General features: G+C 34.7%; 3 protein-coding genes and 1 long non-coding RNA gene across 5 annotated transcripts; 2 read left to right on the forward strand and 2 right to left on the reverse strand.

Moving 5' to 3' along the window:
• Window positions 1-5,048: 5,048 nt before the first annotated feature.
• Window positions 5,049-6,879, reverse strand: LOC127853348 (apolipophorin-like). The gene is made up of 3 exons (XM_052387805.1): window positions 6,805-6,879; window positions 6,184-6,380; window positions 5,049-5,748 (listed from the first exon to the last, which is right to left on the reverse strand). The coding sequence occupies exons 1-3, from the start codon at window positions 6,872-6,874 to the stop codon at window positions 5,455-5,457; spliced, it is 561 nt and encodes a 186-aa protein (XP_052243765.1). The 5' UTR covers window positions 6,875-6,879; the 3' UTR covers window positions 5,049-5,454.
• A 562-nt stretch (window positions 6,880-7,441) lies between these two features.
• LOC127853346 (uncharacterized) lies at window positions 7,442-12,109 on the reverse strand. The gene is made up of 9 exons (XM_052387801.1): window positions 11,388-12,109; window positions 10,616-10,767; window positions 10,257-10,440; window positions 9,798-9,963; window positions 9,136-9,320; window positions 8,516-8,772; window positions 8,204-8,276; window positions 7,721-7,793; window positions 7,442-7,521 (listed from the first exon to the last, which is right to left on the reverse strand). The coding sequence occupies exons 1-6, from the start codon at window positions 11,985-11,987 to the stop codon at window positions 8,743-8,745; spliced, it is 1,317 nt and encodes a 438-aa protein (XP_052243761.1). The 5' UTR covers window positions 11,988-12,109; the 3' UTR covers window positions 7,442-7,521; window positions 7,721-7,793; window positions 8,204-8,276; window positions 8,516-8,742.
• Window positions 12,110-21,490: 9,381 nt separating this feature from the next.
• Window positions 21,491-24,142, forward strand: LOC127853351 (uncharacterized). Its single transcript, XR_008036580.1, has 3 exons — window positions 21,491-21,706; window positions 22,080-22,197; window positions 23,680-24,142. It is a non-coding gene; the product is annotated as an uncharacterized LOC127853351 (long non-coding RNA).
• A 1,342-nt stretch (window positions 24,143-25,484) lies between these two features.
• On the forward strand, window positions 25,485-40,265 carry LOC127853350 (tyrosine-protein kinase STK-like). 2 transcript variants are annotated; one of them, XM_052387807.1, is made up of 5 exons: window positions 25,485-25,564; window positions 33,411-33,515; window positions 35,040-35,131; window positions 35,628-35,786; window positions 39,925-40,264. In XM_052387807.1, the coding sequence occupies exons 2-5, from the start codon at window positions 33,430-33,432 to the stop codon at window positions 40,098-40,100; spliced, it is 513 nt and encodes a 170-aa protein (XP_052243767.1). In that variant the 5' UTR covers window positions 25,485-25,564; window positions 33,411-33,429; the 3' UTR covers window positions 40,101-40,264. The 2 variants fall into 2 exon arrangements, with proteins under 2 accessions (XP_052243767.1, XP_052243769.1); XM_052387809.1 differs by lacking the exon at window positions 25,485-25,564 and adding an exon at window positions 25,571-25,614 and having other exon boundaries at window positions 39,925-40,265.
• The last annotated feature ends 31,824 nt before the right edge of the window (window positions 40,266-72,089 follow it).

Below are 72,089 nucleotides of genomic sequence, written 5' to 3' on the forward strand. Positions count from 1 at the left end.
GTATTAGCACCCTACTGTAGTCCCGGCGGGGTTATCAACTGCACCAATACACCGGTAAGCAACCAGGGGAATATCATATGAAAAAAGAACTATCATGCATGTTTGATGTGTTAGAGTGTGTCACAAAATTTCCCTAACTGCCGATGTCGGCTATAATTTCGGTATAAACATGCAAAGAAATTAACATATATATAATGTTATTGCCGGTATGTTATTGGACATTTTGTATGTCAAATGTTCATTATTTGTATTAAAATTAAGACGATGCTTATTTGCCAGAAAGCGTTTATTTCAAATTCAAAACAAGCAATAATCATACATAATACCAAAATATAAAACTAACAAAATGACAACACTCTCGCTTAACGCAACGTTCAGAAGCACGCGCACTTAACAAAATTATTGCAACTAATGCAAGCTGTAATTAATATGTGACTACTTGCTATACAACCATTATCATGCGAAAATTGATCTTATTTAATTGTGGTTCCCTCTTTGAATTTATGTTGCCTGTCGACTTTTAGAATAATGTGTCAGTAAGAAATGTATTACTTGCTCTACAACCAGCATCATGCGAAAATGGATCTTATTTAATTGTAAATCCCTCTTTGAACTTAAGTTGTCAGTCGACTTTTAGAATAATGTGTCAGTAATAAATGTTTTTCTTCAGTTTCACATGTTTTTTTAAGAAAATTTAGTGAAAGATGCAAATGTGTCTTATTTATTTTTTTCTGTGTCTTCAATGTATCTTATTTATATGTGACTGCGTGCTTATTTTTTTTTCAAGAAATGAAAGATGCAAATGTGTCGTATTTTAATTTTATCCATGTCTTAAATGTGGCTTATTTATATAAGATAAAATGATATACTGCCAGTGTCATGCAAAAAAGGATCTAATTTCTTAATATCCACATTCACGCTTTGTTCTTTATTAGCACCGTCTTTAATTAGGCTATCTATTTAAAGTACAGATTACTGTGAACTTAATAATTGTGCAACGGTGATGTTGATCCATTATCGTTGTTAATTTAAAATGTAGACAACAAGTTAGCAATTAATGGAATCAGTTATTTTGGAAGTAAATCTAATTTTTTCTGTACAGTAGCCAGGTGGATGTGTATTGAGCGGATAAGATAGGGATCACCACAACAAGTTTCTAATACACAGTATAGACTTCCCCTATTATTGTATTTGTTATTTACCTGTGAACTCAATAATTGTGCAACGGTGATGTTGATCCATTATCGTTGTTAATTTAAAATGTAGACAACAAGTTAGCAATTAATGGAATCAGTTATTTTGGAAGTAAATCTATTTTTTTCTGTACAGTAGCCAGGTGGATGTGTATTGAGCGGATAAGATAGGGATCACCACAAAAAGTTTCTAATACACAGTATAGACTTCCCCTATTATTGTATTTGTTATTTACCTGATTGGAATAAATAAAGTGTTAAAGATCATTTCATGTGAAAAGCAGGATTTCTGACATAATTTCAATCGTTTTGCTTTTATACACAATTTCATGGAACAATGAATATATTGGCGCGATGGAACACAATTTATAAATCAAGCTGACAGTATAGTATCAGTTTTTAATTATGTGTAATTTAATTCGCATCTCTCCCTTAACTCGTTCAATGACACGTGAACTTATATCAATTATAAAACATCACGTGCATCATTAAATATTTATTTTTAATTATGAAAACATATTATATGTTCTACATGGTTTTGTTTAGTTTTTTTTTCTCAACCAGAGAGACATTATAAAACATTGTTATATATAAAGCGCTTTACTTTTCTACATTACATAAAGATATATCGATTTTTTTGTTAAGTGTACGTGCTTGACATATTTATAAAAAGGCAGTGTTTATTTTTGTAATAAAATCAAAAATTGACATTTAATTTGATGCAATCCACATTGTTTAGCGGCCAAGCGCAGTATTCCGCTCTCGGCGGCCGATGGTGTATTGCAATATATACAATGAAAAGCTGGGTTTCTGACATAATTTCAGTCGTTTTGTTGACACGGAAGTGCTTTTTGGTGGCCAAAAATACTATTGTTCCCTTTATTTAAACCTAAATCAGTATTTTTTTACACTTGAAGGTTTGTACAGCGGGGATTTCGGTACCGGCGCGGGTTTATGTGCTTGTTAAGAATTACCGAAATTACCGCTAAGAGGCAACATATGCTGATTTATGCTTTGATTAAACATTGATAACTAAATTGCAAAAGTGTATAGCATATTGTAAATAAGGTAGTACGATATCATTTGTTTCATCAGATTTGTTTGGAAAATACTTTCTGAAGACTTATTATTACTATGTCATGTTATATTTACATATACTTTTGTGAAACCAATGTTTCAAATGTACATTTTACCTTTTTTACATTCGTTTACACATTTTTCACATTAATAAACTATTTAATAATGGAAAAAATATTCTGATAAGAGTGTTTAAATGATTAACACTAATATGATTGTGTACAAATCAACATTAATGCAAAGCCAAAACCCAAACATAATGACATATAGACCCTTTAAGGCGTAATATGGGGGATTGGCGTAAACATGGGTGATTTCGGCTCTGGGCGTACGAATATAGCAGTACCGAAATCCCCGCTAATTATTTTCCAAAAGAAGTAACCGAATGGGAGATAATACATGTCACTGGTTGCTAATGAAAAAAAAACACTATAATAATTTTGTTGACACTTGAAGGTTTGTACAGCAGGATTTCGGTACCGGCGCGCGTTTAAGTTCTAGTGTAGAATTACCGAAATCCCCACTGAGAGGCAACTTAATGCTGTCAAGAGTGCTTAATAATTAAAATTAATATCATTTTTTTGCACCTTAACATTCATGTGAAGTCAAAAACCATTCATACCGATGACCTATTGACCCTATAAGGCGTAAATATGGGGATTTCGGTACTAGGCGGGCGAATGTAGAATTACCGAAATCCCCTTTTCATCATCGCACATTAGTGTAACATAAATTTTAACACAATATATGTAGGGAAACTCATATGATTCGCGTAATGTGAAAATGATTATTATGCTATAATTCGACCACGAAACTTGACGTGACTTAATACCGGACATTATGGAATGGAGCTACGCTGGTCGTATTTGACATAAGACCTATTTTCGCATATTATCTTATCAATGCTTATATGACTTTGATTGCTATAATCTAATGCGTATTCGACACGGAATTATTGTCAAGGTTTTTCATTTTATCAATATTTATCATAGCAGGGGACATTGCTGACATCAATATGGATACTGTTTTCATTTTCTGTCGAGAAATGATATGACTTATTATCAAGATTATTTTATAGTACGGTAGCGTTCTCTACACAAGTGAGATTTATTTGTACTGGTAAATTGCTGTTATACTCGTTATACTCACCATTCGGACTCGACGATCGGCTCGAATAAAAATGTTAGTCGCTTAAAAGTACAAATTCATCATATTGAGCACGATTATTATTATTATTATTATTATTATTATTATTATTATTATTATTATTATTATTATATAGCTTTTAGAAACTTATACATTTAAAAAAATCCCATTGGAAAAAAAAATCCCATGGGGAAAAAAATCCCATGGGACAAAAAAACCCATGGGACAAAAAATCCCATGGTTTTTTTTATTTTTTAAAACACGATTTAACGCGTTGAAATCGCGAGAAATGCTCATCATTTTTTAAAAGGTAGTGTTTCTGAAGGTTACATGAATAAATCTCTAAAAACCAGAAAAAAATCCCATGGGATTTCTTTTCCCATAAAAAAATGGGATTTTTTTCTTATCAAAGTAAATTGAACGAAAATAAGCACAAATGCTTTAACTATGCTTAAAATCGATAACTAAGCACAAACGAACGTGTTTTATGTTTTTGAAAATCCCATGGGATTTTTTCTCCCATAAAAAAAGCTGGAGAAAAATCCCATGGGAGAAACCAAAATTCCCATGGTATAATGAAAAAGCCCATGGGAATATACAAAAATCCCATGGTAACCCCAACTTTGCAAATAAAGTTCATAGTGAAGAAAACGCATTTAACAAGCAAAAATAACCAATTATTAATCACAAGTTAGACTTTTATCTTATACTTTATCACAAATAAGCAAACCTTCAAGAAAAAGGGTACTTAAGTTTGCGAAATTTCGGTTTCACAAAGTTTTTCCGGTGGCCGTTATCCCTAAATAATCATAATCATACAACGTGTTTCAAGTAAGCGAGCATTCTGTGCCACAGATGAAAGAGGACAGTTATGACAATGTGCAGTTGCTTTTCAGAATATAAACATGCAGAACACTAATTTTTTTATTTATTATGCAAATACGCTGATTTGCATTCACTCATGAATATGTCTGCCCTATATATCAACTGTGTCGTATCGCAATAAGTTAATCAGTCTTCATACATTTTTGATACCAAATAATAGGTCTTTAATCAAAACATTATGTCAACAATATAAAACAAATGATGGCTAGTACAACGTGAGGACATTAATTCGAGTATAGCAATCATATTTTATGTTCACTTAAAATTGTAAAACTGAATGCTTGAGCGCCTTAATAAATGCTAATTTCAATCAGTCGAACGGTCCAGCGGTCAACACGTTAAATTTGGTGTTTGAGGCTTACATTTTAATAAAGAAGTACACTTTGACGTTCCATTTCGACACCAACAATGCCTTCATAAAGTGACATATATCCGTTTAGACAAAAAAGTGCACCACATAGCAAGGTGCATAACTTCCCATGATGATTTATATTGTTCATCACTCTAGCAGCAATACGGACGGACGAATAAGACCAATTCGAAGCCTCACCCCTCTAACGTAGGGGCATACAATACCGGACAATTTGTATCGACTATGGATAATTGATATATGTTTATAATTTATCTTCACTGAGTTGATGCAATGTGATTTTGTTGTATTTAAGCAAACTGCTAATGTACATATACTTCCCGAAAGATGGCGGATATTTTCCAAGCTCCACGTAGGAGAAAATAAGCCAAACCTAATTTAAAGGTACATATAAATTTATTGTAAAGTGAATTTTAATATCATAAATTATCACACTGTTAAATAATTTCATTTTGGCACATTGAATAATCATGATTTAACATATTTATTATTAGTTGAATTGAAGTACGAGAAATAAAATATATATAAGACAATAGTAAAACATAAGTTTTATATAAAAACACAATAAACACAATTTAAATAAATCATACAAACGTTATTTATATCATAGTGCGCATGTTATTTCAAAAGATTAGAATCATAATAACATAATTATATAAGATCAAACAGATTTGATTGTTCTTTTTAAAGCACTCATATATCTGGGTTTTTTATTCTTGCAGGTCTGAATGTTCATATACCGTTTCTTTAAGCAACACTTTAATGTCAATACTTGTTATAAGCTTAACAAGATGCAGCAGACACAGTCCATGTCTTCGCAAATCGAGAACTGTTGTCAATTATCTTGTTAAAAGATGTCACCAGCTCGTTAGAGGGCTCGTTGTCATAGATACCAAGTAATCCTGCGACCTTTCCGAAATACCAGCCACTTATCTTGACCGTGATATGGTCAACAGACGTGTCGTAGACAATGTTAAAGTGCTCCCCGTTGACGATGTTGATGATGCCGTTTAATTCCTGAATGCTAAGGTCACCGATCGTCGCAGGAATCGTGACTTTTTGATCGCCATCAACAACCTTAATCAGAAGAGTTTACACATGTATCAAGTTAATGATTTGTAGTAAATGTTTACCTTTTGAGTTGGTCAATAGTACATACAGTTACATAGAACCTCACCTAATTGGAAGTAATAGCACTTTGTTAATTGCATATAGAAACTGATACACAACATTGCAGGAACTTATAAGACGCACTCGAAAACACTTGTTAAACAAGTATGAGTCAATACGTTTATACTGTAATTATGATCACACATTATAAATCAAATAATTGTTTATTTAGTCTGTTCATATTATCAAGGTTAAAGTGAGTGTTTTCTGTAAAAATATCAAATAAGATACAGTGTCCGCGTGTTTGGTTAGTGTGAAATTTATATTTAAATTAATGGGTCAGATTTTGTTTCTGTGTTTGCATTTCAAATAGCAATAATATGAAAATAGTTGAGAACACACCTGGCCAAGCACATTTACTGATATTGAATGAGTTCTGGTTATCAGATTTAGAGTTGTGTCTCCCTCGTTGCTTAGGACACTGGTGAAGTTGTTGTTGTTGAAATCACGAGCCAAAACAAACGTGCACTTATCTTCCAGGTCGTAAATGAATCCATCAAAAGTCGTAATGCGTTGACCTTTTGAGATCGTGGCCACACCTAAATAACAAGTCAGACTTATTATACATATAACCATTTTTCCGTCAAGACATGTTCAACAGTTAAACATGTTATTTCACTTAAAGCAAGATCTATTATATTTGAAAAAAGGGAGGTGTTATGAAAAACATGTTTGTCCATTACAACATTTACTAAGCATTTTTGTAGTAAATTAACACCAAATCGAAGATAAATTTTTAATTGTGTATGTTGTATATTAGAGGTCACTATTTTAACATTCGTTTCCATAATATAAATATAAACAAAGTGAAACTTAAACTGCACCAGAAGAAGTGTAACCTCATTATAGCATGCGGTCCTTTATTCATGGCAAAGAACCAATGCTTAACTGTATTACCCAAAACAAATGCACTAAACTATACACACAAATACGAAAGACTCAACCCTCTTCACACTACGTTACCTGAGAAAGGTGGGAGCCACTCAGATGGTACTTCTGGCAAGCGTACAGATGGTAAGGTGTCTGGTATCATGTTTACTTTTTGCCCGTACTCAAGTATCGGCATAGCATCAAGCGATTGCAAGGGTATTGGCAAATATTGCTCCAGCTGAATTTCACCATTTGCTGGGTCCCAGATAGTGATCGGGGACCGAATGTGGGTCAACAAAAAGTCCTCCATCCCTTTAAGAGACTTTTGAATGTCCTGCTCAATGTCCAGAAGAAGAGTGTGGATGTGTGACTCTAGGTAGGTACCGACCTTGAGGTATCCGAGCTTTGAGTGTAAAAACAAGTCAAATGTGACGTTATGCGTTGTAAACTAGTTTATTCTGTGTGATTACTGCTTTGTGTGTAAGAACCGTATAGAATATTTAATGTAACCATGATGAATGTTGGTCGTATAACATTTATATAATATCTTGGTTCAAATATTTTTCTCAAAGAAATACGACATTTATGCATTTTTTTTAATGATACTACCATCGAACTTATTCCAGATAAATGACCAAGTTTTGTACAAGTAAAGTCACTTTGTAATAGTTCATGGTTTTAAAATTCGAAATACGATGTGTACCTTCTGGGCTATCATTTTTGGGAGCACTTGCGTGCCTTTTTCGCCTGACCAGACGATACCATTCGAAGCAACAGCTTGCAGAAGCCGCCTTTGTACAGACAGTTTCTCTAGAAAAAATATTTACAAAATGATGCCAGTATTATAAACACCGTATCAACTTGTTCAGTCGTGAAAGCACTACAAACAAAATTACTTATCGAAATAAGTCCAAATGTTTATAATTTTCAATGGTTTCATTTACTTTTTCTTTGCGTTGCGGTTTGTGTTAACTTATAAAAAATGTCCCAAACTAAAGGTTATAACTACCAGATAACACGTTGAACTTGTCGGATACATTCTTCCGAATTCCTGCAAACAGGTCTGCTTTCATAACATCCCCCTAAAACACGTGTTAAATGATCCATTATTTAATTTAATCATGTTAGATCCGATATTAGTTTCTAAACATTCGATACGCGTTTGAAAAGTAGTTTTAAATTTTAAGCAAATGTTTACTTTATAATAAAGCATCACGAACTTATATATTTATATATAACCGAATTAAACACCAAGAGTTATAAAAAAACAAGCTAGCTTCCAGTTGACGTTAATTTGGTTACTACTCTACCTTCAATAATTTTTGGGAAAAACTTCATAAGAAAATTATATTCATTTATGTACTAATTGAAGTATCATCTTTGTCAATATTCCATTATGGTAGCTTCTTTAAAACCTAAAGCAATTAGTTATAGTTATCAAGACAATATTGTACATCTCAAAGAACTACTCAATCAGATCCATTTCACTCACCACTGCTATGTTCTCTAGTAACGGTTTGTTCACGAATGTCTTGTAGGAAACCATGGTCGCGCTGTATTTGGATCTGAAAATGTACACAACCTTTAAATTGTACAGACGTTCTCGAACACTGTTAAATTATCTCGTCTCATCACCAGATAACTTACATGGATATAAATTTACCTAGATGCCATAACAAAACATGTAATGCGGCTTTCAACAAATTTGGAAGAAAACATATTATGTGAAGGTAAGAACGACGGTGAACGCTAATATGTATCAATTGTAGTTGCATTCATTCCATTGAACGAGGTAATACAATACCTTGATTGTGTCAATACAGTCTTGACGCGTTGAACCATGGGATCAGTTAAGGTTATTATCATACTCCGGCCTTGGTCAAAGTAAGGCATTACAACGGCTTCGAATTTGGCTGCGTTTTCTGGACCAATCTCTTCTCCTACAGCACCCCAAATAATGCGCTTTTTGTTGAGAAGCTCTTCAGTAAAGCTGATCATCATTTTCTGAACAAATCTTTCAATGCGGTTATTTTACTCGTCAGATTTTTTGGATCTGAAAGCCTGGAAATTAATGTTGATACCGTATTAGATTGATAGTTTGAAAACTAAGCCAGAAATACTTGTATCATCGCTTTCTTCGTATTTTTTTAATCGCTGAAAAATGTTGTGTTGATAAATATACCAATATATATTATAGGTTTTTGTTTAATAATAAATATCCATTTAAAGCGTAATCGATAGCGATATAAACAAACTTACCATCGCGCTTACCTATTACTAGGAAATAAGCATACCCAAGACAATCAAATCAAAAGCTGTATTTGGGGGTAAACTAGAAGTAATCTATTAAATAATATATAATACATATTTAACCAGCACGATTGGATTCCCCGTACTGATCACATTGTAACATTGCATCTTTACCTCAAGATCTTTGATCATCTCTGGTCGCCAGTGAATTCTCGAGTGTATGAGGTGCGAGGTATTCAGCCGGACGGTTACAAGAACGTCTTGAATATGATTTGTATCGACTAGATGGTACACTTCCGCTTGCAAGGCGGAGCTGTTCACATAGTTTGCACGAATATGGAACTCGTTTTGAGGACGATCTGAAATGTTATCATAACAACTAGAATTTGACTAAAAAAGATTCGTTTAAAGTGTTTGATTGTTTATTCAACTCGTTTACAGGGTGCTGTGTAAATATTACTACCGATATATTTTGCTTGAAACAATAGTGAAATGATGATTTTAAAACTAGCAAATTACCATTTTACGTTATAATCAACCATTACTATGTAATCTATTTTATACAAAGACACCATCACAATTCTAAATGATACACGCATAGAAAAAATCATTTTTCAAATTGATGAAAATGACAACAACAAGAGAAAACCGCGAACAATCAAACAGAAAACACAACCATTCTTCTTATTAAATATTCGGTTTGTACTTCTTGATCTTACATTAAAAACTAATTGTTTGATTTTAAATATTTCATTACAATGAAGACAAAGCTCTTCTTGTGTTCAATTTTGAATTTTCTTTTCATATAGATACAGATAAACAAAATTAATTCGCACCAATGTCGTAGTTGATCATGAAGTCAATAGAACGTGAGGCACGATCGATTGTAAAAACTGTGACAAGGGGGTCCTTATTGTCATACACGTTAAGAAGTGATAATCGGAATTTGTCGTCCGCCTGAGCGCTTCCAGAAATGCTGATCAATTTCACCGGCGTTTTTATCTGCAAATTATCAACGGTTGTGTGCGAGTAAATAAAAGAATATAATTAACATTTTGAAATATAATATCATATATGAAAATATAATAACTTTTAATGTGATTCTAACCGAATTAATATTGTTATTTAATTACGGAGTTTAACAGGCATTGCTTAATCAGCTTCTTAATCCAAATGTGTGCGAAATGTCACTTTTTAATAATAAGAACACACTTGAAACATTGACAAACAATTTAATTTGAATTGAATTAACGACACACGTATGTGCTATATTAGTACTCTTAAAAAAGGATTACCTCTAAACTGATGGATTGCTTCCGTTTATCAACAACCCCTCCAATAGAGAAAGGTTGCATCTGTCTCCGGGCAGTCATGTATATGAGTGTTAAGCCAGAAGAATAGCCAGTGGACGACCGCCCAATGTGAGACTTTAAATTAATCCCGACAGTTGTGTGTGGGTGACTTAGGTCGAAAATCAAACTACAATAAATAATCGTAAACAATACCATACAAAACAAGAGCATATAGATGTGAAAATACATGATTGCTTATCACATCAAACATTCGTAACCAATAGTTTTCACTTGATTCAAATTCTTCAAAAACACGTCTAAATTGCAATTAAAGACGTCAAGATACAACTTATAATGCTTACCTGTAGTTTTTGCCACCAGCTGATGATACGTCCTCTAATTTACAAGATATGGCAAATGTTTTATTTGAGTCGGCAGAATATGATATTTCCGTGCGTCCATCAAATATTGTTCGTCCTCGATTTACAATGAATTCCGTTCCGAACTTAAAAAGCTGAAATCAGTGTACACGTGCATGTATACTGACACTGATATGTAACCTAATTTATCAATTCTATCATAACGTGAACGTAAGTTTTCACAATTTATTATATAATCATTATTATACGCTTTGGAGTGAACTATTGCTTTGTATTGGTAAACGTAAATGTGACGAATGTGAAGTTTTGTTGTTTTTTTTCTGCAGCGATATTCTGTTAAAATATTTTAATAATCTCAATATTTTTCCATCTTTACACCCATCTTCCAATGTAACTTACTTTTCCTTACAAATGAAAGTACGTCTTAAATATTCACCAGCATGTGTTTTCTCTAAATATATCCACTAATCAATAAAACTATAATTAGTCTTTAACGAAGCACATATTTGGTCAACTTTTCTAAGCACATTTAGTTAAAACATTCATAAGCACATAAGTTTATGACGTCATTAGACACAAACCGTATGCTGTTAAAGCTGTATTCGCGTAGTTTTGCTATTAATTGTGTACATACGCATACAATAGAAAGAAAATATAGTGTTGTCTGTGATAAAGATAATACTAAACATGAATACTTAGAATATGTAAACATTAAGAAAATAAAAAGATTACTCGACAAAAGGGATTGGTTTACCTTTTTGAGCTGTGGCACTCCCAATGTCATGTCGGTTTTGATATAATTTCCGTTTTGGACCACAGATGACCTCATGAAAACCTTCTCTGTAGGATTGACATCAGCATTCCACATGAAGTCAACATCAATTTTACCATTCGAGTGTTTCGACAATAGAGCTATACTTCGAGTCGGTAAAATAAGTTTGAAGTCTCTAGTGTTATCTCTCAATGAAACTTCATAACCGACCTTCTGTGAAGATCGTAATCCCCATGCAACATTAGCTTTGCTTGTCCGTGCGCTGTATATGGTATCTAATGACAACACTTTTCCAAAGCCGGTGATATTAAATTTAGCCACCTTGTTGCTACGAATGTCATACCCGGCGTTTAAGTTGATGTTTTGTGATATGTTCAGCGGGTTCCAATCGAGTACCATTTCAAAATCAACACATTCAAGAGTGAAATCGCCATCGATCTCGAACTTCATTGGCCGTGGAGCACGTACAAAGACCAGAGCCGATTTGTGTTCTCCCAGAATATTATGCTCCAAATCAGCATCAAGTATAACTTTATTATTGTATACCAATTTCAAACCCTCTCGAAGACCTTTTGGGGACATTTAATGGGATACACTTAAAGCTGTCTGCTTTAATTCCTCGAATGGCGTCGTCAATGTCATACTTGTCTCCATGTTGGCCGTCATATGGTTCAATACATTCTTCACAACATCAATTCTTCCAGTGAATTTTCTGTTTTCAGCCCACTGTACGATGCCCGTTGATAAAATGCTATTTGGATTGTAATTGTTAGTAAAGGCAGCGTGTAGATTGCGTATATTTGTGTAAGGCGTCAGCAAGGTGATGTAAGCTTCCATAACAGGATCAAGTTGCAACGAAGTATCTAAACTGATTTCCTGGCCAAAGACTTTCACTGAAGCTTCAGTCTTGAATCTGTCTAAACGGCCAATATGTGTAACTTTAAACGACTGCTCTGATATTTCACCTTCAAATACTGTTGTCAATGACGACGAACAAACAATAGACTGAAGACCATATTTCATTGTCACTTCAATTGTAACGCTGTCCGCCCCATTTTTCACTTGGTAAATGGTGGTAAAATCTGAAGACAAGGTTCTTGTATGGTTTGCAATTATTGCAAGGGGACTTGTGAATGGTGACTCAAACGCCACAAATGAAGCCATACTCATTTTCTTGCTCGCGTGTCCAACTGTCAACGTCAATTCTTTTCCAGTTGCATAAATGACATTCATACCAGCCTTGTATTCAGAATCACCAGTGCTTTGGAAAAATTCGAACTCTACATTTTCCGTATATTTAAATGGTGTCTGGATGATCACTCTGACTTTGATTGGAGTGATGTCAGCAGCAATCGAAATAGATTTCCCAACAAAAGTACATTGTGCAGATGTTCTATATTGTGCCCACGTTCCTTGGTGAAAGCCTTTTAACTCCGTGTATTTATATTTAGGAAAGGGTGTTTTTAAAATAGCACTTCCTTCCAAACCCGATGACGTTTTCAATTGCAAATCAAATTCAAATGCCATTGTTGAGTTCCAGGTAAAATGTACATTACCTGTGACAACAGAGGGAAGGTTATCGGTATACCTCACTTGACAACTAATTATATCCCTATTAGGTATATTGACAACAATTTCACTTTCAACTACTCCTTGTTGATTGTGAAAATCTATCTTCAATGTGTAATCCTCAACGTCAATATTTAGCAAGTATTGATCTTTGCCTTTTTTAAATTCAATATGACCTTTATGTACATCGATAAAATTCAAAACCCAGTTTGTCTTAAACATATCCTTTTCCGCTGAAGCTTTTAATTTTAGTGATGATTGTTGTGGTTCGGTACTGGAAATATCTATATCAACGAAACTGTTCTTCAAGTCATATTTAATATCAAATTCAACATGTCGTTCACCTTTTCTTAAAATAGACCCCGATAGCATTTCCAGTGATTTCTCAGATTTTTTAATCAGTGATCCTGAAAGCTTTTCAAATCCATTATATGTAGGCAAGTCCAGTTTAAACGATGTAATTCTTTTGTCCCCATTAAAATTTAATTCCAAAGAGCCCTTATTTTCGCCGTCAATAATAATCGAGGACCCTCCTGTGACATCAGTTTGCGTTCTTTTTAAATATATGTTACTTTGCAGAGTCGGAATTGAAGGCCAATCGACGTCAATCAATAATTTCAATTCTGGTGAAACGTTGTATATAAGTTCAATCTTATGTTTTTGAATATCATCGAGAATTATGACGCGAGTTGTCATTTCGTTATGCGTATAACCCATATTACCAACATACAACCCGTTTTTTAATGGAAGATAATATCTAAATCCAAAATCGTCTAAGGACCGAATAGAACTCAGAACTCGAATAAATTTGTCGCCAACATACACCTCCCAAAAGCCTTTATGAACAAAGCCATCACGACCGTCCATTGTTCTATTATTGGAAAAGTTAATAGAGAAATGGGGATTATTAATTGTCAGATACAATTTAAAAAAATCCATAGAGTTTAAGTCCATCGAAAACGCCGCATCTCTGACAACACCGTTAACTTTTGAGTTAACGATCAATACCATATATTTAGGGTAGGCATAAGTGTGTCTAAGACTCATATAAATTTCGTCGGAATATGGAGTGTTAATGCTAATTTCAACGTTTGTCTTTGATTTAAGATCAGAAGTTAACTTGACAGAACTTAGATCACCATCAATTGCAAGAGTTCCTTCAACATTGAATTGTCTTGGCATCCCGTTGATCAATAGATTTGCATCTATTTCGGGTAAAAATGGGGAATCCGAAATTATTGAAACGTAAGAACGTTCCTCTGATAATTGATACTTGAAATCAACATCAGTTTTCACCAAAGAAATTATAAATTCAGCATGGGAGCTAATATCAATCGAATTTTCAATGGAGCGAGCGGACACATTAAATATTGCAAGAAATTCCTCACAAGCGCCGAAGATAAAATGTTACTTATCGCTTTAGAAGGGGTCAACGCAAAGCAGAACATAAGGCGTTTAAAAAAAAAGTTAATGGCGCACAGTATTATTGTGTGTTTTTTCTCATTTATGGTAGAATGTAGATTTAAAGTGAGTTGTTTGAAAGATTTAACATTTAATATGTAGTTAATATTTGATAAGTGTTACACATTTTTGGGAATTTATCATTATCTGTCTGCAAGGTAAATCACTGAGATAGTAAAATATTGTGTGTAACTGCTACAGTTAAAAACATTATATATTAAGTAATTAACTTATACAAGAAGCAATATTATATCTTGCAGTACACGAACAATATGCTCAATGTCAACAGACAGTCACATTGGCCATACTCTTGGAGACTTTTTCTGACGCAACACTTTTCAAACTTGAATATCTTAGCTACTGTATGCGTTAAGAGTTTGAATAAATTTTTACATGTGATCATTTGACTACATTCTGTGCAAGCTCCTTGGAGATCGGATGCATGAGCACAGGGGGGTATGTATTGTGTCATCGCGGAAATAGTGAAACACGATAGTATTCTTAAAACTCACGCTAACGAATCAAATCTTTGTTCGAAGTACATTGGGAAACGAACACCTGGGACGTCATTTTCTTCAGTGTAGTGCATAATTTCATAATTTTAACAGTTCATTTACACACATGTTTCTCCGTTTTACGAAACAGTGCGGTCTTAATGAATTAATTTGTCCATAAATAATGTTTATCTTTGAGCTATAACTCCAAGGCATTTTAAAAGTATTTTGAAGAGTTATTGGGCGCAAATGTTGTATAAAAAGCTCAGATTTATCACCCTTTTCAATACAGGTCATGAGTATGTGTTGTAGATACATTTGCACAATTGAATCCTTCATTTTAGTATCTGAAACCAAAAGCACCACTATTTTTCCAGCACGTTTGATAAACTTTGAATTCTAGACAAAACTGTACTCCTATTATTTTAGATATGTATAACTGTTAAAGCTTCCTATTTAGCTATGAAACCTTCGATTGAATTCCACACACACTGTTATATTGTTGGACAGTTTTATTTATTTTAAACATTTGTTAAAATATTGTATCTGCTACATTCGTATTTATTGCTTATAAAGAGACTGATATACTAAAATGCTGTTATAATAATTGTACATTATATTGTTTTTGCAATTGAATTATTGCGTCCTAGGCTACATAATTCTAAATTGGTAGTGCGTATTGAAATTTGATGTAATTATATATTGTTTAGTACATGTTCATAAACGCTGTCTGACAATAGGGAATGGTTCCAACCTTTGTTTGTGAAACAAAGTGCTTAAGGTAAAGTTTAAATGACGGTTGAATGATCCGATTGAAGATTTGTTTCAATTTCAGTGAATTAAAAGTGTTGCAAAAATGATGTGATTCAAACTATATTGAGCCTAGCTTGTTGTATTTGATGTTTTCTCCACCACATGTATCTTTTTATTTTGACAGGAATGTTGTCTGAAGAAAGTTAAAGATTGTAGCAATTAGCTGAGTCTAAGACTTAAATTCGACTTATTCAGCTTAATTTCAGTTTAAGTTATCTAATATGCGATCTATAAAGGGGTTCAAATCACCCCATATGATAAAGCCTCTTTCTTTTTTAAGTCTTTTAATAATTTCAAAAAGTTGTATTAAAAAAGTAATTTCAGAGTAGTAATATAAACAAGTTTAAAAAGAAATTGAGCAGCAAGCCATTTCTAGTTGTATATTTTCTAATTCCGACACGTTCTCCTCAAAGATTAGGTCCGTTATTGTTTCCAATAATAATCTTTGTGAAAGTCTTTGTTTGCAAAGAGGCTATACACTTGCAAACACATCATATTTTGTAATTAAACTAGTGTTTTGTTTTATGAATTTAGTGTTTAAGTAGTGTTTTCCTTTATCGTATAATACGTGCTGGTGGTAACAGGAATTCTTTTCGAAATATAGTTTTGGAGTTTAATTATAAATATTTTTAACTTGAGCAGCCGCAACACAAAATGTTTATTAATACATTACTGTGTTAACACGTAGATGAATTAGCTATCGGGTGTCATTATATATATATACAAGATACATTGGCCGTGGTATTATTCCATTTCTTCTATTACGAAAAACTACCTTAAACCACTATACCATCGTTCTCTTAGACCTCTGATTCAAACAAAACATTTTAGATACTGGCTTAATTTTGTTCATTTAGTGCTGGTTAACCATGCAACCGAAAAAACGTGCGAGCAGGTTTATTATTACGGCGATAAACTACAATCAGTCAAACACAATTTATAGCATTAAGGAACCATGGATTGACACTATATCGCTGTACCACCTGAGCTATGTGGCGATACGATCAATCTCAAGAATAATTAGTTAAGGCACTTACTCTCCGTGGTTTATGTGTGATTAATTTTCAGATCGCAGATGGCAAGGCGTATCTGGAGGCGAATGAATGTATACATCGCGACGTTCGGGCGAAACAATTCTTGTTGGCCCAATTAATGAGGTCAAGGTCGCGCACTTCAAGCTTGCTCGCATCATTCAGGAAAATCCATATTTGCAAAGATTCGCAAGAAGGTGCTAGTAAAAGTGTAATTTTTCCCCAGAATACTGTACGTTATTTTGTTCTCTTTCGTTTGTGTGATTGTCCATATACTCAACGAATTGATTTTGGTTTACACTCAGAGAATTTGGGTTTATTTTACACTCATTATTCAGCATTTTGCTTGAACTTCGCAATACTGTGATTATTTTTAATTATAGAATTTTTTCACCCGGCAGTAGCCCCTTCGGGAGGATTTGAACAACTGGTTCTCATCTGACACTTAAGTCTCACTTTTGGTTCTTGTACCTGGTGCCAACCACCCAGGTAACAACTTCAGCTGACGGGCGAAACAAAGTTTTAAGGGCTAGCAAGTTTTGTGCGACCAGCTGCAAGATTTTGGAGAGGAGACCGAGCCACCAATATTAACTTAAGCATACTGAAATGAAATAAAGAGGACACCAAATCAGAATACCAAGCCCAAAGTGCCTGTACCACGTGACTTGTTCTGCTATATGTGGGACAAAAAGGTAGTGAACAAAACATCGCTTCGGGTAACGTTTTTGATAATTTCTTCTTTAATTCAAAACTATTTACCAAAAGCCAAAGACAAGTGCCCGGTAATTGTCAAACTACATAACTTTGTTAAGTTTGCGCAAAATTAATGAAGTACTTCTTCCAAAAAGTGTTTAAAAACACACGAAAAGAAAAGCTATGGGTGGTATATTTTTTATACAGTCAACAAAAACGTTCATTATAATATTGTCGAAGGTTAAAAATTAGGGCGGACATTGTAATTCTTCATATAAAATCTACATACATTGTATGTTTGCGCAAATACATCTGATTCGGAGTGTGTGTATAAAAATGTAAAAATGATATGTGTGGGACACATTTTCGAAATGCTGTGTGTGGTATACAGACTAAACTATAGAATCGAAAGATTGACATACACGTCAATAATATTTTAAGTCTGTCTAAATAACACATTGTTGGTACTGTTTTGCGGGCTTAAAATATGATAATCACGACGTTCATGTTATTCAAAATCATCATGATTGTCGATAATTTATATTCATATTTTTATTTGTAGAATGCAATTTGTTTGCGAACAGTGTGGATGAGAGGTCAAAACACAGTCGGTGATCTCCAAACACAAAGCCACTCACGCACGGACAGAAAAATATTTCTTTTGCGGCAAACCTTTTCTTGTGAGTTTCTATAAAATTGATTGTTACAAAATGATGAATCATCAGTGAATTGTTACTGCCAATAAATGCACTTGTTTAATACACAAAATCGTAAGGATTGTTCGTGAAAAGTATCATGTGAATATACATGTAACAAAACTTCAAAATGTCTTTGTTTTTGTAAATGGTTTTAAATTAATGAAAAAATAATAAAAAACGTTACCTGAAGTGATGTTTTGTTGACATCCGATGGTCCCAGACAAAGCCGAAAAAGTGACGCGGTACAGGCACCTTGAAGCCGGAGCTGTCGGGGCACGAAATAACACCAACCGCGCTATCCACTGTCGGTCTCCAGGGTGGATGCAACATAGCCTCTTCTTGAGCTCACCAATCCATCAAGTTGGCAACAACGGCAAATACCGAAAAAGAAATTGCCGTAAAAACACACTAAACATGCGAAAAGAAGCGCTACAGCTGGCACATCATAGGACTAGCCCAGATCAGGCGGTAAGGTTTCGAAGTTACATCAACGGACTAAGGGCACAAAATAAATTTTAGCGGGCAGGATTCAAAACATTGCCACGGGGTTGCTTTCATCGTTTGCAAGGGTGTAGACAACAACGTTTCAGTTGCACCCCAGTCTACAGCATGATAATATCCATTTGTAGCTCAGCAAGGTCTCACAACATCACAATTATGCAGGTCAACTGACCAAGGTCACACAAGGGAGAGCAGGACGATTTGGCAAAGGAGAGCCCACGATTGTATGAGTTCAATAGAAGCCACCAAATCATACTTGTTAATACCATTCACTCACGCAAACCGTCTACAAAACCGATATGGATATCTCTACACGGGTTAGTACACAACTTGATTGAGTTCGTACTGGATCCGCAAGGGTTAACGTCAAGCAACAAGAAGTCGAAATCAAAGACATTTCCTGGTAAAAACATCGGCAGTGGTCATTACTTAGTGCACACAACCATAAAGCTAAAGAACAAGCGTGCGTGTCTGAACCACGCTGAATAGGCTGAATTTCGAACTGGACGGAGCACAGTTTGACAAATCTTCAACTGCAGAGTCATCATTTAAAAATACATGCAATCCAACGTGATATATTCTATAACTTTTAGAAAGAGTTCGACTGCGTGTGGCATGATGGTTTTGGTAGTATTCAACATTGACGCTGGTGCAAGTTATCAAAGAACACAAAAGAAATACAAGCAACGGAGTACTTCTCAATGGACAGGTCGACATACTGATTTCTTGCAGATGATTACTATACTCGGCTCTGTTTAACCTCTTCCTTCACAAAAAAATACAGGAGAACCTCCCAACCCACTTCACCTTCATCTCCATTGATTGCAGATGGAGCCCCAACTTGAGATCCGATGACGACATTAACCTCATTGGTGGCACCAAGCATGAACTCTAAGACCCCACGAATATACTCAACGAAAAAGAAGGTGCATACGCTAAGGATGACAGCACGGAGGGGTTAACGATAATGGTGAACAGCATCAGTGCAGACATCGCCATGAACGGCAAGAAGCTGAAATAAATGAACACCTTAAAGTACTTGGGAGCAACTCTGTAAAAGGATGGTACCAGTACGGATGAGGTCCAAATCATAATCGCCATCACAATCGAGCGCCGGCCAGAGCAGGTCGTGGACAAGAAGCTGAATTATATTCCCTGCTAAACATTTGCTGCACAAGTCCTTCATATTATCTTTTATACCTTGCGGCTACGAGACATGTGCACTAAACGCGGATACAGAACGCAGGACACATGCCTTTAAACAAAAGTGTCTAGAAAAATTGCTCCGCATTTCCTACATAGTAAAAAAGACTAACAATACCTTCCGAAAATTAACAGAAAAATATATTGGACCTCAAGAAAATATACTGGCGACCATAAAACAAAGCTGGAATTGTTTTCACATATCACCAGACATTACTCTCTGTGCAAACAGGTACGCTAGAGGGATGTTGCCGTCAAGGGTTTCAGAAGAAAATTTCAGTGGACAATTTGAACGAATAGACAATGGATGAGCTACTCACAGCAGCCCACAACAGACCTGACGGTTGAGGATTTCTGTTTCGTCGCCCTTAATGCCCCCAACGGCCTGACCGATGAAGTGATTGATGATGATGATGATGATGATGATGATGATGATGATGATGATGATGATGATGATGATGATGATGATGATGATGATGTTCTATTAAATCAAGACTTCCCATTTAATGGTCCTAACTTAAATGTGTTTATGATGCGTTAGATTTTCTTATATATAGACTGCTCTTAAAATGTCTCCTTATACATCGACTGTATACACTGGGTATCCTATCAAATGGACTGCATCAGAAAATTTTCTTTTTATACGGTAATTATTAAATGTTTCTATCAAGTGGATTGATCAGAAAATGATATCGGATTAGTGATTTTCATACTACAACATCAACGTGAAGCTCCAATGAAAACCGGTAATTTTGAAATTATTAGCCAATCGTAATACTTCGTGATCACTTGTCCAGAAGTTCAAACTTATTTAATACAAACGATTAGTGTATTTGTGTGTGTGTGTATGTGTGTGTGTGTGTGTGTGTGTGTGTGTGTGTGTGTGTGTGTGTGTGTGTGTGTATGTGTGTGTGTGTGTGTGTGTGTGTGTGTGTGTGTGTGTGTGCGTGCGTGCGTGCGTGCGTGCGTGCGTGCGTGTGCGTGTGTGTGTGTGTGTGTGTGTGTGTGTGTGTGTGTGTGTGTGTGTGTGTGTGTGTGTGTGTGTGTGTGTGTGTGTGTGTGTGTGTGTATTCACGTATAATGTTGAAAATATTGTGATTTTCTTCTCATGAAAATTAAACCTTTATCAATGGCTTGGTATGGGTTTAAACGATAGCATGTAGTGCCTCTTAAAGGTTCCGTCAACCACGACGGCAAAGAAAATAAAAGTTATTAAATACCGTATTTCTTTACAATTATTTGTTTATATTAATTAAAATATCACGACTGGTATATTACATTACTTGCAAAAAATTGTAAAGTTTTCATATTTTCAGTATATTCGGTAAACATGTTTATTGGGTACGGGTACCAGGTAACTACCACTTAACGCCAGTAGATTGATCATCATCACGTGGTAAACCCAGGAATACAAATTGTGCATGCATAGTGAATTGAATATATTTTATATATATATATTATGATCAATCTTCTTGCGTTATTTATAGTGTTTATATCGTTATGTCACCTATTTTCCCGATGTACTTTCGATTTCACATCGCGAAATTGTATTAAAGGAATTTACTGAAAATATGATTTTTTTCTAGTAATGTAAAATATCAGTCGTATATAGTATTATTAACTAATAATTGTAAAACAAATACGGTATTTTTTCAACTTTTCTTCGTCGTGGTCGTGATTGACGTGACCTTTAAAAACGTTTTCAGATGCTGTGTTTCCTATCAAATGGACATTCCCTGATGCTTTAATTCATCGTAAGTTCAGTATCAAGTCAGATGTATGGTCATACGGTGTTCTCCTGTATGAGATGATCAACTTTGGTAATGAACCAAGCTCAGGTAAGTAAAATTAAATTAGTTTATTTATCCAAGTAACAGAGGTGTCAAAGTTCAGGATTATTCCTTAATTCAGGATTTAGGCCCTCAAAAACTGCCTTTTTGATATTGATATAATTAGAGGATTTTTGTTCTGGTATTTTAAGTTTTTTGTCACAAAATGTCGTTTTAAACACAAATTATTTTAAATCTGACTTGATACTGAACTTGAACTCAAGTAAAGTGTACTACTTTCAGATTTCGGCCATTTGACACCCCTTAAGTATTAAATTTAACTTTAGGGAACCAAAGTCCAATTGTGTGATTGAAATATTATTGAATGAGTATCCAGTGTAGAGCTTGATAATTTTTTAATGTTTTGTTTACTGTATCACAGGGTTTCTCTTGAAAGTAGTACACTTTACTTGAGTTCAAGTTCAGTATCAAGTCAGATGTATGGGCATACGGTGTTATCCTGTATGAGATGATCAGCTTTGGTAATGAGCCATATTCAGGTGAGTAAACTGAAACTGTTGGTTTTTTGGATTGTAGTTTATGTATTACTTTATGGAATCAAAATCAAATTGTGTTATTGAAATATTATTGAAAGAGTGTCCAGTGGTAATTTTGTAATGTTTTGTTCCATGTATCACACGAATCCTCTTGAAAGTAGCACACGGTTTATGTTATGGTGTTGTTAAGTAGTATCTAAATTATAACTTAAAAGTAAATAGCAGTGAGTGAATATGTAAACAACGTTTTATTTTATTATATACTCATTCATTAAGCTTTGTTTCTTGAAAGATTTATGTTTGTTGAAACAATCTTTTCCCGGGTTGAACCAGTACAATGTGTATTGAAAAAAGCTTGTCATCTGAATATACGGATGGGCACTGAAAATACTTAATCTGATGTGAACTGCGTACTAATCCTGATGCATATCATATAACAGTGGCAATGTGTTTACAGAGAAAACAAATTGGCGCTGACCGACAAATTTATCAAGATGATTTCCTTTAAGAATGTATTTGATAATTTAGATTGATTTTGGGGAAAAAACATTTGCATACCAGAATGCACGATCTGTTGGAAAAAGATAAACGCTCAGTAGAAAGATGTGCCTTGTACAGAAATGTGAAACATGTGAAATTGTTACATGGTCGTTTATTACTCTGGCGTTTGCCAAATAAGCGGATTACATTTACATGGGCCTGTTCACAGATTTTGGCTTGTATTGAAGCTTGACATTGTATGCAATATATTGATGAATTTAAACATTTGACCTAAGAAATCTCCAGTAAAAAACAAGAATACATTTTTTTTAAAGAAAAAAAGTAACCCTCAACAGGGCTCGAACCACTGACCCCTTGAGTCCTGGAGTAAAAAGTGTCCCGCTAAGACCATTCAACCATCCGTGCTCATGCTATGAGCGGATGTATTTTTTACCTATATAAGCAATCCTCGTAGTTTCCCATAACATTAAGACAACAACAGAACTTTCCAAATTATTAAATCGTTTCGCGTTACAAACGCTTTATAATTTTCAGGCTTTCAAATCGTCAAAATATTAATATAATGGGAATTTTACAGCATGGTGAATGTTCAGTATTACTATTTCCTCACAATTATCATAACTAAAACGAAAACTTGCGAATCTTAAACAACTTTTTTTAATTTGTCAATTTACCAAAACATGAAAAGGCCCCTTAAAGGAATATTTGAACGTAAATGCAATTAGACAGCTACACATGGTAAAAACACTGCATGGTATGGCACATAAAGCCAAATAAATGTGTTATCTGGTTGAAATAAAATGGCTTTAAATATCAAAACTTTTATTTGCGACTATGAATATTCTTTTAATAAGTTTTATGATATTTGCTTGTGACAAATATGATCAGCCGATAAATTGTTTTATGCTTAACACTCTAGTACCTGAAGTGTCAAAAATCTATAGCCGACTCTACAGTTAATGCCTAGGTATGAATCCCCTTTAGGGACTTAACTCTTTGAAGAAAGGGAACAACTTGCCTAAAACCACGGATGGTCCCATTCCGTGCCCAGACCCATTTTACGAGCTCATGTTGACGTGCTGGAACCGAAAGCCTGAGAACCGACCAACCTTCGACTACCTTCGAGATTTTTCAACGACTATGCAGTATATACAGAAAATTATTATCAAAATTTGTGTTATTGGAAGTGATAATATATAAATGTTGAAATTTTAAATAGCACAAAGGCAATAACAGTAAAAATACTGTATCGTTATTATCAGCATCATTATGAATATCATCATTTTTATCAGTATGGATATGACTGATGTTTTATTAAAATCAATAACGCACTTCTGTGAGCACATCCTATCGATGATTGTAAGTTACAATTTATGATTTTTTGGTAATGCACTATTCAAAGAATATTTTGATATAATTGTGTCGTACTAGCATAATTAAACTAGAATCTAACCGACTTAAAATTAACCATATTTGGTTTTCAAATATTTTTTTTTTTCAAAACATTGTGTTATTATATAATGTACATGAAATAATGTTCCTTCATTTGATGAAAATCGTTTGAAACATTTGCTTGTCGAAATAAAGTTCAAGATAATTACTATAAATTGTTTACTAAGGATACATTCAGTCACTTTTGTTTTAATTTTTCGTATACCATTCAAAAAAAGTATTTGAGCTTGCAACATGAAAACAGGAACAATTTATATGTTAACAAAGGATATTCTTAGGAATACTGCATACATGTTGTGATTAAAGGTAATTTCATACACGCATTTTTATAGGTAATTACGTATTTGGCCTATGGTAATAATATACATGTTGTAATCTATAATTATAAACCCTTTAAATTTATGATTCAATAAAAATGAATATATCTACTGCATCATTAAGTTTTATATGCAATGAATGCTTGTATAACTTTTTTCTTTTCGACAAGTGCGCGAAACATGACTGCGAAGAACTTTGAATTTTAAACGCGTTCTTTATTGCGGTTTGTGAGCTCTATATGTTGCTTAAATATATTATATAAATATAAATGTATGCGATGTATTTATGTTAAACGTTTTACGTGTTTGTATATGTTGTCGCTATGAAGGAATGTGCGTGAGAAATCGGTCATGTGCCAATGACCCTTATCTGGAACAACTGGTAGTAGAAAAAAGCGATATCGACACTCCTTGTAAATGCCCGGCCTTTTAAAAACGTATCAGAAAAATGTAAATGTTTCTATCTTTAACAAGGCATTTAATGATACGAGTTCTGGAAATTGCACTCAACTAATTGGTATGTGACTTTTTCGCATTTCTTTGTCGAAACAAAATACAGACTCACGTCCTTAACAGATTCTTTATTTTTATTGTTTACTGATTTTATTATGTAAGATACAAAGTTGAAAAGGTAGAATTTGGATTATTGGCTGCGAAGTTGTACCTGGCATTTGTTGAAAACTTTAAAATAATTCAGATATTTGTCAACGACAGATAACCGTGTTACATTTGTATGACTATTTCAACAGAGGCATCATAACATATATTGTATAGATTTCCTTGTCGACTTAAAATATGTATATTTGTTAAAAACGAATTTTCATGTAATCTTATAGCATATACTAACACCGCACAACATGCGAGATACGGCACTTTTATCTTATAAGAGCATATATGGTTTATGAATTGAAAACTTGTAAACACATATATGATTAAATGTTTACTTATCATACGTATGAATACAAGTACAGGATATAACCTTTAACTCATAGATTTCACTTTTGGTCTATCGACTTACCAGTTTGGATATGATTTATCGATTAGTATCGGTCTGGTTGGCAAAGTGGCGGAATATCTACATCCGACATTGTGATAGTGAAGTGAGTGTTTTTTTTGTATTGTTGGGATAATACAATCTATTCGTCATTTCGTACGTAAAAGTTCTTAATATGTCAAATTAAGCTTAATTCTAAACTTATTTGTAGAGGCAGGACACCTTGTGATTTTTACGCAAGTTTTTTGAGTAAATAATAATACTTGTAGGTTGTTTTTATTCAACATGTACGCAAACATATAACTTTGTTTTATAAACGCACAATAAATGAAAGATGTTGTGGTGTGGACTTTTAAAGTTTAAGTAAACGGTATGTCGTTCAAGCAATTAAACAAATGTAATACATTATTCGGCACAAATGACTAAGCTTCCTTTCAACATTGCTATAATTCACGCAGCTAACATTGATTGCGTTATTTTCCGAATTTAGGAAATGCAAACATGCTGCTACTGATGAAAATGAACTATTGCTATTTTTGGATTGTTTATTGTACATTTTTGTTTCAAATATGCGCTTTAAATGAACTACAACGTATATATATATTTTAAGATACACACTATACAGTGGTAAATTACTGTATTCATAATATATAGGCGAAATAATAATAACACAATTAATGGAGCTTACATTTACGTGTGTATTGAATCATTCTGTACATGTCTGGTACGTTCTAAACGACGCGGATAATATGAATGAATTCGCGACTTCTTTTCTATTAATAGAGCGGTGTAACGTTGTACAAATAATTGCATCTTTCTATCATTTTCTTCGGTTCATGCTATTTCATTTAACAAATGTTGTTTGACATCTTTCTACAAATAATATGTGTACATGAAAAAAATAAGTTTCATAATAAATCTTAATTAAATTCATGGTATAATTCGTAAAGTTTACAGTTATATTCAATACGTTATTCTGAAAAACAAAATACCACAGTCACAACCGATAAACCAACTTATGAATCCCAAATAGAGGTACGCTTTAATTCATAAGTTGTACTTATTTCTCCCAAAGACCTCAATGCTACTCGACCACTCACACATTTTTTTTATTTTTTTTTTGGTAAATGGGTACTTAATATAGATTTTGCTGTCGAATCCGTACCAAAATCGTTTCATAGCGATGGCCTTTATAGACATTGTGGTTAGCCTTTTGCATTTTCATCGAAATTCTTACTCGAAACAGTCGGCCATTGTATCCATTTTGTCATATTACATTCCCAGCGACATCAGCATCTTCTCCTGTGTCTCTAATCGTTTTTAACGTCCACTATTCACCAAAATCTAAAAGGAAGGGATACATAAGTAGTATTGGAATACAAACGATGTATTCGTAGTCAGCATATCTCTCGTTCGTGTGAATTACTTTGGGGTCAAGTGATATTGCTTAGCAGCTGGAATTGACGGCTAGTAGGTCTATTATTATTTTTGGTACTTTCATCGATGGTGACACATTCATTGTAACTGGTGGATTTATGATTTGATGGTTTGATGTCATTCAAAATAAATGTACAGTACACAATGTCAATGCTTCATTTTTTAATGTATAACACGTTAAATGTTTGGTTTCATAGCTTTCCCCATCAATACGAAAGGAGACAGAAAGTATTATGTTCACAACGTGATACAAGCAGAGGAAGAATAGGGAGAAGAGACATAAGAGCGTCAATCAAGTGTCACTGTAGACAAAACCAAATCCTGCCCATGTATTGCCCCATGGTTACTGCTGTGTTTATTCTTTGTCCGGCATGTGTAAACACTCTTTAACTTACATATCCTATACAAGTGGGCCATATTAATGAACTTGCATATAAACGATCCTTTCGTAGATACATGCAAATTGGCCTTCTAGTCGTCCGAGGCTAAAGCAGGTTACTAGAGCAAAAAAAATGTTTTTGAGCACAAGCTTTTTCAAATGATTATTTAAGTAATATGGGGGCCATCAGAGCCTAGTTCGTGTTTGTTTAACTTCGAACTGATTGTGCATTAAGCATTTGGTTTGTGATAAATCTTGTAATATTTACTTTGTTCGGACAGAGCTTTTATTGGAAAATTACTTCCTCGTGCATTTATGTGATGATATTACCCAGGATTGTAACTTGTTCACGCATAATAGAAGGACCCACAATAAAGGCTGAACCAAGTTATAAAGCTTAACAGGCTTATATTTTTAATGCAGTACGTTTTGTTTGTATACAAGTATGGTAAAAAAGGACTGAATCTTCTAAATATCAAATAATCACAATATATTTCGCTACTTGATGAAATGATTATGATATCGACATAAAGTGAAATGTAAATCTTAAAAAATAGGGTTAAAAAACCATATATATCCTCCCAAATTTGGCCATGAGGGTCATATGTGACAGAGCCTATTAAACAAAGAAATACTTTGTTCGCTCAGTCTTACTACTGCTGATTCTTTTAATGTAAATTTAAGGTTTTTCTGGTGTTGTTAGTTTTATATATTAAAATACAAATGAACGACTCTTGCTGTGGTTTTTTTTCTTAAATGAACTCGGACATATTTCAGGATTTCACAAAATTGACTTACAATATAAGCTTCACACATATTTGTTTGAAGTAACAAATAGAAAATTACATAATTTACTCCAGTAACTGTTCATTCAAATAATAAGAAATTGCATTACATATAACTATTGTATTGTAACATTTTTATGGCACATAAAAAGTGAAGAAATTAAAATAGTGCATGTCCATGTAGTAAAAAAGGCACAAGCGTAAATTTATGTAACATAACGCACACAAAACGCACATTTGGGGCATTGTTGGATTTATATAATGATCGAAATTTGTACCACATTTCATACAATCTTAAATAGGCAGCCATCTGGATCAACAAATCATTAGCCTCGGGTTATAATTACCGGCCACGAATATTTGCTTACCGTATGTGCCAATCTTCGGTCATTTCCGTATGTATTCGTTAGATGTCCGTTGCATACGTATATTTAGGTTGCAGACACGTGACTTAACAAACGGCCAATCAGAATTGTACATGTAGACACGTGACGTTACACAGCCAATCAGAATTGTACACATAACAATTATCAAAGCTTTCGTTGTTTATATCTATATTTATGGACAGTCTTACTTAAACAGCCGAACATACAAATCGCATTATTGCTGGCTTTCGCGGGATGGGCCCATTGCGGGCTTCGCATGTATCTTGTATTTGACAAACATTTTGGAAACGTTGTGTTGTGTTAATAAGCAGAAATAAAACGCAAAGAAATCAGAAATGAACTTTGTTGGTTACGTATCAAACTGTATACTGATGCCTCTGATAAATGCGTTGGAGCTTGCTTAACTCAAAAATGCGACAACAACGAGACCGGGGATTATGTGGACGAAAAGCCGATATTTTTCATATCGCACAGATTAAGCCCCACGCAATGCAAATATAGTACCATTGAAAAAGAATGTTACAGCATATTTTACAGTCTAAGTAAATTACACCATTATTTACACAACGCCGAATTTGTTATCAAGACGGATCATAGGCCGTTGAAATTTCTTTTGGAAAGTCCGATGCAAAACAAGAAAATACAATTATGGGCCTTAAGTATAGCGGGTTACAACTGCAAAATTGAATATATACCGGGAAAAAAGAATATTATTGCTGACTTTCTAAGCCGACCTCCAAAAACCAAAATAAAGAATAATCAATGCGATCAAACAGAACTAGAATTAGATATTAACGATAAACATTTTACGATCAATTCGCAAATAAATAAACAAGACCAAACACGCGAAATTAACGTAATCGACTCTACAAACATTGACCACAAGCAAATAATCGATAATATTATTACCCCGCAGCCAATTCCAGTCGACGACACAGCGTCGAACAATAATATATCAGGGCTTAATATGCAAATAGAACAAGAAAAAGACCCTCATATATCTGAGATTAAAGCGAGATTAAGATTAGGGAAACAGAACAAGAGTGAAGATGATAGATATTTAACGGTTTATGACATACTGTACTACATATCAAACGTAGATGAGGAACCTACTCTCAGGCTTTTTGTACCTAAACACCTAACTGGTTCAGTTGTCAAGCAATACCATGATGAAAACGGGCATCCTGGGTCTCAAAGGCTTTTCCAGACACTAAAAGAGAAATATTACTGGCCTAAAATGTTCAAAGAATTGAATGATTATGTATCTAAGTGCATTATATGTCAAAGTAGAAACTTAAAAGCAATTAAAGCTCACATATCGTCGGATACCTCAATACCGCCGTTTCCGTTTTCAGTTGTTTCCATAGATATATGCGGTCCATATCCGAAAACGCTTTCCGGAAATAGATATATAATATGTTTCGTAGATCAATTCTCAGGATACATAGAAGCTTTCGCATCGCCTGATAAGTCTTCTGATAGCGTAATACACCTGTTAATGAACGAGATTTATTGCCGTCATAGTTGTCCTATAAGAATTATAACTGATAACGGAAAAGAATTCACAAGCACAGCTTTCACTGAAACATTAAAATCAATGAACATTGACCACGTAAAGACGACACTATATCATCCCGCGTCTAATGGCATGAACGAGCGTTCACATGGGACTATGAACAATATACTATCAAAACGGGTTCAATAAAATGTACTGTGTCACGTAATTACAATTACGTATCGTTCGTGGAGAACACACAGTAACCAACAAAGTTCATTTCTGATTTCTTTGCGTTTTATTTCTGCTTATTAACACAACACAACGTTTCCAAAATGTTTGTCAAATACAAGATACATGCGAAGCCCGCAATGGGCCCATCCCGCGAAAGCCAGCAATAATGCGACTTGTATGTTCGGCCGTTTAAGTAAGACTGTCCATAAATATAGATATAAACAACGAAAGCTTTGATAATTGTTATGTGTACAATTCTGATTGGCTGTGTAACGTCACTCGTCTACATGTACAATTCTGATTGGCCGTTTGTTAAGTCACGTGTCTGCAACCTAAATATACGTATGCAACGGACATCTAACGAATACATACGGAAATGACCGAAGATTGGCACATACGGTAAGCAAATATTCGTGTCCGGTAATTATAACCCGAGGCTAATGATTTGTTGATCCAGATGGCTGCCTATTTAAGATTGTATGAAATGTGGTACAAATTTCGATCATTATATAAATCCAACAATGCCCCAAATGTGCGTTTTGTGTGCGTTATGTTACATTTAGAATCAAACTTTAAAACACCTGAATCAATAGGTGTCTTCCTCCAGTGGTTACAACAATTATTTCAAATATGGAGACTGAGGGATAAACATAACTTAAGATATCACTCGGACTAGGATGTCGCATAAATACAATGTCAATCTGACCTTGGCCTTTGAGATATCAACACCGCAATCGATAGGAATCTGCCTCTAGTAGTAAGCAACCACTATGACAAATTTGATATCCTTGTTTCAAAGAGAACTTAAGTTGTCACTCGGACAAGCTTTGGTCTACCGACAGACCGAAATGTGCAAAGCCATTTTTCATTTGAATTTTGACCTATATGAAGAAATAAATAGAACGGTACATTTTGAATCAAATGAGTATTGTTTATATATATATATGAAGAAATAATATATAGAACGGTACCTTTTGAATCAAATGAGTATTGTTTATATATATATATATATATATATATATATATATATATATATATATATATATATATATATATATATATATATATATATATATATATATATATATATATATATTTGCATTTGTACATAATGTTTATATTCAGCAATGTATATATTTATTTTCAAGGAAATGCAATTATTTTAAGAATTACTCGTTTTACAAATAATAACAGATTTTGTACCTAAATATAACCACCCAATGGAAAATGAAAAATTCAATTTTGAGAACATTGTTGAAAATCTTTAAATAGGCCATTTACTACTGGTCAAAATCCAGCTCACGTTATCTAAAAATAAAACTTGAAAATGAATCAACAGAGCAGTAACATTGGAGCACTACATAATTTGAAATTGTTTTTTTCTACAGTGACATGTGCTTAAAGTTCGTATGTCTTCTTTCTTTGCTTCCTCTGCTTGTATCACTTTGGGAACAGGATACTGTCTGTCTCATTTTGTGTTGGTGTAGAAAGCTCTGAAACCAAACATGGTATATACTAAATAAATGAAATATAATAATTCCAGCGGTAACGATGACGGTGTCACCATCGCTGATAGTATCAGAATATATTAGAAGACATAATAGCCGTCATTTCTTGCTGCACAGCAATAAAACTCGACCTACAAAGTAATTTTAACGAACGAGAGATATGACGACTACGAATACAACCGGAAAAAAAATAGTTTTTTATTCACAAGGCTTCTACATGAAAAACATCTTAATCGGAATTGCGACTAACACGCTTATGACGAAAATATATAATGTTATTTAAAGCATACCATCATTCCAAATTCCATGGAAATAACTTCAACAGGGCGGAAAATAAAAATCGTATGATATATAACTTCCGAAACCTAAAAAAAACGGCGCCATCTTGGATATTCTTGAGTATTGTCGCAGTTTCTCTCTGATGTGATAACCATTCACATACCAGAAGGTACACTTCTTTCCTGTGTTTATTTATTTCGCTTCAAAATGCTCATATAGATCTATTATTAATTTCGACATATCATCCCGGATATAAACTTTGAAACGAGTAAGAACGTAGTCATACTGGAAAGCCCCGACTAGGTATACATTGAAAACAACGAGGAAAAGCTTTACATAAAAATACAACCTGGCACAACATATACGAGCCACCTCTTTTTCTTTGACACGTACTCTTTGCTTCTAATATTTCAATAGCATTTCTATTTGTGAACATTTTAATAATAGTCAATCTTTAGTGATTTATTGCATCCATATCGGCAATTTGTTTCTAATTGACTGATGCTTGATTGATTTGAGATCTTAAGCTGAATTTATTGTTTTGTTGTACGAAAGATTGAATGTGTTTTGATGGTAAAGCTAGATACAAAATTAAACCATAAAAACATAAAGAATTAGATAAACAGAATGTGAAATGCACCTAGGTATTTTGATCCAGGTTAAAAATCTTTTTAAAACTTTTTAAGCGTATAAATCTATAACTCTAAAAATATTATTGAAAGAGTGATGCGACAAAAAAAAAACTTGTAAAAACACATTTCGTTTTTAATCGTTTTTAAATAAAAAAAGAAGATGAAAAAAATAAGATGGCGCATAAGTGCGTTTACGTTCAGGCACATACAAAACGGTGGATCATGTATAGACTGTTTAATAAACTGTTGTGTTTGCCCTTTTTATATAAAACCTTGTGAATTCTTGTTACATATAGTTCACACGAGAATATTTATTTCTTAGATACACTCATCGTGTGAGCGGTGTTTGCTTATGATGTTATAGAATACGATTATCTCAATTCAAGAAAGCTGATAAGCTAAAATAAGACGAAGAAACAACGTTAGTTTATTTTTAAATGAAATATAGTTGACGTTGACACAAGATGTTAAATGTTTATACAATACCAATAGTTTAATCACTTAGGAAAATATATTTGATAAATATAAAATAATCATGGGACCAAAGTTATAAAAATATTTAACACAAGTAAGTTAACTATATTTTACCATACATGAAGTACTGCCCATGTTATTATATGTTAACAAATTATATGTAATTACCCAATAACAAATATAAACTTTCATTATTTTTCATTTCGTCATACACATTCCTTGTATGATTGCATCAAACATTGCATATTTCATCGATGCATACATATAACGCAAACGCTCTAGTTTTATTACAACTATTTTCATGATAGATTTTTTGTATGACAATTTTCTTTATGAATTTCAGACAAAGCTAAGATTGCTGGATGGCCACACATAGCACGACCGACCAGAAGGGAAACAATCCCAGTAAATATGTAACCAAGGATTATGGGCCTTATCAGTTGCAAGAGTAAGTATTGTTTTGTTATATGTTATTGCCTTCTTCTTCGACATGGTCTAGTTATTACTTATAAATCCTATTATAAATGAAAAGAGCCGACAGGGAAAAGAAACACACTGCAGACTACCCACATAATATAAATATCGTTTAACATTTAATACATGTTTGCAAATTATTATGCAGCCAAATAGTCTGAAGAGTATATTTTTTGTTTAGCATAAATTTTATCGATTATTTGAACCTTTGGGTTAACACACAAGGAATAGCTTTCAAGTTCTGTCAGACAAAATACTATAGCCAAATGAAAATAGTTAAAAACAGCGACAGAAAAAAACACTGAAAAACTTTGTATTTCAGTCTTTTTTTTCTAAGTGCAACATATTTTCGCATTTCATTAGATTTACCATTCCATAACACACGTTCATACATGGGTGGTATTTTTCTTCATGTTCTGCGATGTAGCTTGCCCTGGCCCAATCCCAAATATTTATATATTAGAGACAACGAAGACAATGTAAAGTACGTTTGTCGCAAAATAAGTTAAGTAAATCTATAAAAGGTAGCTAAAAAACAATATGTTCTATAAATATATATTTGTTTTACAAATAAGGTTTAGTTTCTGTATAAACAAACGATAGTAATTGTACGGATAAATAAACCATTAATATAAAGGTTTTCAATTGAAATATGGTAGATAATGACCAAAGTATACACATGATTTTTATGTTAGCCTTTTATGTATTACCGCCACAATCTGTGTCGTTACGCCACAAGTATAAAAATGTATAGTTTACTTGGCAAAACGCTGCTGATGTAAAAACAACTACACCAAAATGTTTAGGAGCACATGTTTATGTGATTCGGTATGTTTGTAAAGATTCACCCATCTTACCGTATAACGTTTTGAGTACTTACTATGTATAGTTTCGCTTTGATTGGAACTTTTCCCCGATGATTATGGAATAAACTTTCTCTCTTATATCAACGTGAACAAGTTGACATGCTGTTGAGTATGTTTATAAAGTTTAATCGCTCCCTCGGCGATGCTCTCTGGATTACGCGCGGCATGCCAACATTGTTCTTATTTTTTTAAAGGAATATAATCACGCTGGTGTGGAAACAATTGCAAAGATACCCAGGCACACAATTTTTTTTTTAATGATTAATGTGTTTGTATAGTTTCACCCTTACTGTCGCATATTTTTTAATTACACGACACAAGTTCAAACATGTGTTTATTTTCATTATTCGTCGTAACTCTGCTGATGCCTGAAACCTTTAACCAATATGCCCAGATGTGAAATATGCCAGGCTGATATTCAATTTAACAAAGGTCATCACCCAGCAGAAATACAAAAAAATCAAACTTCCGACGGACGGAAGTACGGAAACGACGAAATCTGTCTCTGAATGGTGGGGGGGGGGGGGGAGGGGCGGGGCGCAAGAAGTGCTTAAATGTGTAAATAAATAATACTTGCTATGCTTTAAAGACAAGTCGATCTTTAACTCGTTTTGTTTCTTTTCCTGTTGCAGTTGGTGGAATGATGTAAACAAGATGGAAGCTGAGAAACTACTGTTGTTACCTTGCAACCCAACTGGAACATTCCTCGTCAGAAAAGCCACGGGTATGTGTATTCTGCCATTCTACAATATCGCGCATTAATCAAATTACTGTACTGGTTTATTTTTTAAATTTCTTACTTAGATTATTTGATTTGTAAATACATTATTTCTATCTCCCAAAAGATTATACAATATGTAATGCTCGCTTTGTCTGATGATTGGAAATTCTTTTATTTTGTAATTTTTGTTCGTTTTTTTATTCAGAATGTTGTACTTCCTATTTTCTATAGGGTTCCTTACAAACAGTATGCAGGAAAGCAATGCCTAGAATATTACAATAGTTTTAAATTCCAATATCACCCAAAAATACTGGCCCATGATAATAATTGCAACAATTAAAATGTGAATGATTGATTTTATTATTAAAACTAAAATTTTGCTTAAATCTGATGATGGCCGTGGTACCATTTCAAAACTGTTGTGACATGTGAAATAGATTAACAAATTTTATCTATAGTTAAACTTAATGGAATATAAACGTGTTGTTGTTGTGTTTAGGGGCGGGATTGTTCATTTTGTCCGTAAAGGATTATAACTTGACGTCAAACGATGCCTGCGTGAAGCACTACAGGATCCGACAACTGGATAACGGAAACGTCTGTATCATTCCCAAACAAACCTTCGAAAGTGTGTTTGATCTGATTGACCATCACAAAAGTACGTATATCATCGCTGTTAGTATTGTATGATGTCTTCTAATAGGATAGTATACACATGTCGTCCAAACTATTTTCAACTGACGTTTAAGAATATTTATTTAACTTGCGTAGTGACAAAATTGCCACACTTTCTTATGAAAGATCCACATATAGTCAATGTAGCATCTTTGAATTGAGCATGTTTATATCTCCTTGCAGATAGCTTACGGTTATAAACTGTAGTAACACCCATATAAAACAACGTTTAAAAAAATCATGTTTACTCATTCCGTATGAACAGTCTTAAATTATATATAATTTGAATTCATTTTTAAGCGCTCCAAAATAGAATATATATTATATTCTTTCAGCGTATAACGCTTACTCAACACAGCTCTGGAGTCTGGCTATTTAGTTTAAACCTATTTAACTTATCTCGATTGCATCGAAATCCTTGGCTTATTGAGAGGCTCTCGAATGTGTTTCCTGTGTAGAGCCAGTAATTGGTGTCTTTGAAGGAGATCTAACGAGGAGGACATCTCAGTATAGAGGATCGCATCCGGTCAATAGGCGGGCACCATATCCACTACGCCATGGCGACTTCTATATGGGTGTGCCTATCCAAAAACATGATTTCGGCTTTCTTGGCATAACATTATTAAATGTAATATTTTCTTAAAAGATGATTTTCTCTGTAAAGCTTGTAAATAAATATTATTTATATGGTGATATTTGAGCGAAGCTTTGAAATAAAAATACAGGATGCAGAGTGTACTTGTTGTTTTTTTCATCGTGCCTTCTTCATATCATATTTAAAACTTGCAAACTACAAGCACATGTATAAAAGTAATGTATATGTCCTGTTCATCTGCGGTGTATAAACTGCGAATTAGGTGTTACTAAGGCGTAGAAAAAACAGGCCTCAAGCGAAAACTAGGGCGATGTACCTACCCTTTGCTGCCCCTTTAACAAAAACAAACTGCGTTTTATGTGTGACGAATACAATCGTGGTAAAATAATAAACTACATGCACGTTAAACACCTATATCAAGGCACTAGCGTTTGTGTAAACAGCCGCTGTTTATGGACGTCTTGACATTCTAGCCAAAGTTTTAAATGAAAACGCTCATCAAAGTGAAAGAAATACAAAACACGGACATGATTTTAAATAATAACCTCACATAAGAGTGTGACTTCCCCCAGTGCTCCAGATAAGGTTTCGGGTCAATTAGTTTTCACTACAAGATTTTTTTCGCAATTAGTTTTTTTCCAAAATTCATTATTTTCAATTAGTTTGTTTTCGTACAATGAAAAATATGTAATAACAAACTAACCGTTTAACTCCATTGATTTTTGCATGATCTACTGTGTGCATACCGGTCCCTTTCTTGATTTAAAAAGATCAGTGTCCATTAAATTGAGACTTGCCTTGCATCTATTGAACTGCTGCTATTGAACAATGAACTGTTTGTAAACATGTAAGTGTCACTATCACTTCACTCACTTGCTAGTTAAATGAACAATTAACTGAACTGTAATTAACTGAACTGTTTATTTTCATTTTAGTGTCACTGACACTGTGACTCATTTAACATGCCAGACTCCAAACCCCAGAGCACACTTTCTTTGCTCTAGGTGTGTATGGCTGGCAAAGTCTGCCTTTTCTCCTCTTCTTTTTACTGAGCAACAACTGTATAGCCTTTGTGGGGTTAAAAGTTGTAATGTCCTGCAATGGCTATCAGTGTGTCCAAGTTCTCAGGCTTGATTGATCCTCTGTACTTTTTCTTTAAGCGATTTTTTGTGCTGAAGCTTCTATCACATTCCACACTTGTTACATAGAAACACAAAGCTATCTTGCAGAGTATGACACATTCTGTCAAGTCATTATGCATCAAGATAATTCTCTTGCAAAAGTTCTGAAGGGAATAGTTTTTTGTAGGTGCCTAGTATCATGCCTCTCATACTTGGCCACTGTTTTATAAGCTTCTCTCTATCTAAACGTTGTGTCACCTCTTTTGTTTCTTCCCTGGTTCCTTCAACAACATTGCCATTAACAATCTTTGTCTCCTTATCCTCTCCATATAAGAGATCCACCTTCTCTAGTGAATCCTGTGATTCTGCTTCACTTGACAAACTCACCACTGCAGGTTCTAACGCTAAACTTAGATCATAGAACATCTCGCTGTCCTGTGGCCTCAATCTGTGTATGGTGTTTTTCTGTAGCCTACTTACATATTCTGTCCTCAAAGTGGAAAACTCTTTGACACTTTTCTCGGAATACTTTGTCAGCTTTTCATCATCAAGATAAGCCACTGTATTGGAGTCTTCATTTTTGATTTCTACACACTGTTTCATTGCTTTCAGGTTCTCATCATCATTTGTTTCCAAATGCTGAAGTTGTCCTAGTGTACCATAAATCATGGGCTGAAGATGGCTGAAGCAGAGATTTTGTTGCTGTAGTTGCTTGCTGAAAGTGCCTAAGCATTCATGTACATCTAGCATGAGGGAAACTAGCAGTACAACCTTGTAGTCTGAAAAGTACTAAAAGAGACCATTTGCAGTTGCAGATTATTTGGCAATACTTGAAAGGGTGGCCAAACAGAACGATATGCCTCATACACAGTATAGACTGCATTTCTCCATCCCAACCATCTTACACTGTAGGGTTCTTTAATGGTCAATTCTAGTTCTCCTAACACTGCTTGCAATTGTTTCAATGTTTCAACTCGGTTACTAGAGTTACTCATGAAATGGTATAAACCACTGAAAATTTCTTTGAACTTGTCAAGAGCTTTGTTTTTCTTTATAGATTCACACACAGCCAGATTCAATCTATGTGCGATACAAAGAGTTTGTAGCATAAATGGTGAGTATTTTGAACGCAGTTGTACACCAACACCTGTTTTTTTGCCCATCATTACTGACGCCCCATCTGTAGCAAGGGAAATGATTTTTCCAGGATCCAGACCCATGCGTTCAAGAAGGGAGATCACTTCGTGTACTATTGAGTAAGCCTTCCTATCAATCATGTGAACATTGCCTAGAAATGTTGTAACAGATTCTCCATTCTTTACATACCTGACACAGATGGACAAATGTTTCTGCACAGTTACATCGGTGCTCTCATTCAGCATGAAAGAATAAACCTCAGACTCAATCAAATCTGCCACCAGTTCTCTCTGAAAGAAATTCTTAATACAACTTTAAATTTAAGAAACTGTGTCCCAACTTACGTTGTTGTTCTTGATGCTAACCCCATTTAATGCTTGTAGTTGAAGTAAACTATAAACCTTCACTGAGGGAAGCTCCTCACATGCTCATCATCATCATCATCATCATCATCATCATCATCATCATCATCGATTTCCTCATGGGACGATGTAGCAGAAAGTGTTTTATTTACAGCTTCTCTTTGTTCTGCACTTTTGTTGTGCTTGACTATGGTGTCTCTTTGAATGTTGCACGAGCCCTCTCTAGCCCAGACAGACGCCACAGTGTGTTTAATACAAGTAGAACATTTTAAATGAATATCGGCATCCGAGCCTTCAATCTGTAACCAGGGAAAGTCATGTTTCCATGCCGAGATCTGTTTTTGCGTGATACCGCGATGTTTGGGTTTGGAGATTTTCGATTCCACCTCATCAACCGCTTTTGACACTATATTAGATAATAGACTACCAACCATAGACTTTTTTTACTTTGTTCTCGCCGCGAAATGAAACCAAGTATACTTGGCGCTCTCGCAGAATGAAGTTTCTTTTGAACTCTTCCCCGCTTTGCAGCCGACATGTTTAATTTTGAAAACAGTAAGCGGAAACGGAAATGAGAATATTATTGGTTACAATCAACTAATTCACGGATCCGGTATCCGAAATCTCGTTTTCATTTAACTTTCGCTGCACAGAACTCGGAAATTCCGTACGATCAAACGGCCGGTCATAATTCGTATCCGTCTGTCTCAATTCGTTTTGATACGATGGATTTTGATTTTCATATCGTTTTTCTTTAAAAAAAAATCGTAATAACGATAAAACGATGCTTATTTGGAGCTCTGCTTCCCCCAATAACGTCTTGAACATGAACGTTATTGTAATACCGAAAACAAGTTTACGTCATCGGTTTTTTACGCTGATTGTGTTCAAAAGATGTATTTGCAGATGCTGCTGATGGCATGTGTTGTAAGCTGAACGTCCCTTGTCCAGAGATTAAATCTTGTTCGGTTGATGTCGGTGTGCCCAACGTCGGAGCTGATCTAGATAAATGCGGATCTCATGGTGACCAAGGCTCTACTAGATTTCCTCCGTCAAAACATGAGGAACACGCTCACGTTTAATGTCACATTTTACATCGAAGGACAATGCTTCCATTATGTTGTCGATGATCGTGCAGGACTTTAAAGAGACTTATCCACAGATTGTCGAAATGAGTTTTGTCCATTTTTAGCATTGTTACCGAATAAATAAATAAAAAACACGCACTGTATTTCAGAAAGACAAAACCATTAATGACGTAGCCACATAATGAAAATTCATGTTCGTTTAAGTAGTATAATCATCTGAGATTGGTACAATATTAAGCGTTTTAAACGCAAAACCAATACATGCTTTGGAATGTTTCACCTGTTTGTCTTTAAATATTGTGTAAACAAGTGGATCGCTTATATAAAGTTTAAAATACATGTCCATTGAAAAGTGTTTCGAATCATGATGCGGGTTTACTTGGTTTTTCTTCATCGTGTTTCGTTCTTAAATTGTATTATTGATTTTAACTAGGGCTTTTTATCTAAGAGCTAAATTAGATCTACTTTACTAATAACAGTACCTTAGTATCGCCTTAGCAGATAATTTGATTACATGAAAACTTATATCTTAAGAGACCTTAATAACATAAGTTTTATGGCCAAAATTGATGTCATAGGAATATCGTACGCTCTATCCGGTAGCAGCATGAATACATATTTTTTTTTAATTCATCATCATCATCATCATCATCATCATCATCATCAACAACAACAACAACATCATCATCATCATCATCATCATCATTATCATCATCATCATCATCATCATCATCATCATCGTCATCACCATCATCACCACCATCATCATCATCACCACCACCATCACCACCACCATCATCATCATCATCATCATCATCATCGCCATCATATAGTCATCATCGTCGTCGTCATAGTCATCAAGACCATCATCATCATAATCATAATCATTATCATCAGCAGCAGCAGCATCATCACCACCATCCTCATCACCACCACCATTATCATCATCGCCATCATATAGTTATTATGTCGTCGTCGTCATAGTCATCAAAATCATCATCATCATCATAATCATAATCATCATAATCATAATCATCATAATCATAATCATCATTATCATCAGCAGCATCATCATCATCATCATTACCATCACCACAACCACCATCATTATCATCGCCATCATATAGTCATCATCATCGTCATCATAGTCATAAAGATCATCATCATCATCGTAATCATCGAAATCATCATCATAATCATAAGCATAATCATCATATTATCATCATCATTATTATCATCACCAGCATAAGCAGCATCATCATCATCATCATCATCAGCAGCAGCAGCAGCATTATCACCAGCACCATCATCATCATTATCATCATCATCATCATCATCATCATCATAATAATAATAATAGGGATGCAAGAGGTTAGAAAAATCATTAACCGGTTTACCCTTTTCCGTAACCGATTATTAACCGGTTAACCGAACGCCTTATACGTAGTTAAAATGATTAAGAGTACGTCAAAAATGTCATACCGCTCAAACCGCTCGGAAGAAACAAAAGTAATTTCAAATTTGCGTTGTTAACATGCCACGCTGGTAATGCAGATACTTCGATAACAGATGGCACTTCGATAACAGCGAACAACAAAAGCCACGCGCGAGAGTTAAGTTCCTATAGTTTTTTCAAAGGTTCTGTCTGAAAGATTATTTTTTAGGACAAGACACATGGTCGAGTTGATAAATGGTGTATCCCTTTATATTGGGAAGAAAAAAATCACGGTAAAATGGTAGATTTGTGCCCCAAATATAGAAAGTTCGGTCGAAAAACAGCATAAACGGGGTTAACAGTAAACAATTCAACACAATAAAACTACTTAGAAATATCGCGAGAAATTATTTGCTTTTCCAGCATGAGGAGTACTCAATGTGCTTCAAATACTGAAATTTTGATAGTATTCAATGAAATATAAACGAAGATAGAACATTTTTAATAGGTGGTATTCAGGAAGTTGAGGATACTTTGATTCCCGATATAGGACACTTCGGATAACAGAGACTTTCAACAAATTGGGCACTCTGATTACCGAGTTTTATCTTCTACCTGAAATGCATTTATGTATATTATGGCTATTCTTACCAAATATTGTGAAGTACGAATCAATTTGAATTGTCAATCGCGATACATTGGGAATCTATGCATAACGTAATTACATACACATGTGAAACACAACAAATGGCGTTGTTTTTTTTCAAAAATATCATTGCTATTAATTTATACAATTAATATTATAAGTGCAATTTTTTAATAAGATTTAAATGCTAATTTTTGGAGTAATATATTTCAAATGACTACCGGAAATAATTGTCTAAATAATGAACTTATTTTTGGTGGTGACTTGATATTCAGAGAGATGAAAATACAACGGATCATGTGCATTAACACGATTGTGTTTAATTGTAATTATAGCAGGCTTCTAGATAACGGGAGCAAAGGGATCCTATTAAAAGCGTCAAATACACATTTGTTCTTCATAAAATCCTATGTAAAGTAACACTTTAATTGGTGAATAAGATGCCAATACGAAACTGTCGCTACTTGCATAAAAACTGCGCATTAATTAATTAAGTAGACTAACAAGTATATACTGGTAAATACTGATGAGAAAAGCGATTGAGAATTAATAATGCGGTATACATGTGTCTTCATGATTGTAACATCTTGTTTTGAAAAGTAAAAAAAAACATGAAAAAAAAGCAGAAACAATACAAACAATCATGCTTAATTGCATTTAAACATTATCTCAGTAAAATAATATTGAGCTGACTAAGTGAAACATCAAAACAAAAAGTTATTAAAGGGGCCTGTCCACGTTTTGGTAAATTGACATTATTTTTAAAAAATGGTTTCAGATTCGCAAATTTTCGTTGCAGTTATGATATTTTTTAGGAAACAGTAATACTGAACAGTTACCATGCTCTAAAATATCCAGTATATGCATCTTTTGACGATTAAAAAACCCTTAAAATTATAAAATGTTGTAACGCGAAACGATTGAATAATTTTGAGAGATCTGTTGTTGTCGTTATATTTTGTGATACTACGAGGATTGCTTATATAAAGTATACAATACATCACTCATTGTATAAGCATGGATGGCCAAGTGGTCTAAGCGATAGACTTTTGCTTCAGGGGTCAGTGGTTCGAGCCTAGTCGATGGTTACTTTTTTTCCTATCTTTAATGATTTTTTTACTGGAGTTTTTAAGATCTAATGTTTACATTTATCAATATAAAACAGTTAATGACAAACTTCAATACATGGTAAAATCTGTTAAAAGCCCCTTTAACGAAAATATCAATTGTTGTAATTTAAGCGTCGCATACTAATGCTTTAAATTTAGATATTAAATTTAGATATGTTATGAAATCTTGTGTGCGTCATTTGTGGAAGAAACGAATAAAAAGTAACATTCATTAATTCCGATTCGCTCATTCTGTAATATATAATAATGTCATGTATATCCAAGTTCATATGCAGAATGTGTTGTGTTAATATTAATAAAAACGACGGGAATGCACAACTTTGACACCACTATTGCGTGATTTAATCGACCGCCTGTTCCATTATTGCTAATTATTTAATTTACTGACATTGAGTCAGAAAGCTCCACTAGAATTTCGGACCTGCATTTCTGCTGATTTTTCCCTTCCATACTAAGTTGTATGGAAGGAAATTTCCGCCAGTGCATGCATGATGTTAAATGACATTCTTATTTTAACAACTGTCATGTGCATTCTGTGACATGGTAGTTGCATTTCGCCTTTGTTACATTAGCTGTACAAGCACTTCATATACTTGTGTCATATTGATAAGTATATATTTACTTCATATATATCTTTACTGCGTGTGTGTAATTGACAACTGCAGTTAACCTTTTGGACTTTGTATGAATGCTAATTCTAACGGCGTTCTTTGTTTTATTGTGCGCATTGGGCTATGTTGCTACTGAATTTAACAAGCTGTTAATATCTTTGTGGATCTATATTTCTTCTTAAGTCGATTGCTAGTGTGTCTCTGATTTAGGATTAGTTTTCGGTTTTGCATACACCGCCGTTATAAATAGTTCACGTTGCGAAAAGGAGAACCAGTATTCAAAAACATAATTCCAGCGCAAATTGCAGCGTAAATTACTATTTCAGGGAGATCACTCTAAACATCAAAATCAAAATCTCTGGTATCAATCGTGATATATCGACTATCTCTGGAATCCTCCGTAAAAAATGCCTCATTTAAATACAATGAATATTCATTATGTCGATATACCGTATTCCAATAGCGTCATTTACTATAAAGCGGTGAGCGGTTAAAAACATAGCCGTCTACAACATGTCTAATGCCGTAATGCGGCAACACGAATTACCATTAGCAATTTAATGTTGATGTTTTTACTTTCATTACGCATATCGACTGTTTTGTTGAGAATCTCGAACATGTATTAAGAAAATGATAAGGAAACATAAGGCATTTTTCGTCGAAAAAAAGACGATGCCTCACCCTCTAATATCATTTTTCTGACTGCGGAATGAGGACGCAAATAAAGGGTTGAAGGCGATTTATTTGTGTAATAATGACATTTAATTGTTTCGTGTCATCGATCTTTAGTAATATTTGTTCCGGATAAGTTTTGTTCTCGTTCACTTACTACCTCTAATTGTGTATTCATGTTACATGTCTGCTATTTACACTATAACTACCTGCCCCTTAACTCACATTAACCGATGTACTAATTTAGTAGTTTTAAAGACCTATTCGCTAATAAATAAATAACACCGGAACCACGAGGCTCGACATGACTTTTGGAATCAAATGACTTGAGACGTTGATTGTTTTGTATTACTTTGTTACTACGTTAGCCCCGTCCCACCGGACTGGCGTCCTTACGGCGACCAAAGATTGTGTTTCTGGAAATTTCTGATTGTCGTAGTAAGGACGCCAATGACTTTTTCGGTAAAAATGCTGTTTTTCGCCTTCCCGTCACACCAGCGTCCTGGTTTATGGCGTTCTGCCCATATCTTTCCCATCACACGCATCATTCGTATTTGTATATGAGCTTCAGTCTGGGAAACGTGGCTAAATGCTTGTGCGTAGAGTGTCGTCCTAGATTAGCATGTGCAGTCCGCACTGGCTAATTATGGACGACCTTTTCCGCCTAGATTATATTTTCGATTAGAAAAAAACTAAATGAAATTCGATAGGTACTTTAAACGATACTTAATACATGCAGTAATTACGTTTGTAATGCACAATATGTCATTCATATGACCCAGTGTATTAAAACTATTACCGAAAGTGTTTACAGCAAGCATTACAAGTATAGTCAATAATAAGCCTATACACGAGTTTCAAGCTGAATGAGTTATATGGCCTATAAAGGGATACTAAATACACATGTTAATATCAACTATAACTGGTTTACCTTTGGTTCAACTCTATTCTGTTAGTTTAATATTGTATTGGCAGGTTTAACGCATGGTTATTTATGTGCGAAAATATTTTTTGAGGATGCGGTTTCAAAATCATGCTACTTGACCGCATTAAAAATATTTACGGTTTCCCAGGAAAGATTTTCGAAACAGAAAAAAAAACGAAACTCGTTATTTGATTGTATCTATTTTTTGTAATAAACGCTAGGGAAATCTATCGAAAAGCCCCATTTCTCACAAGCGTTAAAGTGAGCCTTATTATGGAAAAACTGGGCCGAATTCAAGTTCTTAAAGTGTCATCAGCGACTATGCTCTGAAGTGCGCATAAGCTAATCCGGCACAACACTTTCCGCCTTTATGAAAGTGTCATCAGAGACTATGCTCTGAAGTGCGCATAGGCTAATCCGGCACAACACATTCCGCCTTTATGAAAGTGTCATCAGAGACTATGCTCTGAAGTGCGCATAGGCTAATCCGGCACAACACATTCCGCCTTTATGAAAGTTTCATCAGAGACTATGCTCTGAAGTGCGCATAGGCTAATCCGGCACAACACATTCCGCCTTTATGAAAGTGTCATCAGAGACTATGCTCTGAAGTGCGCATAGGCTAATCCGGCACAACACTTTCCGCCTTTATGAAAGTGTCATCAGAGACTATGCTCTGAAGTGCGCATAGGCTAATCCGGCACAACACATTCCGCCTTTATGAAAGTGTCATCAGAGACTATGCTCTGAAGTGCGCATAGGCTAATCCGGCACAACACATTCCGCCTTTATGAAAGTGTCCTCAGAGACTATGCTCTGAAGTGCGCATAGGCTAATCCGGCACAACACATTCCGCCTTTATGAAAGTGTCATCAGAGACTATGCTCTGAAGTGCGCATAGGCTAATCCGGCACAACACATTCCGCCTTTATGAAAGTGTCATCAGAGACTATGCTCTGAAGTGCGCATAGGCTAATCCGGCACAACACATTCCGCCTTTATGAAAGTGTCATCAGAGACTATGCTCTGAAGTGCGCATAGGCTAATCCGGCACAACACTTTCCGCCTTTATGGTATGTTCCCTTTAACGTATTTTCTAGGCAAAATCCCGTAATAATTCGGCCTCTTTAAGCCTGTGCGGAATGCGCCGGCTAGTCTGGGTTGACACTCTAGGACTGCACAAGCTAGTCCGGCGCAACATTTTCCGCTTTTATGGCACTGTTCCTTCAAAGGAAGCGAACATCCAGTTTAGGCGTAAAGTTTCGTCCCTGATTAACCTGTGTTGCCTGGGCCGGCTATTTTGAATAATACTCTAGGCATATGCGCTTTTAGAAAACAGGGTTTAATGAATGTGCGTAAGGTGTCGTCCCATATTAGTATGTGCAGTCCGCATATGCATATGTCCATCCGAACCTTCGGTCGTTCCTTCGTTTGTCCGTGCGCCCTTTCGTCCCTTACTTAGTCCGTCCGTTCGTCCGTCGGTCAATTCGTTCGTCTGTCCGTCAATTCGTTCGTCTTGAACACTATTTAAACTTGCGTTTGGTTATTCGTTCTGCAGTCGGACGTTTCCACTGACCGTGTTTCTTGACTATATTGTGCCGTTGAGTTCATAATGCCTTCGTTCATCCGTGCGTCCGTTCGTTTGTCTCTTCTTTCGTCCGTCCGTTCGTTCGTCCCTTCTTCCGTTCGTCCGTCTGTTCGTTCGTTCGGCTTTCGAGCAATGCCCGTTTGAAGTAAATTGGCGTGATCCCTGATTATAAACTTGTTTTCATTTACGTTCCAAACGTGTTGAGCCAGAATTCTCCGGATGTAGTGTTTTCCGGGGCGACACGAATTACAGAAATCTACCCGAATCTACCGAAATCTTCCCAAATATACATAAATCGACATAAATCTTTGTAATTTTTTTTATCTTGCATCATGTTTGTGTGATAGGAACTATTGTTTTGTTTTATGCTTCATATTTACTCGAGACAATATGTAATTTTTCTCACAAAATTACTTTAATAAATATAGGTTACACACCACTTACATAATGCTATTCCCACATCTACACATAACAGGTGAAGTCTACACTGTGTAGGTTACGCATGCGCAATTAATTTCCTTCTATATTACATATAAAATAGTTAAAGTTCGATATCAATTTTTACCATGATCAAGCAATGACCCACTATATCATCATACATCATTAGAATGATAAATGCATAATCTTTTGAAAAAAATGAATGTCATTAAATTCTATACGTTGTAACTGAAAATATTCACCTTAGAATAGGCAAACCGGTTTTTACAGCTGTGCAGGCGACCATTTTGGGCTCAAATAGTATGACCTACTTTCAAAGCCGGGAACCATCAACAGAAAAAGTAGAGCACAAAAATGGCTTTTTTTCTTATTGCTTACAAATATACCTTCAAATTAATACCCAAAACAACCATTTTCAATGTATTTTACAAATCCTATGCAGCATGCACTCAACAATGTGTGCTAAGGATCAAACTGACTGCATGTAACCCTAAAAACAGGAGTTCCGGTTTGGGGTTATGTGACCTGTATTAGCAACCTGCTGTGGTGATCCCCATCTTATCAGCTCAATACACAGGCACCTAGCTACTGCCTTTAAAACCCGTTGAAAACAATAATACGAACTGATTAACGTTTAAATCCGTTTTATTTACCATATATTAATTTCTATACGCGTTCTATGCTAAATAATACCGGTAAAATCATTAGATACATTTAAAACAAAAAAATAAGCACGTTTTCACATATAAATAAGATACGTTTAAGACACCCTTACAGAAATGAAAAGGTAGCGGCTAACTAGCCGCTAGGCAGCCGAAATGGGTATCCTTGAGGTAGCGAAAGTCAGCCAGTAGCGGCTAGATTGCGGCTGAATAGCCAAAACCTATAGACGGTACTGGCTACCAGAGCCGCAAGCGGCTACTGTAGCCAAAAGGTAGCCATAAACAGAACACGGTGAACTATTTCCATTAGTTTGACAAATTTTCAGCCGCTAGCGGGAACTGTGGCCAAAAAAGTAGCCGAAAACAAAACTTTGGTACAATAACCTGTATTAAATGAACAAACTGTCTGCCGCTAGCGGAAACTGTTGACGGGCGAACGAACGAACAAACGAACAGACGGACGAACGGAAGAAGGGACGAACGAACGGACGGACGAAAGAAGAGACAAACGAACGGACGCACGGATGAACGAAGGCATTATGAACTCCACGGCACAATACAGTCAAGAAACCCGGTCAGTGGAAACGTCCGACTGCAGAACGAATAACCAAACGCAAGTTTAAATAGTGTTCAAGACGAACGAATTGACGGACAGACGAACGAATTGTCCGACGGACGAACGGACGGACTAAGTAAGGGACGAAAGGGCGCACGGACAAACGAAGGAACGACCGAAGGTTCGGATGGACATATGCATATGCGGACTGCACAGACTAATATGGGACGACACCTTACGCACATTCATTAAACCCTGTTTTCTAAAAGCGCATATGCCTAGAGTATTATTCAAAATAGCCGGCCCAGGCAACACAGGTTAATCAGGGACGAAACTTTACGCCTAAACTGGATGTTCGCTTCCTTTGAAGGAACAGTGCCATAAAAGCGGAAAATGTTGCGCCGGACTAGCTTGTGCAGTCCTAGAGTGTCAACCCAGACTAGCCGGCGCATTCCGCACAGGCTTATAGAGGCCGAATTATTACGGGATTTTGCCTAGAACATACTTTAAAGGGAACATACCATAAAGGCGGAAAGTGTTGTGCCGGATTAGCCTATGCGCACTTCAGAGCATAGTCTCTGATGACACTTTCATAAAGGCGGAATGTGTTGTGCCGGATTAGCCTATGCGCATTTCAGAGCATAGTCTCTGATGACACTTTCATAAAGGCGGAATGTGTTGTGCCGGATTAGCCTATGCGCACTTCAGAGCATAGTCTCTGATGACACTTTCATAAAGGCGGAATGTGTTGTGCCGGATTAGCCTATGCGCACTTCAGAGCATAGTCTCTGAGGACACTTTCATAAAGGCGGAATGTGTTGTGCCGGATTAGCCTATGCGCACTTCAGAGCATAGTCTCTGATGACACTTTCATAAAGGCGGAATGTGTTGTGCCGGATTAGCCTATGCGCACTTCAGAGCATAGTCTCTGATGACACTTTCATAAAGGCGGAAAGTGTTGTGCCGGATTAGCCTATGCGCACTTCAGAGCATAGTCTCTGATGACACTTTCATAAAGGCGGAATGTGTTGTGCCGGATTAGCCTATGCGCACTTCAGAGCATAGTCTCTGATGACACTTTCATAAAGGCGGAATGTGTTGTGCCGGATTAGCCTATGCGCACTTCAGAGCATAGTCTCTGATGACACTTTCATAAAGGCGGAAAGTGTTGTGCCGGATTAGCTTATGCGCACTTCAGAGCATAGTCTCTGATGACACTTTAAGAACTTGAATTCGGCCCAGTTTTTCCATAATAAGGCTCACTTTAACGCTTGTGAGAAATGGGGCTTTTCGATAGATTTCCCTAGCGTTTAATTACAAAAAATAGATACAATCAAATAACGAGTTTCGTTTTTTTTTTCTGTTTCGAAAATCTTTCCTGGGAAACCGTAAATATTTTAAATGCGGTCAAGTATCATGATTTTGAAACCGCATCTTCAAAAAATATTTTCGCACATAAATTACCATGCGTTAAACCTGCCAATACAATATTACACTAACAGAATAGAGTTGAAACAAAGGTAAACCAGTTATAGTTGATATTAACATGTGTATTTAGTATCCCTTTATAGGCCATATAACTCATTCAGCTTGACACTCATGTATAGGCTTATTATTGACTATACTTGTAATGCTTGCTGTAAACACTTTCGGTAATAGTTTTAATACACTGGGTCATATGAATGACATATTGTGCATTACAAATGTAATTACTGCATGTATTAAGTATCGTTTAAAGTACCTATCGAATTTCATTTAGTTTTTTTCTAATCGAAAATATAATCTAGGCGGAAAAGGTCGTCCATAATTAGCCAGTGCGGACTGCACATGCTAATCTAGGACGACACTCTACGCACAAGCATTTAGCCACGTTTCCCAGACTGAAGCTCATATACAATACGAATGATGCGTGTGATGGGAAAGATATGGGCAGAACGCCATAAAACCAGGACGCTGGTGTGACGGGAAGACGAAAAAACAGCATTTTTACCGAAAAAGTCATTGGCGTCCTTACTACGACAATCAGAAATTTCCAGAAACACAATCTTTGGTCGCCGTAAGGACGCCAGTCCGGTGGGACGGGGCTAACGTAGTAACAAAGTAATACAAAACAATCAACGTCTCAAGTCATTTGATTCCAAAAGTCATGTCGAGCCTCGTGGTTCCGGTGTTATTTATTTATTAGCGAATAGGTCTTTAAAACTACTAAATTAGTACATCGGTTAATGTGAGTTAATGGGCAGGTAGTTATAGTGTAAATAGCAGACATGTAACATGAATACACAATTAGAGGTAGTAAGTGAACGAGAACAAAACTTATCCGGAACAAATATTACTAAAGATGGATGACACGAAACAATTAAATGTCATCATTACACAAATAAATCGCCTTCAACCCTTTATTTGCGTCCTCATTCCGCAGTCAGAAAAATGATATTAGAGGGTGAGGCATCGTCTTTTTTTCGACGAAAAATGCCTAATGTTTCCTTATCATTTTCTTAAAACATGTTCGAGATTCTCAACAAAACAGTCGATATGCGTAATGAAAGTAAAAATATCAACATTAAATTGCTAATGGTAATTCGTGTTGCCGCATTACGGCATTAGAGATGTTGTAGACGGCTATGTTTTTAACCGCTCACCGCTTTATAGTAAATGAGGCTATTGGAATACGGTATATCGACATAATGAATATTCATTGTATTTAAATGAGGCACTTTTTACGGAGGATTCCAGAGATAGTCGATATATCACGATTGATACCAGAGATTTTGATTTTGATGTTTAGAGTGATCTCCCTAAAATAGTAATTTACGCTGCAATTTGCGCTGGAATTATGTTTTTGAATACTGGTTCTCCTTTTCGCAACGTGAACTATTTATAACGGCGGTGTATGCAAAACCGAAAACTAATCCTAAATCAGAGACGCACTAGCAATCGACTTAAGAAGAAATATAGATCCACAAAGATATTAACAGGTTGTTAAATTCAGTAGCAACATAGCCAAATGCGCACAATAAAACAAAGAACGCCGTTAGAATTAGCATTCACACAAAGTCCAAAAGGTTAACTGCAGTTGTCAATTACACACACGCAGTAAAGATATATATGAAGTAAATATATACTTATCAATATGACACAAGTATATGAAGTGCTTGTACAGCTAATGTAACAAAGGCGAAATGCAACTACCATGTTACAGAATGCACATGACAGTTGTTAAAATAAGAATGTCATTTAACATCATGCATGCACTGGCGGAAATTTCCTTCCATACAACTTAGTATGGAAGGGAAAAATCAGCAGAAATGCAGGTCCGAAATTCTAGTGGAGCTTTCTGACTCAATGTCAGTAAATTGAATAATTAGCAATAATGGAACAGGCGGTCGATTAAATCACACAATAGTGGTGTCAAAGTTGTGCATTCCCGTCGTTTTTATTAATATTAACACAACACATTCTGCATATGAACTTGGATATACATGACATTATTATATATTACAGAATGAGTGAATCGGAATTAATGAATGTTACTTTTTATTCGTTTCTTCCACAAATGACGCACACAAGATTTCATAACATATCTAATTTAATATCTAATTTAAGCATTAGTATGCGACGCTTAAATTACAACAATTGATATTTTCGTAAAGGGGCTTTTAACAGATTTTACCATGTATTGAAGTTGTCATTAACTGTTTTATATTGATAAATGTAAACATTAGATCTTAAAAACTCCAGTAAAAAATCATAAAGATAGGAAAAAATGTAACCATCGACTACGGCTCGAACCATTGACCCCTGAAGCAAAGTCTATCGCTTAGACCACTTGGCCATCCATGCTTATACAATGAGTGATGTATTGTATACTTTGTATAAGCAATCCTCGTAGTATCACAAAATATAACGACAACAACAGATGCTATTTAAACTTTATATAAGCGATCCACTTAGTTTACACAATATTTAAAGACAACAAAACATTCCAAAGCATGTATTGGTTTTGCGTTTAAAACGCTTAATATTGTACCAATCTCAGATGATTATACTACTTAAACGAACATGAATTTTCATTATGTGGCTACGTCATTAATGGTTTTGGCTAGCTGAAATACAGTGCGTGTTTTTTATTTATTTATTCGGTAACAATGCTAAAAATGGACAAAACTCATTTCGACAATCTGTGGATAAGTCTCTTTAAAGTCCTGCACGATCATCGACAACATAATGGAAGCATTGTCCTTCGATGTAAAATGTGACATTAAACGTGAGCGTGTTCCTCATGTCTTGACGGAGGAAATCTAGTAGAGCCTTGGTCACCATGAGATCCGCATTTATCTAGATCAGCTTCGACGTTGGGCACACCGACATCAACCGAACAAGATTTAATCTCTGGACAAGGGACGTTCAGCTTACAACACATGCCATCAGCAGCATCTGCAAATACATCTTTTGAACACAATCAGCGTAAAAAACCAATGACGTAATCTTGTTTTCTGTATTACAATAACGTTCATGTTCAAGACGTTATTGGGGGACCCGGGAAGTCACACTCTTATGTGAGGTTATTATTTAAAATCATGTCCGTGTTTTGTATTTCTTTCACTTTGATGAGCGTTTTCATTCAAAACTTTGGCTAGAATGTCAAGACGTCCATAAACAGCGGCTGTTTACACAAACGCTAGTGCCTTGATAAAGGTGTTTAACGTACATGTAGTTTATTATTTTACCACGATTGTATTCATCACACATAAAACGCAGTTTGTTTTTGTTAAAGGGGCAGCAAAGGGTAGGTACATCGCCCTAGTTTTCGCTTGAGGCATGTTTTTTTCTACGCCTTAGTAACACCTAATTCGCAGTAAATACACCGCAGATGAACAGGACATATACATTACTTTTATACATGTGCTTGTAGTTTGCAAGTTTTAAATATGATATGAAGAAGGCACGATGAAAAAAACAACAAGTACACTCTGCATCCTGTATTTTTATTTCAAAGCTTCGCTCAAATATCACCATATAAATAATATTTATTTACAAGCTTTACAGAGAAAATCATCATTTAAGAAAATATTACATTATAATAATGTTATGCCAAGAAAGCCGAAATCATGTTTTTGGATAGGCACACCCATATAGAAGTCGCCATGGCGTAGTGGATATGGTGCCCGCCTATTGACCGGATGCGATCCTCTATACTGAGATGTCCTCCTCGTTAGATCTCCTTCAAATAAACCAATTACTGGCTCTACACAGGAAACACATTCGAGAGCCTCTCAATAGGCCAAGGATTTCGATTCAATCGAGATAAGTTAAATAGGTTTAAACTAAATAGCCAGACTCCAGAGCTGTGTAAGCGTAATACGCTGAAAGAATATAATATATTCTATTTAGGAGCGCTTAAAAATGAATTCAAATTATATATAATTTAAGACTATTCATACGGAATGAGTAAACATGAATTTTTTAAACGTTGTTTTATATGGGTGTTACTACAGTTTTATAACCGTAAGCTATCTGCAAGGAGATATAAACATGCTCAATCCAAAGATGCTACATTGACTATATGTGGATCTTTCATAAGAAAGTGGGGCAATATTGTCACTACGCAATTTAAATAAATATTCTTAAACGTCAGTTGAAAATAGTTTGGACGACATGTGTATACTATCCTATTAGAAGACATCATACAATACTAACAGCGATGATATACGTACTTTTGTGATGGTCAATCAGATCAAACACACTTTCGAAGGTTTGTTTGGGAATGATACAGACGTTTCCGTTATCCAGTTGTCGGATCCTGTAGTGCTTCACGCAGGCATCGTTTGACGTCAAGTTATAATCTCTTACGGACAAGATGAACAATCCCGCCCCTAAACACAACAACAACACGTATATTTTCCATTAAGTTTAACTATAGATACAATTTGTTAATCTTTTTCACATGTCACAACAGTTTTGAAATGGTACCACGGCCATCATCAGATTTGAGCTAAATTTTAGTTTTAATAATAAAAGCAATCATTCACATTTAAATTGTTGCAGTTATTATCATGGGCCAGTATTTTTAGGTGATATTGGAATTTAAAACTATTGTAGTATTCTAGGCATTGCTTTCCTGCATACTGTTTGAAAGGAACCCTATAGAAAATAGGAAGTACAACATTCTGATTAAAAAATCGAACACAAATTACAAAATAAAAGAATTTCCAATCATCAAACAAAGCGAGCATTACATATTGTATAATCTTTTGGGAGATAGAAATAATGTATTTACAAATCAAATAATCTAAGTAAGAAATTTCAAAAATAAACCAGTACAGTAATTTGATTAATGCGCGATATTGTAGAAAGGCAAATACACATACCCGTGGCTTTTCTGACGAGGAATGTTCCAGTTGGGTTGCAAGGTAACAACAGTAGTTTCTCAGCTTCCATCTTGTTTACATCATTCCACCAACTGCAACAGGAAAAGAAACAAAACGAGTTAAAGATCCACTTGTCTAAAAAGCATAGCAAGTATTATTTATTTACACATTTTAGCACTTCTTGCGCCCCGCCCCCCCCCCCCACCATTCAGAGACAGATTTCGTCGTTTCCGTACATCCGTCTGTCGGAAGTTTGATTTTTTTTGGTATTTTTTCCGGGAGATGACCTATGTTTAAGTGAATATCAGCCTGGGATATTTCACATCTGGGCATATTGGTTAAAGGTTTCAGGCATCAGCAGAGTTACGACGAATAATAAAAATAAACACATGTTTGAACTTGTGTCGTGTAATTAAAAAATATGCGACAGGAAGGGTGAAAATATACAAACACATTAATCATTATAAAAAAATGGTGTGCCTGGGTATCTTTGCAATTGTTTCCACACCAGCGTGATTATATTCCTTAAAAAAATAAGAACAATGTTGGCATGCCGCGCGTAATCCAGAGAGTATCGCCGAGGGAGCGATTAAACTTTATAAACATACAGTCGATTGGTGTATAGCGGATTTTAGTGAGTAGCGGATAGGTTAAACTTTTTTTGCAAAATACATTCATTTATGTTAAGATTTATAGTTGTCTATTAATTGAATACAAAAAGCCTATCATTGTTAAGTCGATTCATGTTTTTGTTAATGTGTGTCAATGTTTACAACTGTTTCTATTTTCGAAAGCAAAACAAGGTCACGTTATGTACGCACCGTTTTTGTGACGACAGGAAAAGTGCAGACGAATGGTTTCTTGAATTGTGCAGATTTTGTTTGGTAAACATTATGTTCATTGATGTAATATTTTAGTATTATGTGTCCTTTACAAAAGTAAGAATGCTCAGAAACCAAATTGATGCGTACCATATAAAATAAGCATGAAAGCTGCAACTCGGGATTTAGTGAATAACGGACATGTGATGACCCATATTCAGGAATGTGGGGATTGTCTCAAAATAAATGTAAACTCAATTGAAGTTGTCCATATGGTAAGCGTGTGGCTATAATATTAATAAGTAAAAACATCATTTTAAATGAAAAACAAATCAAATTATATTATAACGAAAAATTGATTTCTCTGAAAACATATTTTCCGCTATCAAATCTATATATAGATTCAACTCAGAATGACCCGAATATAGGGTGCATCGCTTTGAACAGCAATTACTTCATCAATTGTGCAGCGATTCTTTGAATTAGTCTTATTAAACGCAAAAATGAATGTCCTTTCTGGAAATGTACATATATTTCAATTATTTTATACAAATGCTGTGTCAAATTTCAAGAAATAACACGATACACACGTAATCCGATAAAGACCTAAGCGATCCGGTAATGGCTTAATCAGTGTACCATGAAATTCGCGCTGTAAACAAATAATATTTTTCGGAAATTTAAAACCGCTGGCATGTTTCAATAGGAAAGACATGTGTCTTTCGAGATTTAATGGTTTAATTACCGAATGCATGATGTATTTATTGAAATTAGACTCGGAGCTATACACCAAACGAATGTACTAAACAGGGTCAACTTGTTCACGTTGATATAAGAGAGAAAGTTTATTCCATAATCATCGGGGAAAAGTTCCAATCAAAGCGAAACAATACATCGTAAGTTCTCAAAACGTTATACGGTAAGATAGGTGAATCTTTACAAACATACCGAATCACCTGAACATGTGCTCCTAAACATTTTGGTGTAGTTGTTTTTACATCAGCAGCGTTTTGCCAAGTAAACTATACTTTTTAATACTTGTGGCGTAACGACACAGATTGTGGCGGTAATACATAAAAGGCTTACATAAAAATCATTTGTATACTTTGGTCATTATCTACCATATTTCAATTGAAAACCTTTATATTAATGGTTTATTTTGTCAAATAATGATGAGAAATTGGGTGACATATTTGGGTTTTCTTTATGTACGAAATATTGACAAGTATATCACGGTCAAAAGATTAAATATTTGGATCTGGTGTGTGTTTAACAACAAAGGGGTTACAATACTGTTGACACATGCCTTAGGCTGTATTCGCATTATTTATTATTTGTACCACAACGCTCATTAACGTGGGCATACTTGAATAGTGACTTCTCCAGATTGTAATTCAGCCAATTAGAAACAAACACACATAGAACACTGACCAATGGGATTCATAACTGAGTTTCACGGGCCGGATGTTAGAGGGAAACAAGACAGTTAGCGTTTAGACTTGGAGGTGTACGGATCGAGAAAGATACGATCATGTAGCAATCACAACGTATTTGTATAACCGAAAATATTAAGTATGTTAGACATTAAATTGGACTAGAAACTGATACATGGTGTTGTTGAATATTTTATCCTGTATTATGCAGAGAAATTAACATAAATAAAGAAGGACCGACTTGTCCCATGCGTGGCACGAGAAAATGGGAGTTAATGCAAAACTCGTCATCTTGGCAATTCGCGCATGACGAGATATCGAATGATAGGCTACATACCGGTAATTTAAGAGTTATGAACATTGTTAGTAACTATGTGTCGTCCATGAACTATGAACGATTACGGGACACAGGACGTTAAATGGTGCTCGTGAACCAAGGATTCGAACAAAGAAATACTACCACTTACAATTACGAAGCCATGGAAAACAACGCGAAGAAACTCCGTTTCGGCAACTTCTGTAACCAGTAACAACAACCGTGAGCCGGGAACAACGACATCAGACCGCACACATTCTGCAACTTCCGGTGAGTGACTGTTTTATTTCCTAACGCTTGTATCAAAATGGCAAATCAAATAATCCCTGAATTATTTCAAAAATTAAATGAACAAATTAAAGATGTTAAAACCGCCATAAGCACTCAGACTATTTCACAGGTGGTACAATCATTTGATGGAAATTCAAAAGAATTTAAAAATTGGATTAAAAATGTAGAAAAATATGGAACACTTACCAATTTAGATGAGAATAAATTAAAATTTGTTGCTTACCAATCTAGTAAAGGGCTTGTTAGTGATTACATACAACGTTTTTTGACTGATGATCCGACAGGGACGTGGACAGATTTAAAGGAACAGCTTAAATTAAGATTTGCAGAAATTCAAGACCCACAATACGCTTTCTCATTATTAAAGACGACTAAACAAAAGACCGACGAAAATGTTCAAATATACGCTGAGCGACTTTTATCTCTTGCGACTGACGCATACGAAAATATTAACGGAAATTTAGACTATATTGAAAAACAGTTAGTAGAAATTTTTATCGACGGATTATCGCACGATTATTTGAGACTTAAATTAATGCGCGAAAATCATGCAACGTTATCAAATGCTTTAAAAAGCGCTATACATGAGCAAAGTGTCAGAGCTAGGTTTGAGTTGCGATCACAGGTAAATAGACTTTATAACATTACGACCGATAATATTCAGACAGATATCGATTATATTAGGTCATCTATTGTTTGCACATATTGCAAGAAACACGGTCATTCTATTGAAATCTGTCGCCGTAGGCAACGCGAGATAAGTGCATATACGGTAGGGCGGAAGGGTCATACGATAGATCAAAACGGTAACAGGCGCAAGAACGAATATGACAAAAATTGGAAAGATAAAATTGATTGTTGGAATTGTGGTAAATTAGGACACTTTAGTAGAGAATGTACTCAAAGAAAAACGTACATTAATCGAAAAAACTAGGAAATTCTTACCAAAAAGGGGTCTATGGTAAGAATGAAAAAGTCGAGACATATAATATCGCTTTGTGTGGTAGTCCAAATTCTTGTGTTATTTCAACAGGTGGTTATCAATTTAGGAGCTTGGTAGACTCGGGCGCTTAAGTCAGCATCGTGAGTAAACGTACTTATGATATGTTAAAACAAAAACCCGCACTGATATTTCAAAAAGTAAATCTAAAGTCGGTAAATGGAAATTCATTACATGTCCACGGAAGTGTAAAATTGAGATTCAAAATAGGGAGCATATATAAAGAGCACATGTTTTTTGTAGTAAGTAACGTAAATAGAAATGTTATTTTAGGAAGAGACTTTTTACAAGATAATGGTGTCCGTTTATACTTTGATTTAGGATGTCTGAGGATTGATAACTGTTATGTACCTCTAGAAGAAGATGTACATCTTTCAACGATAGCGAGATTAACTAGACATACTGTGTTAAAACCACAAACTGCATATAGACTCTTTGCTCAAGCTAAAAGAAACTGCATACGTTCAAATACGAATTATGAATTCAATGGAATAAGCAATTCTTTCTTTGATAATGAACCCGGTTTAACAATTGTTAATTCAGTCGTCAAGACAACGCGTGATAGACAATTTCCCATTTTAATTATAAACAATACGCACAAAACAATAAGGCTTAGACGACACTGTGCCATAGGGCGAATAAAATCGGTAAATGATAATGAAATATGCTCAGTACAAGAAGTTATTAAAAATAATCAGCCGAAATCAGGTTTATTTAAAGATGAAATCTTATCAGATTTACGTGTAGATGAAAATCAAAAAGAAAATATTCTACCGATACTGTTAAAACACAGAACTCTCTTCGCAAGAAATAATTTAGAATTAACACAAACTTCAGCGATAGAATTTACCATAGATACAGGGGATCATCCGCCCATTAAATTAAGGCCGTATCGAACACCATTAAACAATAAGGTATTCATAGATAAAGCCATCGACGAAATGCTAGACGCAAACATAATAAGTCCATCAAGAAGTCCGTGGAGCTTCCCTATTGTTTTAGTAGATAAAAAGAAAAATAACCATGACTCAAACAAAGATAATAAAGACGAGAAAAGGTTTTGTGTTGATCTTAGACAATTAAACAAAATAACAAAACCAATCGCCTATCCATTACCATTAATAGATGATATATTGGCGTTATTAGGTAAAAGTAAATATTTCACCAGTTTAGATTTGATATCGGGATATTGGCAAATACCTATAAAGGAAGAGGACAGAGAAAAACGGCTTTTGCTTCGGGATTCAGGGGTCTATTTCAATTTAATGTTATGCCCTTCGGTGCCTCCTCCGCCGGTGCTATATTTCAAGAATTGGCTAATAAAGTACTCAAAGGTTGTGAGAGCTTCGCTGTGGCGTATCTAGACGATATTCTAATATTTTCACCTGACTTGCAATCTCATTTATCACACGTAGATACAGTACTACAGAGTCTCAGTAAACATAACCTAAAGCTAAAACTATCAAAATGTCAATTCTTACAAAGAGAGACTAGATACCTAGGCTTCATCATAGATCAAAATGGTATAAGGCCGGATCCGTTAAAAGTGGAAGCGATCCGACAATTCCCTAGGCCAAAGTGCGTGCGCGATGTACGATCTATCTTAGGTGCTGCAGGATTTTATAGGAGATTCTGTCCGTCGTATTCAGAAGTAGTCGAGCCTCTCATTAATCTCACGAGAAAGAATGTCCCATTTAAATGGTCAAAACAATGCGAAGATAGTTTCCAACAATTAAAAGACTCATTTACGCAAATCCCTTATCTTTCATACCCTGATCCAAAAAAAGGTTATATTCTGTATACGGATGCATCTGATAAATGCGTCGGAGCCTGTTTGACTCAAAAATGCGACAGTAACGAGACCGGGGATTATGTGGGCGAAAAGCCGATATTTTTCATATCGCACAGATTAAGCCCCACACAATGCAAATATAGTACCATTGAAAAAGAATGTTACAGCATATTTTACAGTCTAAGTAAATTGCACCATTATTTACACAATGCTGAATTTGTTATAAAGAGTGATCACAAGCCGCTTAAGTATTTATTGGAAAGTCCGATGAAAAACAAGAAAATACAATTATGGGCCTTAAGTATAGCGGGTTACAACTGCAAAATTGAATATATACCGGGAAAAAAGAATATTATTGCTGACTTCCTAAGCCGACCTCCAAAAACCAAAATAAAGAATAATCAATGCGATCAAACAGAACTAGAATTAGATATTAACGATAAACATTTGACGATTAGTTCGGAAATAAATGGACAAAACCAGACGCGCGAAATTAATGTAATTGACTCTACGCATATCGATCACAGGCAAATAATTGATAATATTATTACCCCGCGGCCACTTCCAGTCGACGACACAGCGTCGAATGATAACATATCAGGGCTTAATATGCAAATAGAACAAGAAAAAGACCCCCATATATCTGAGATTAAAGCGAGATTAAGATTCGGGAAACAGAACAAGAGTGAAGATGATAGATATTTAACGGTTGATGACATACTGTACTACATATCAAACGTAGATGAGGAACCTACTCTCAGGCTGTTTGTACCTAAACACCTGACTGATTCAGTTGTCAAGCAATACCATGATGAAAATGGGCATCCTGGGTCTCAAAGGCTTTTCCAGACACTAAAAGAGAAATATTACTGGCCTAAAATGTTCAAAGAATTGGATGATTATGTACCTAAGTGCATTATATGTCAAAGTAGAAACTTAAAAGCAATCAAAGCTCCCATATCGTCGGATACCTCAATACCGCCCTTTCCGTTTTCAGTTGTTTCCATAGATATATGCGGTCCATATCCGAAAACGCTTTCCGGAAATAGATATATAATATGTTTCGTAGATCAATTCTCAGGATACATAGAAGCTTTCGCTTCGCCTGATAAGTCTTCTGATAGCGTAATACACCTGTTAATGAACGAGATTTATTGCCGTCATAGTTGTCCTATAAGAATTATAACTGATAACGGAAAAGAATTCACAAGCACAGCTTTCACTGAAACATTAAAATCAATGAACATTGACCACGTAAAGACGACAATATATCATCCCGCGTCTAATGGCATGAACGAGCGTTCACATGGGACTATGAATAATATACTATCAAAACGGGTTCAAGAAAATGTACAACAATGGGACGTACATTTAAACATGTCTTTAGCGACAATGAGATTTTGTACATCCGAGACTTCGAAGCACACACCGTTCTTCTTACTTTTTAATAGAGACCCTATTCTTCCAATAGACAACTTGTTAAAGCCTAGACGTAAATATCACGGTGAAGATTATCATAAAATAATATTAGAAGAACAACACAAATCATTTAAAAAGGTATGTGCCCAAATTCAAAAATCGAAACGTAGACAAGCTGATTATGCGAATAAAAATACGAATGATATTAAGTTCGAAATCAATGACCCCGTTTACTACAAAAACTTTCAACGTACGAATAAATTAGACAGTAAATGGAGGCCATATTATCGTATAATCGAACAAAAGTCGCCGTTAACATACGTAATAAAGAATCAGTTAGACAACTCAACTATTAAAGTTCACGCTGATCAAATAAGGCACGCAAATATCGATGAATGGCCAATGATAGATAAACCACTAGCGCGCCCGATTAGAAAAGCAAATTTAGCCTTTGCGGACGACACATTATCTTCTGATAGCGATTCAAATACGTCAGTACACGGGTTACCTGTAATTACGCAACAGACCCGACATATTAGAGATAACACGGATGACGAGGAAAACATACCGCTCGCTGAATTGCAAAAACATTTGAGAAACAAACAATTCGCGGATATACAGTCAAGCTCCAGTGAATCAGATACGATGCATTACAATAACGGTAATTCACAAAACTCACCTGTACGTAGGTTTGAAAATGATTCTTCAGACGATCAGATGCAAATTGACGCGGTAGCGTTAAAACACAAAAAACGAAAATTGACAAAAAAGACTTCACGTTCAAATAACGCAATGAAGAAAGCAATTTTCACGTGCCTTCAGACAATGGCTGAACACATGTAAATGAATGGACTACAAAATAAAGCGAGATAGATGTCGAGACTTAAAGACCCCAAAAATTGTGTATATAGAGAAATATGTTTTGAATGTATATGTAGTATATATGTAAAACAGGATTATAGAGGACGGTATCGTCCGATTTTGATAATGTATCGTCATTAGCATTGATTTACGGGTTTAGAATGAAATAAAAATGTCATATTTAAGTCAACGGGTGATATAATAAATATATTTCAGTAATATGTAACAAACAGAAAATATAAGAATCGTGACTCGCAAAATGCACATAAACAATTAATAGGTACATTAAGAAAAAAAAACGCGACATTCCGATGCGTAAAATATAAGAATCGTGACTCGCAAAATGCATACAATCAATTAGTAAGTACATTATCTGTCTATCAACGACAAGATACACACGTTTGACGCCCATTACTTGATGACAGGCGTGGGTCACGAATTAGACGAGTACGTAACGAAATTGGTATAAATAACCCTCAAAATAGGCGGACTCACTAAGTACGTTCGGTTACATGACAAGCTTATGACAACGCACTTGACAACGACATTAACCAACGCTAGCTTATGCCCTACAGCGCTCAGGTAAACAACATTTTAGGCATAAATAACATTTTAATACAGTTTGTAAATATCCTTAAAAGCAAAGCAGTGTACCTTTTATTAGTATAATGTAAAAGATATTATTGCTATGATTCATTACAAATTTGATACTGATCGAATATGTAGTTTATTCTTTTTCGTTTCTTTATAAGAATAACTACATTAAGACAAGGGATTTTGTTTATAAATTTTTGTTCTCAAGTAAATAAAACATAATAAAGCACAATGCATTTCATTGAATAGACAAACGCGTATAGTTTAAATAACACATCATAAATTTGCGTCATGAGAATCGCGTTCCTTTAGCACATTAATTTTATTTGGGTATATCTTATCATAGGTGTGAATAGTAATCTGAATGCTTATATAGCAAATTCCATTAATATGTAAATAAAAGGCCCGTTTATCATTTCATGTAATTGACCCTATAAGATTTGCCAATGCGATACAAGTTAAGGAGAAAAGCAGCGCTCCTGACATCGTTGGCGTGGTTTGCCTGCAGCAACATGCGCGATCAGATCTCAACACCCCGACAAAGAAGAATAATATGTCATCGACATACCGATATCTTCGACGACGATGTATCCGTCGAGAATCAGATGACGTAACAGACGACTTCAATTAGGATCCAACATTGTCGACATGGATCCAAATTGTGAACCAGCATCAGTACCATACAACGAGTGGACTGTTAATGGACATTTCACGCGTCGTCGAAAATGATTTTTAAAGATACGATGATATGAATGGACTTGATGATGAAAAATCGCGCGTACTTTGTACATATATTAGGTGAACATTTTATCGTCTATGAACTTATATATATATATATGTGTGTTACCTTTATTACATGTACATAAACACTAATTATAATACTACAGTCATGAATGCAGACATTCTCCAGAACTATATATAATAAACGTTTGAAGTATTCTAAATCGTGCAACAGCCGAGGACCAACAGCTTCTCCGACCGACCATCATCGTCTTCATTCGGAAGCCGTCGTTTCAATCGACTGCATGTTACCATCTACAACCAGATGTCAAATACTCTCCAACCGGACGTCTCATCTCTTCACCTAGACGCCACATCGCCTCCAGCAAAGATGTCAAAAATGGACACTATTCGTATTGGATTTCCCAAACCAGTGACACATTCCACTTCATTGTGATTGACATTGACTTTTTAAATATTCCGACGTTTTATTATTTCAGCAGAAACATTCGATAAAAAATTTCATTAATAATATGCAGATTTTTCATCATATATATGTTTTAGTCACTGATGTTTTCAGGTTTGCGTGTTTGATTTTCTACATCGTATGTATTAATATGTTTTCGTTTACTTCCATGCTTACATTCTTAAAGATTTTTCTGTATCCTAAAATACATAAAAATCAAATTGAGAGGATAAGTTGTGTCAAATAATGATGAGAAATTGGGTGACATATTTGGGTTTTCTTTATGTACGAAATATTGACAAGTATATCACGGTCAAAAGATTAAATATTTGGATCTGGTGTGTGTTTAACAACAAAGGGGTTACAATACTGTTGACACATGCCTTAGGCTGTATTCGCATTATTTATTATTTGTACCACAACGCTCATTAACGTGGGCATACTTGAATAGTGACTTCTCCAGATTGTAATTCAGCCAATTAGAAACAAACACACATAGAACACTGACCAATGGGATTCATAACTGAGTTTCACGGGCCGGATGTTAGAGGGAAACAAGACAGTTAGCGTTTAGACATGGAGGTGTACGGATCGAGAAAGATACGATCATGTAGCAATCACAACGTATTTGTATAACCGAAAATATTAAGTATGTTAGACATTAAATTGGACTAGAAACTGATACATGGTGTTGTTGAATATTTTATCCTGTATTATGCAGAGAAATTAACATAAATAAAGAAGGACCGACTTGTCCCATGCGTGGCACGAGAAAATGGGAGTTAATGCAAAACTCGTCATCTTGGCAATTCGCGCATGACGAGATATCGAATGATAGGCTACATACCGGTAATTTAAGAGTAATGAACATTGTTAGTAACTATGTGTCGTCCATGAACTATGAACGATTACGGGACAATTTATCCGTACAATTACTATCGTTTGTTTATACAGAAACTAAACCTTATTTGTAAAACAAATATAAATTTATAGAACATATTGTTTTTTTAGTTACCTTTTATAGATTTACTTAACCTATATTGCGACAAACGTACTTTACATTGTCTTCGTTGTCTCTAATATATAAATATTTGGGATTGGGCCAGGGCAAGCTACATCGCAGAACATGAAGAAAAATACCACCCATGTATGAACGTGTGTTATGGTATGGTAAATCTAATGAAATGCGAAAATATGTTGCACTTAGAAAAAAAAGGACTGAAGTACAAAGCGAGTGTTTTTTCTGTAAGAACTTGAAAGCTATTCCTTGATTTTGTCTGACAGAACTTGAAAGCTATTCCTTGTGTGTTAACCCAAAGGTTCAAATAATCGATACAAATTATGCTAAACAAAAAATATACTCTTCAGACTATTTGGCTGCATAATAATTTGCAAACATGTATTAAATGTTAAACGATATTTATAGTATGTGGGCAGTCTGCAGTGTGTTTCTTATCCCTATCGGCTCTTTTCATTTATAATAAGATTTATAAGTAATAACTAGACCATGTCGAAGAAGAAGGCAATAACATATAACAGAACAATACTTACTCTTGCAACTGATAAGGCCCATTATCCATGGTTACATATTTACTGGGATTGTTTGCCTTCTGGTCGGTCGTGCTATGTGTGGCCATCCAGCAATCTTAGCTTTGTCTGAAATTCATAAAGAAAATTGTCATACAAAGAAATCTATCATGAAAATAGCTGTAATAAAACTAGAGCGTTTGCGTTATATTTATGCATTGACGAAATAGGCAATGTTTGATGCAATCATACAAGGAATGTGTATGACGAAATGAAAAATAATGAAAGTTTATATTTGTTATTGGGTAATTACATATATTTTGTTAACATATAATAAAATGGGCAGTACTTGATGTATGGTAAAATATAGTTAACTGACCTGTGTTAAGTATTTTTATAACTTTGGTCCCATGATTGTTTTATATTTATCAAATATATTTTCCTAAGTGATTAAACTATTGGTATTGTATAAAACATTTAACATCTTGTGTCAACGTCAACTATATTTCCTTTATTTAAAAATAAACTAACGTTGTTTCTTCGTCTTATTTTAGCTTATCAGCTTTCTTGAATTGAGACAATCGTAGTCTATAGCATCATAAGCAAACACCGCTCACACGATGAGTGTATCTAAGAAATAAATATTCTCGTGTGAACTATATGTAACAAGAATTCACAAGGTTTTATATAAAAAGGACAAACACAACAGTTTATTTAACAGTCTATACATGATCCACCGTTTTGTATGTGCCTGAACGTAAACGCACTTATGCGCCATTTTGTTATTTTTTTTTCATCTTCTTTTTTTTTATTTAAAAACGATTAAAAACGAAATGTGTTTTTACAAATTGTTTTTTTTTGTTGCATCACTCTTTCAACAATATTTTTAGATATATAGATTTATACGCTTAAAAAGTTTTAAAAAGATGTTTAACCTGGATCAAAATACCTAGATGCATTTCGCATTCTGTTTATCTAATTCTTTATGTTTTTATGGTTTAATTTTGTATCTAGCTTTACCATCAAAACACATTCAATCTTTCGTACAACAAAACAATAAATTCAGCTTAAGATCTTAAATCAATCAAGCATCAGTCAATTAGAAACAAATTGCCGATATGGATGCAATAAATCAATAAAGATTGACTATTATTAAAATGTTCACAAATAGAAATGCTATTGAAATATTATAAGCAAAGAGTACGTGTCAAAGAAAAAGAGGTGGCTCGTATATGTTGTGCTAGGTTGTATTTTTATGTAAAGCTTTTCCTCGTTGTTTTCAATGTATACCTAGTCGGGGCTATCCAGTATGACTACGTTCTTACTCGTTTCAAAGTTTATATCCGGGATGATATGTCGAAATTAATAATAGATCTATATGATTTATAAGCATTTTGAAGCGAAATAAATAAACACAGGAAAGAAGTGTACCTTCTGGTATGTGAATGGTTATCACATCAGAGAGAAACTGCGACAATACCCAAGAATATCCAAGATGGCGCCGTTTTTTTAGGTTTCGGAAGTTAAATATCATACGATTTTTATATTCCGCCCTGTTGAAGTTATTTCCATGGAATTCGTAATGATGGTATTCTTTAAATAACATTATATATTTTCGTCATAAGCGTGATAGTCGCAATTCCGATGAAGATGTTTTTCATGTAGAAGCCTTCTGAATAAAAAACTATTTTTTTCGGTTGTATTCGTTGTCGTCATATCTCTCGTTCGTTAGAATTACTTTGGAGGTCGAGTTTTATTGGTGTGCAGCAAGAAATGATGGCTATTATGTCTTCTAATATATTCTGATACTATCAGCGATGGTGACACCATCATCATTACCGCTGGAATTATTATATTTCATTTATTTAGTATATACCATGTTTGGTTTCAGAGCTTTCTACACCAGCACAAAATGAAACAGACAGTATCCTGTTCCCAAAGTGATACAAGCAGAGGGAGAAAACAAAGAAGACATACGAACTTTAAGCACATGTCACTGTAGAAAAAAAAAACAATTTCAAATTATGTAATGCTCTGCTCTGTTTATTCATTTTCAAGTTTTATTTTTAGATTACGTGAGCTGGATTTTGACCAGTAGTAAATGGCCTATTTAGAGTTTTTCAACAATGTTCTCAAAATTGAATTTTTGATTTTCCATTGGGTGGTAATATTTAGTTACAAAATCTGTAATTATTTGTAAAACGAGTAATTCTTAAAATAATTGAATTTCCTTGAAAATAAATATATACATTGCTGAATATAAACATTATGTACAAATGCAAATATATATATATATATATATATATATATATATATATATATATAAACAATACTCATTTGATTCAAAATATGCCGTTCTATATATTTCTTCATATAGGTCAAAATTCAAATGAAAAATGGCTTTGCACATTTCGGTCTGTCGGTAGATCATAGCTTGTCCGAGTGATAACTTAAGTTCTCTTTGAAACAAAGATATCAAATTTGTCATAGTGGTTGCTTACTACTAGAGGCAGATCCCTATCGATTGCGGTGTTGATATCTCAAAGGCCAAGGTCAGATTGACATTGTATTTATGTGACATCCTAGTCCGAGTGATATCTTAAGTTATGTTTATCCCTCAGTCTCCATATTTGAAATAATTGTTGTAACCACTGGAGAAAGACACCTATTGGTCAGGTGTTTTAAAGTTTGATTCTAAATTAACGCTTGTGCCTTTTTTACTACATGGCCATGCACTATTTTAATTTCTTCACTTTATATGTGTCATTTGAAATGTTACAATACAATAGTTATATGTAATGCAATTTCTTATTATTTGAATGAACAGTTACTGGAGTAAATTATGTAATTTTCTAATTGTATTACAAACAAATATGTGTGAAGCTTATATTGGTAAGTCAATTTTGTGAAATCCTGAAATGTGTCCGAGTTCATTTAAGAAAAAAAAACAAACAGCAAGAGTCGTTCATTTGTATTTTAATATATAAAACTAACAACACCAGAAAAACGTTAAATTTACCTTAAAAGAATCAGCAGTAGTAAGACTGAGCGAACAAAGTATTTCTTTGTTTAATAGGCTCTGTCACATATGACCCTCATGGCCAAATTTGGAAGGATATATATGTTTTTTTTAATCCTATTTTTTAAGATTTACATTTCACTTTATGTCGATATCATAATCATTTCATCAAGCAGCGTAATATATTGTGATTATTTGATATTTAAAAGATTCAGTCCATTTTTACCATACTTGTATACAAACAAAACGTACTACATTAAAAATATAAGCCTGTTAAGCTTTATAACTTGGTTCAGCCTTAATTGTGGGTTCTTCTATTATGCGTGAACAAGTTACAATCCTGGGTAATATCATCACATAAATGCACGAGGAAGTAATTTTAATATAGAAGCTCTGTCCGAACAAAAAAATATCACAAGATTTATCACAAACCAAATGCTTAATGCACAATCAGTTCGAAGTTAAACACACACGAAAAAGGCTTTGGTGACCCCCATATTACTTAAATAATAATTTGAAAAAGCTTGTGCTGAATTTTTTTTTTGCTCTAGTAACCTGCTTTAGCCTCGGACGACTAGAAGGCCAATTTGCATGTATCCACGAAAGGATCATTTATATGCAAGTTCATTAATATGGCCCACTTGTATAGGAAATGTAAGTTAAAGAGTGTTTACACATGCCGGACAAAGAATAAACACAGCAGTAACCATGGGGCAATACATGGGCAGGATTTGGTTTTCTCTACAGTGACACTTGATTGCCGCTCTTATGTCTCTTCTCCCTATTCTTCCTCTGCTTGTATCACGTTGGGAACATTATACTTTCTGTCTCCTTTCGTATTGATGTGGAAAGCTATGAAACCAAACATTTAACGTGTTATACATTAAAAAATGAAGCATTGACTTTGTGTACTGTACATTTATTTTGAATGACATCAAACCATCAAATCATAAATCCACCAGTTATAATGAATGTGTGACCATCGATTAAAGTATCAAAAATAATAATAGACCTACTAGCCGTCAATTCCAGCTGCAAAGCAATATCACTTGACCCCAAAGTAATTCACACGAACGAGAGATATGCTGACTACGAATACATCGTTTGTATTCCAATACTACTTATGTATCCCTTCCTTTTAGATTTTGGTGAATAATGGACGTTAAAAACGATTAGAGACACAGGAGAAGATGCTGATGTCTCTGGGAATGTAATATGACAAAATGGATACAATGGCCGACTGTTTCGAGTAAGAATTTCGATGAAAATGCAAAAGGCTAACCACAATGTCTATAAAGGCCATTGCTATGAAACGATTTTGGTACGGATTCGACAGCAAAATCTATATTAAGTACCCATTTACCAAAAAAATAATAAAAAAATGTGTGAGTAGTCGAGTAGCATTGAGGTTTTTGGGAGAAATAAGTACAACTTATGAATTAAAGCGTACCTCTATTTGGGATTCATAAGTTGGTTTATCGGTTGTAACTGTGGTATTTTGTTTTTCAGAATAACGTTTTGAATATAACTGTAAACTTTACGAATTATACCATGAATTTAATTAAGATTTATTATGAAACTTATTTTTTTCATGTACACATATTATTTGTAGAAAGATGTCAAACAACATTTGTTAAATGAAATAGCATGAACCGAAGAAAATGATAGAAAGATGCAATTATTTGTACAACGTTACACCGCTCTATTAATAGAAAAGAAGTCGCGAATTCATTCATATTATCCGCGTCGTTTAGAACATACCAGACATGTACAGAATGATTCGATACACACGTAAATGTAAGCTCCATTAATTGTGTTATTATTATTTCGCCTATATATTATGAATACAGTAATTTACCACTGTATAGTGTGTATCTTAAAAGATATATATATACGTTGTAGTTCATTTAAAGCGCATATTTGAAACAAAAATGTACAGTAAACAATCCAAAAATAGCAATAGTTCATTTTCATCAGTAGCAGCATGTTTGCATTTCCTAAATTCGGAAAATAACGCAATTCAATGTTAGCTGCGTGAATTATAGCAATGTTGAAAGGAAGCTTAGTCATTTGTGCCGAATAATGTATTACATTTGTTTAATTGCTTGAACTACATACCGTTTACTTAAACTTTAAAAGTCCACACCACAACATCTTTCATTTATTGTGCGTTTATAAAACAAAGTTATATGTTTGCGTACATGTTGAATAAAAACAACCTACAAGTATTATTATTTACTAAAAAAACTTGCGTAAAAATCACAAGGTGTCCTGCCTCTACAAATAAGTTTAGAATTAAGCTTCATTTGACATATTAAGAACTTTTACGTGCGAAATGACGAATATTATCCCAACAATACAAAAAAAAACACACTCACTTCACTATCACAATGCCGGATGTAGATATTCCGCCACTATGCCAACCAGACCGATACTAATCGATAAATCATATCCAAACTGGTAAGTCGATAGACCAAAAGTGAAATCTATGAGTTAAAGGTTATATCCTGTACTTGTATTCATACGTATGATAAGTAAACATTTAATCATATATGTGTTTACAAGTTTTCAATTCATAAACCATATATGCTCTTATAAGATAAAAGTACCGTATCTCGCATGTTCTGCGGTGTTAGTATATGCTATAAGATAACATGAAAATTCGTTTTTAACAAATATACATATTTTAA

Source organism: Dreissena polymorpha, chromosome 12, assembly GCF_020536995.1.
Source record: "Dreissena polymorpha isolate Duluth1 chromosome 12, UMN_Dpol_1.0, whole genome shotgun sequence".
Lineage (NCBI taxonomy): Eukaryota > Metazoa > Mollusca > Bivalvia > Myida > Dreissenidae > Dreissena > Dreissena polymorpha.

Excerpts from the sequence above, each read along its gene's own strand:
- LOC127853348 (XM_052387805.1), bottom strand. The coding sequence starts at position 6,874 with ATGATACCAGACACCTTACCATCTGTACGCTTGCCAGAAGTACCATCT. Across the intron at positions 6,381-6,804 it reads GTGGCTCCCACCTTTCTCAG|GTGTGGCCACGATCTCAAAA; the intron begins GTAACGTAGTGT and ends CTTGTTATTTAG. Across the intron at positions 5,749-6,183 it reads CAGTAAATGTGCTTGGCCAG|GTTGTTGATGGCGATCAAAA; the intron begins GTGTGTTCTCAA and ends CTTCTGATTAAG.
- LOC127853346 (XM_052387801.1), bottom strand. The coding sequence starts at position 11,987 with ATGTCCCCAAAAGGTCTTCGAGAGGGTTTGAAATTGGTATACAATAAT. Across the intron at positions 9,321-9,797 it reads CATGATCAACTACGACATTG|ATCGTCCTCAAAACGAGTTC; the intron begins GTGCGAATTAAT and ends ATAACATTTCAG. Across the intron at positions 8,773-9,135 it reads AGATGATCAAAGATCTTGAG|GCTTTCAGATCCAAAAAATC; the intron begins GTAAAGATGCAA and ends ATTAATTTCCAG.
- LOC127853350 (XM_052387807.1), top strand. The coding sequence starts at position 33,430 with ATGGCCACACATAGCACGACCGACCAGAAGGGAAACAATCCCAGTAAA. Across the intron at positions 33,516-35,039 it reads GGGCCTTATCAGTTGCAAGA|TTGGTGGAATGATGTAAACA; the intron begins GTAAGTATTGTT and ends TTCCTGTTGCAG. Across the intron at positions 35,132-35,627 it reads CCTCGTCAGAAAAGCCACGG|GGGCGGGATTGTTCATTTTG; the intron begins GTATGTGTATTC and ends TGTTGTGTTTAG.